We start from the raw sequence: 72,089 nt of genomic DNA on the forward strand, positions 1-72,089 counted from the left end.
TCTAGTCTGACGTCTATCAACTCTCTCATTACAGAAAATCTGAGGTCACAACATTGTCACAATATGACAGAACTGAAGTGTTCCACATGTGACTGTAAATGTGGTGAAAACTACAAGATGTCTAATATATATGCCACAAATTGAGCCTAAACATTTTTATTTTATTTTTAATTTATTCTTTTTATTTATTTTTTTGCTACCAGGGTTATCGCTGGGCTCCCTGCCAACACTAGGAATCCATGGCTCCTTGCAACTAATTTTTTCTGTTTTTTGTTTATTTGAGAGGACAGATTGAAATTGAAAGAGAAGGGTAGATAGAAAGGGAGAGAGAAAAATATCTTCATTGCTCATGAAACTTTCTCTATCCAGGTGAGGAGTGGGGCTCAAACCCAGATCCTTACACATGGTTATATGTGTGCTTAACCCAGTGCACCACTGCCTGTACCCTATTTTTAATTTTTTAAGCAAGTTATTTTTTCTAACCAGGATTATCGCTGGGGCTTGGTGCCTGGACTATGAACCCACCATTCCCAGATGCCATTTCTCCCCCCCCTTGTATTTTATAGGACAGGGAGAGAGCACCACTCATCTCTCACACCAGCAGTGCTGGCACAGAAACCAAGACCTCATGCACTCAAGTTCAGTGTCACAAAGGCAAGCCCATGGCCATTACCGCTGAGCCACTGCCCAGGCACAAGGACAACCCCACCAAAACCCCCTTTCAGCCCACCCCTTCACACTGCCCTGGGGACTTCAGTTGTCTCTTCTCACACCCTCCAGTTTCCTGCTCTGCAGCCTCTGCATCTGCTGCCTCCGACTCTCAAAGGCCGTTCTCGCCCAACTGCCCAAATTCACCTCAGTCCTCAACCATCCAGCTCAGTGCTCCTGCCACCAAAAAGGAACCCGCTGCCAGCAGCTTCTTTCCTCAAGGACTAAGCTTTCTGCTTTCCACAACATCTCAGTGCCCATCTGCCACATGGCCGAGCGGCTTCCTCCCCCAGCAGACTGAGGCCCTGCCTTCCTGGAGTCACTTCAGGGAAAACAGCAGTCCCCGCAGGGTTCCTCCGGCAGGTTCACTGACCTCACTGGTCTGGTTGTTCACAGGCAGGATACTAAGGAGACAGCAGTTCAAGCACATGAATTAGCACCGCCACATCTGCAAATTGGACAGAGCCAGGTGGGCTCTCCTGGGCAGGAGAAGCCTGTCTGCCTACCTGTCTGAAGCCTCTTCTCTGGGCTCAAGTCTCCCAGCACTGCGCATGCCTGGCTATGGATACACTTCTGTCCTGGGCCCTGCTGGTGTGGTCACTGCAGGCTGTGGATGGAGGGAAAGGTTGTCACCGGGTGAGGATGACCAAGAGTCAGGTGTGTGACCCACACGAAGGGCATTGGGGACTCTGCTCTGGGCCCAAGGGGCAGGCCAGGGGCGGGGACTGCAGCCCACCATCACCCTCACACGGAGAAGGGCTCAGACCCACCCAGCATCCTGCATTTTATTAAGTGAGATCTTCCTGCATAGTAGGAATAATGATATTTTAGTGCAAAGTCTCCAGGATTTTCTCTGAAGGCATTTATTTCTTTATTTTGCATTAACTGATGACTGGCTGTGCTCTCAATCTTGGAAGGAACATGCATTGTTGTTGTTGTTGTTGCCCTTATTGTTTTTATGTTTGTGTTTTTATTGTTGAATTAGGTGGGATTCCTGCAGAAAGCATATGGTTGGGTTATATTTACTAGTCTATCCTGTTATTCTGACTGTTAAAGGGTAAATATAAGCCATTGACATGTATTGATATTATGGGTTTAAGTGCCATTATTCAACACTTTTAAAAAATGTTTTGGGGAGTCGGGCTGTAGCGCAGCGGGTTAAGTGCAGGTGGCGCAAAGCACAAGGACCGGCATAAGGATCCCGGTTCGAACCCTGGGTCCCCACATGCAGGGGAGTCGTTTCACTGGCGGTGAAGCAGGTTTGCAGGTGTCTATCTTTCTCTCCTACTCTCTGTCTTCCCCTCCTCTCTCCATTTCTCTCTGTCCTATCCAACAACGATGACAACAACAATAATAACTACAACAATAAAACAACAAGGGCAACAAAAGGGAATAAATAAATAAAATATTTTAAAAAATGTTTTTATTTATGTTTAATATTTATTCCCTTTTGTTGCCCTTGTTGTTGTTTTTTATTGTTGTAGTTATTATTGTTGTCGTCATTGTTGGATAGGACAGAGAGAAATGGAGAGAGGAGGGGAAGGCAGAGAAGAGAAGAGAAAGACACCTGCAGACCTGCTTCACCACTTGTGAAGCGACTCCTCCGCAGATGGGGAGCCGGGCTCGAACTGGGATCCTTATGCTGGTTATTGTGCTTTGTGCCACCTGCGCTTAACCTGCTGCACTACAGCCCAACTACCTATTCAACACTTTTTTGCGTGTTCTGATATTTGGCAAGTTTTTTTTTTTTTTTTTTGAGAGATGTTGCTGTTAATGTGTATTGGAGAGCTTTTACAACCTCTTTCTGGGTAGGTTTGATGATAGTTGCCTCCTTTAACTGCTGATTGCCTGAGAAGGTTTTTATCCCTCTGTCTACTCTGCATGACAGTCTAACAGGTTATACTATTCTTGGTTGAAACTCTCTTTCATTGAGAGTTCAGTAGATATCTTGCCATTCTCTTCTGGCTTTTAGAATCTGAGAGAAGTCTCCTGATAACTAAAGGGTTTTCCTCTGTATTTGAATTTTTGTTTTTCTCTTACAACCTTCAGGATCCTTTTTTTTTTTTTTACCCTTATTTCTTCCAATTGTAACTATGATGTATCTTGGTGCCTTCAGGTCTGGGTTCATTCTGTTAGGACTCTCTGAGATTCTTGTATCTTAATGTCCTTTTTGTTGTTTAGTATGGGGAAGTTTTCTTCTATTGTTTCTTCTTGGATGCTATCTTCCCCTTTCTTTCTTTCTTTCTTTCTTGCTCTGGTAGGCCAATTATGTGTGTGTTGCCTCTTTTAAGGTTGCCCAATATGTGTCTGTTGTTGTTTTCGGTGTTTCCCTTTCTCTTTTAGCTCTTTGAATTCTTTCTTATTTTTCAGTTTTCTCTAACTCATCCTTGGTCTGGCTAATTCTGTTTTCTGCTACTATTATTTTGCTTTCCCTTCCCTCAGCTTCTTTCTTCAGTTAACCCTGTTTTTTTTAAAAAACCTCATTCTGTTACAGTATTAGCTTGTTCTGCTTGCTGGACTTCTACCTCAGGTATTTCAGCTTTCAGTTCTCTAATTACCTTGAGATAGTTCATGTTTTCTTTCAGGGTCTCAATGATTATTCCCCTATTTCTGTATAAGTACCGCACACTAACCCATTGCGCCACTGGAACTCCAATTTCCCTATTACTGATGGTATTTTCCTCAAAAGCTTTTCTCATTCATGTGTTTAATGCATCATTTAATGTTTGGAAATTTTCTTCTATTTTGGTTGCTTCTAGCTTACTTGGAATTTGTTCTGGGCTCCTGTCCTTATTTATTGTTGTAGCTGATTTATCTGTTTTTGATTTAGCCATTTTGGGGGGGGGTGTTTTGTGTCCTGGCTATTCAGTTACTCTATTTTGTGAGAAAAAGCCACAAGAAACCAAAGTCCTCTCACAAATGAAATCACAAACCTCAGCAAATACAACAGCAACAGAAGTGTATATTAGTGCTATTCAAACAAAATCAGTTAGCCAAGCAAAATTCTTCCTCCAAAGACAAAAAAAAAAAGAATAGACAATCACAAAAATCAGCTATCAAGTATACATTTAAGAGAGAGTGGGAAAGAAGAGGAAAAAAAATACAGGGGCGGGCAGTAGTGCAGCGGGTTAAACACATATGGCGCAAAGCACAAGGACAGCGGAAGGATCCTGGTTAGAGCCCTTGGCTGCCTACCTGCAAGGGGAGTCACTTCACAGGTGGTGAAGCAGGTCTGCAGGTGTCTATCTTTCTTTGCCCCTCTCTGTATTCCCCTCCTCTCTCAATTTCTCTCTGTCCTATCCAACAACAAAGACAACAATAATAGTAACTACAACACCAATAAAAACAACAAGGGCAACAAAAGGGAAAAAATGGCCATGAAGACCAGTGGATTCATAGTGCAGGCACCAAACCCCAATGAGGATCCATTTAAATACATCAAACGCATCGAAAGAACTACAAAGAAAACATCTATAGTAACACAGTGGTAGTAGGAGACTTCAACACACCACTCTCACACTTAAAAGATCATCTAGGCAGAGAATGAACAAAGAAACAGAATTAATTGAAGAGATAGACAGACTAGACCTTCTGGATATTTTTAGAGTTCTTCACTCCAAAAAACTGGAATATACTTTCTTTCTGAACCCACACAGGAAATCAAGGACAGACCATATCCTTAGGACACAAAGATAGTATCAGCAAAGTCTAGAGCACTGAAATCATCCAAGCACCTTCCCAGACCACAGTGAAATTAAATTAACACTTAACAACAAACGGAAAATCAGTAAAAGTCACAAAATATGGACACTAAACAACACACTGCTTAACACATTGAGGAACTCAAGAAAGAAATTCAAAGGTTCCTAGAAACAAATGAAAATGAAGAGACAATCTATCAAAATTTTAGGACACAGGGGGTCGGGCAGTAGTATAGCAGGTTAAGCTCAAGTGGCACAAAGTACAAGGACCAGCATAGGTATCCCGGTTCGGGCCCCCTGCTCCACACCTGCAGGGGAGTCGTTTCACAGGCAGTGAAGCAGGTATGCAGGTGTCTTTCTCTCCTTCTCTCTGTCTTCCCCTTCTCTCTCCATTTCTCTCTGTCCTATACAACAAATAACTAAAACAAGGGTAATAACCACAACAAGGGGGCAACAAAGGGGGGCAGATGGCCTCCAGGAGCAGTGAATTCATGGTGCACGCACTGACCCCAGCAATAACCCTGGAGGCCAAAAAATTTAGGCACTACTTTTATATTTTAAAGCACTACTTTGAGGGAAATTCATAGCCATACAAGCACACATCAGGGGACCAAAAAATAAATAAAATAAGCTCCAGTAAACAACCTGACAACACGATTTAAAGACTGAGAAAAAGAGAAACAAAGAAACACTAAAGCAACCAGAAACAGCAAAACTTAAGGCAGAAATAAGTAGTGTCAAAAATAAGAGAACCATACAAAAGATTAATGAAGCCAAATGTTGGTTCTTTGAAAAATTAAACAGCCTGACTCACAAAAAAAAAAGACTCAAATAAATAGAATTGTAAATGACAGGGAAGACATCATAACAACCACCACAGATATTCATAAATTCATGTGAAGCTAAATGACAGATTTCAAAAAAAGCACCAGTCTGTGGGTATGGAAGGAACAGAAGACTTCAAGATGGAGGCTTTGCATGCCTGAGGTTGAGGTTCAAAGCACTGTCCCAAACGAAGCCATAGGTAGGCAACTCTGGTAAAAAAACAAAAGAAAACAACCTTTTAGAGATCATCTGTTGTGGGACTGTGGATTGGTAGAGCTTAGGGAAAACTCCTCCCATTGTTGGTATGCTTCTGGATTCTGCTTGTGAAGCCTTCTGTTTTTATCATCACATTGGGTTCCCTTGTGTTGCTTCCTATGTGTTCTGTTTGCACGTCCACTGTTGACTGGGCACACCCCTGCCTCCGGGATATTGGTTTGGTCTTCCCCTCCTGCCTCTGGGACATTTGGTTTAGTCTTTGCTGGTTTGCGCTTCTTCCTTCTCCCTGCCTCCATCATACGTATTTCCTTTGTTTCTGACTCTTCAGCTGGAGGAGAGAGATGCAGGACAGAATTGGGTTGTGATTAGATTAGATTAGTTTGTTGAACTGCATCCCTGCTCGTGAATAAACATTGAACTGCGTTCTCAGCTCAGCCATAAGTCTCTGGTCGTCTCTGTCTCCTGCCCACGATGCCAGCCCAGCAAAAATGACAAAATGGCGCCCGAAGAACAGGGACAAGAATCTTGGCTTCACACACATGAAGGAGACCAGATAAGTAAAGCTGCCATGGCCTGCCTTTCTACTTATGGAGAGGTTTCCAAAAGCCTTTACTCTTTCTTCATGAGACAGTTTCTCTGTCTCTGGAACATTTCGTTCTGGGCCACACTTTGGTTTCTGCCTGCCACCCCCCACCCCGCCAGAGCCTGCATGCCACTGTGGGACGCGGGATGCTGGGCGTGGGCTCCCTCTGTGCTGTTTGGCTTCTGGGAGCAGGGCTGCAACCCATCACCCGCCCTGGGTGCCTTGGCCCATGCCTTCTACACGGCTCCCTCTCCCACCCTCCTGCTATGATGCTTGGGCAGATCCCGAACCCCGCGGTGACCACAGGCTCCCTGCCAGGACTGGACCCTCTGGCCGAGATCCCCAGCTTGGCTCTGATGGCAGAGGAGCTAGAATACACAGACTTCCATGCAGTGATCGCACCTCTGCACTTCCTAGAGGTGAAGTTGGGCAAGAGGCCACCGCTGGACAACGCACCCCCCCAAAACCAATGATGTGACTTGGCACGACCTGAAGAAAAGGATTCATAGATTCCAAAGCTCAGTCTCTACAGAAAAGCGAAATTCCAGTGGGTCACCTTCCCCATGGAGATAGACACGAAACATTTCATCCCCTGGCAGTTCTTCCCCTAGCCATCTACTTTGGACTGGCACTTCTATCGGACTGACTGGTACACAACTCTACAGCAGCTCCCTTTACGCTGCTGGGTGTCTCAAAGACTGACTGCATCCAGCTGCCTTGGGACTCTATAGGACAGACACACACCCCTCCTTGGTAGGTAATGCCCACAGAGGTAGGAAACGCCTGTTGAGGCATTTTACGCCCCCAGAGGCAAGAGAAGCCCACAGAGGTAAGAAACGCCCATTGAGGCATTTTACGCCCCTAGAGGCAAGAGAAGCCCACAGAGGCAGGAAATGTTCTTTAGCCTGATAGGCCTTGCCCACAGAGGCAAGAATCGCCCCCTCAGGCCTTCCCTTGGCATCACACTGGTTCTTGCTGCTCTCTTACTTGTTCCTCCATGTCTTGTGCCAGTTTTTTTTTTGAAAATGCCTGTACAGGTTTCTGTTCCCCCCACATTCCTGATACTATGGCCATTAGTTAAAAAGAAAAGGGGGAATTGTTGGTATGCTTCTGGATACTGCTTGTGAAGCCTTCTCTTTTTATTAACACATTGCGTTCCCTTGTGCTGCTTGCTATGTGTTCTTTTTGCATGTCCACTGTTGGCTGGGCACACCCCTGCCTCCAGGATATTGGTTTGGTCTTCCCCCCTTTTCTCTGTGACATCTGGTTTAGTCATCACTGGTGTGCGCTTCTTCCTTCTCCCTACCCCCTATCGTACGTATTTCCTTTCTTTTGCCTCTTGCTACAAACCAAATGTTTGCCTGCTTTAAATTTCACTTAAAGTTCACGATCACTTCACCATCTTTGATCACATACAAATCGGACTCCATCACCCTGCCTTGTCAGTAACATAACAGTTAAGACCCACACACTATTTCCTCATTCTGTGATCACTGTTCCTTACATCAATATTCTGCCCTTTACCTCACCATGCTGGTTTAACTACCATGTTTTTCTTAATACCTTTAGTTAATTAGCATTCTTGCCTCAAAGTAACAAATCACAATGACCTTTCAACTACCCCTATCAATTCTCATCATTCCTTAGATTCCTCCACCAAAAGGGTACTGACCTTTTGGAAACCCATCATCATTGACATATGTGAAAAATGTTCTTTCTTCCACTCTGCTATATAAACCCTGCCTTTTTCTTAATAAAGCGGATTGTTCATACCTTAATTTTCCCCTGGCGGTTCCCTCTGTTTGCGCAGTCTCTTGAGCTGGCATGGGGAAGCCAGTGACTTACCTCTGGTTTCAAGGCCACCCACATGAGTGCCAGCAATATACACTATTATATATTATCAGGTATGTATTAAATATTGTCTATGTATTATATTAACTATTATATACTGTACTTTGGGTAACTGTATGTATATTATTATGTAATTTATATTATTATTATGTAATATGTAGTACCTTGTATGTTAGGATATTATCACATTAATATAAGCTTTTAAATTGTAGTTTACACATTATAAACATACAATTATTAAGCATTTTTTACAATTTTACCTTATACACTTTCTACTGTAATATATAATACACAAAATATGTTAAAATATATTTTATAAGGAGTTGGGCAGTAGCACAGCACGTTAAGCACACTTGGTACAAAGAATAAGGACCAGCCTAAGGATCTCAGTTTGAGCCCTCGGCTCCACATCTGCAGGGGAGTAGCCTCACAGGTGATGAAGTACATCTGCATGTGTTTATCTTTCTCTTCCCATCTGTCTTCCCCTCTACTCTCTATTTCTCTTGTGTCCTATCCAACAATGACAATGTCAATAACAACAATAAGTACAACAACAATGAAAACCAACAAGGGCAACAAAATGTATATATATATATATATATATATATATATATATATATATACATATTTTAAAATAAAACATCATCTAGTATACTGCATAAGATACTATATATTGACATTTTGCTATCTCCAGTGTTTAAAATCCACATCTAGTGACTTAGTTTTGGTCTGATTCCCCTGGCTAGCTCCCAAATATTTGAAAATTATATAAATACCACTAAATTTAAACCCAAAAATCTGACCTAGGGCCCATATATATTCATATTTAGCACAGGAGCCTGTGTAACCTCTGAATCTCTGTCATTGTGAGCTCTCAGTTGATGGCTACAGCTAGGAACATTCTAGACTGCACCCATTTTAGGACCAGTCTTCCTTGACTGCCACAGTAGGTTGATCCAGTCTCCCTTCAATAAATGGGGCAGTTTCTACCATTGCTATTCTACACTGAGGGCAAGGTACTGTAGAGGCTAACAAGAGGGCTTATGACAATGTTCCTGATGAAGATGACTAGTGGTGGTAGAGAGATGGGGCCTATTAGAGGTCTAGGCCCATCATTATCTATGTGGTAATTCAAGGATTCCCTGACTAGATTCCCAGATGATGGATATTCCTGGTAGGGACCAAAAAGGCCATCATTAAAGTGTGCCAGTCTCTTGTCCCTAAACAGCGTTTGAAGTCCTTGCCTCTTTGTATTTGTTACTGGATAGAGACAGAGAAATTGAGTGAGAAGGGGGAGATAGAGAGGAAGAGAGACACCTGTAGACCTGCTTCATCACCTGTGAAGTCACTCCCTTGCAGGTGGGGAGCCGGGGGCTCAAACTTGGATCCTAACAGGTCCTTGCACTTTGTGCCATGTGCTATTAACCCGCTGCACTACCACCCGACTCCCCTGAAGTCCTTACTGTATCTGACAAGATTAGATATAAAGTGGTTGAGGGAAGTGAAGTATGGGGTAGGAAAGAAGGGAATTTAGACCTAAGCAGTAAATATTTGATTAGGTACTTTATGGTGTCTTTAGGCATTTATACTAGCTTGCTGCACATATAGAATCTAAATCTAATCACAGCAGCCTATTGAGTACTTTAACTTTGAGGCATATATTTTCCCCTAACTGATGTGCACATATAACCTATCACTTAAGCCCTAGTCTATATCTAGGTTCTGTCACGTTGTTAGAGAATGTGCCCTTTGAAAAGGAACTGTAACATAATCTTAACTCACTTAAGTCAAAAACCACTTGAAATTCAAATAACATGGGAGTCGGGCGACAGCACAGAAGGTTAAGCGCAGGTAGTGTGAACCAGAAGGACTGGCATAAGGATCCCGGTTCCAGCCCCTGGTTCCCCACCTGCAGCGGAGTTGCTTCACAGGCAGTGAAGCAGGTCTCCAGTTGTGTGTCATTCTCTACCTCTCTCTGTCTTTCCCTTCTCTCCATATATATTCCATTTCTCTCCATATATATTCTGTTGGCTCTGTTCTTCTAGAGAAGCCTGACAAGTGCCATGGAGAAACAGGGCAAATACAACTTGAGCTAGGGGACTGCGGTCATTGTCAGCAGTGATGTCATACTGATAATATGTACTTTTGAATGACCTGGTAAAAATAGCATTTTTTTTTCTGTGCTCTACTTTCCAGGAACACACAACCCTGGTCCAATTAGGAGAAAAGCATCATATGCATCCCAACATAAAGACAATACAAAATACTCAGCCAGCACTCTTCAAAGCTGTCAAGGTCCTGAGATGCAAGGGGAGGCAAGAGGTTGCTGAAAGTGAAGCAGGTTAAAGAGACAGGCCAGAGCATGCTAGAGCAGATCCTGCAAGGATCCTGCATGACAATGAAGTTTGCACCCCTGAGAAAAAAGTTAAAGCAACAATAATCACCTAAAATAATAATAATAAAAAACCCGCAACTGGGAATTCTTCAGAATCTTACTAAGCCACAGGTAGGTGAAGACACATGTGGTCAAAGAGTAGAAAAAGGGTGAAGGAGAGATTCTCAGGACATAAGAAGCTATGCTTAGTGACTGCTGGCACCATTTTAGGAATTACAAGGCAGAGTACACTGTTAGTGGCATGAAGGTAGATCTTGAGGCTTAAGCTAGGAACTCAATAACAACAGTATATTGGGCTCCCCAGAAGGATTCACAAGTATTAATGGAAAAATTAAGATGAGAACTAAAGACCTGTGGTTGGCTCAGGCTTCCAAAAGCAGCTAGGCAAATAAATCCTGGCCCACTTCCAAATGCATACTAAATGCATACCAACAGATTCACTCCCCAAACAACTAATTGAAGTTAAAACAACAATAAAATTACATGAAAACTTACCAATTAAAACTATGTCTTTTTTTTAAAAAAGATAACTCACTTAGCCACATATTGGTTAGAGGATCAATCCAACAGAAAGATAATATGTGCCCCCAATATGGTTGCACCCAAATATACTAAAAGTATTCTAAGTTCAGAGTAAGTGTCTCTTCAATAACTATGTTATTATCTCCAATATACAAATGAAGAAATTAACATATGAATATACTATTGTTAGTTTTTTTGCAGTTAATAAAAAACTCCTTTATTTACATGCCAACTGATGGGACAAGACCTCAAATAAATCCCTCTCTCCATTGTTATCAGTCATCTCTATCAAGAACAACAAAACCGAGCCCTTTGTGGGGCCCCCATAGGACCTTGCCCTCATCTTGGATCAACAATGGTAGAGAATGTTCCATCCTCCGAAGGGAGGATGGACAACATACTCTATGCTACACCTGAGGAAGATGGGTCGATATTTGGGCAGCTTGGAATGTTCCTACTCATGACCACAGAATGTGAGCTCAAATCTACAGGGATACAGAAGTCACATTGGCTCCTAAACTGAATATGGGCCCCAGACCAAATCAAATCAATGGGGTTTACAGTCAACCATATTTATACCCCTTTCCCATATTAGGGAGCTACTTTCTTCCCTGATCCAACTTTCTGTTCCTTTTCCAGCCATGACATCACCTCCACAGACAATAACTTGGATACACATGCATATCAGATTTCAGGCTCAGAGGGAAAAAAAAACACTAATATACCTATAGGCCCTTTGATATAGGCTAATATACCTATATACCTATAGGCCCTCTGATAAAAAACACTAATATACCTATAGGTCCACTAATATACCTATAGGCCCTTAACTAAAACATGCCTACTACCTTCTACAAAATGGAGGACCTCCCTCTCCTCAACACTTCATCTGCACTATTCCAGTTTTCAGGTACTGATTGTTCAACAATTTGGCTTTGTATCTTAACTCTCTTTTCGGCCACCAGGGTCCAGATGCCAGCATGATGCCAACCAGACTTCCCTGGACAGAGGACCCCACCAATGTGCCCTGGAGCTCTGCTTCTCCAGAACCACAGCACACTAGGGAAAGAGAGAGGCAGGCTGGGAGTATGGATTGACCAGTCAATGCCCATGTTCAGTGGGGAAGCAATTACAGAAGCCAGACTTTCCACCTTCTGCATCCCACAATGACCTTGGGTTCATACTCCCAGAGGGATAAAGAATAGGAAAGCTATCAGGGGAGGGGATTGGATACAGCTATCTGGTGGTGAAAATTATGTGGAGTTGTACCCCTCTTATCCATGGTTTGGTTAATGTCTCCTTTTTAAAATAAAATAAATAAATTAAATTAAAAAGGTGAAGAAATGAAAAAAAACACTTAAATAATTATTTTTAAAAAATGGCTCCGGCAATGATTTTTTTTTTTTTTTTGCCTCGAGGTTTACTGCTGGGGCTCAGTCCCTGTAAAACAAATCCCCATTGTGAATGTGATGTGGCGAGAAAGGAATAAGAGGCCCAGAGGTAGTCTGAGCACTAACTACTGTAGCGGGGCTACGGGGCTACTCACCGTTTTACCATGGAATTTAAACAATACATGGCATGGCCCGGCTGCCACACACTAAGTGCATACACTACAGTGCCTAAGAATACCATGGATTGAGCCACCTATCCTTCCCTGCAGGGGGAAAGCTTCACAAGTACTAAAGCAAGGCTATGGGGGTCTCTATCCCCCTCTTCTCAATTTCTTTCCATCTCTAGAAAAAAAAATTAACAAAATAAGCACTAAGTTGCAGAGTGTACCCTGAAGTTCTTAGTGCCTGGCTTCTGGTAATTTAAGTATAGGAATAGGAGAATGTGCTTCCAGAGTTTAGAACAAGCCTGTCCAAATATAACTGACTTCTAGAGAAAGCATTCTGTAACACTTTGGAGGATTGAGTTAATGGGATGACAGAAAGGCAGGAAGATAACTGAAGGGAAGGTTAGAATATCCCCAGTAGTCACAAGCAAGGTCCCATAAGTGTAAATCAATCTGAGAAGGTCCAGAAAGAGTTTTGAAGAATAGACTCTGTGGGGTTGTAGGCCTCAAAAATATTGTCATTCTATCTCTTCGAGTAAAACACAATTAAGAAACCCGTGATTTTACTATTTAGCTTTCATGGATGCAGGTCTACTGACCAGTTTAGAGAAACAAATACATGAACAGTACACTGGGTATTTCAAAAGGAGGCACTGGTGATCTGTTTATATATCCTCTGTGCAGCTCCACTGTCAGGCCAGTATCTGAAGAGAGAAAATCATGCAGGCCAAGTGCTGCAAGGAGGTGGCAGGTGCCAGTACTGCTAGTGACAGAGAACCATTAGTTCTAGGAGGTTTGATTTCAGTTTGTTTAAGGACCCCTCATGGCTACCTCTACAGAATATTATTTAATTTAGTTTTTGTTTCTTTTCTTGTTTTTTTTTTTTTTTGTTTTGTTGTTGTTGTTGTTGCTGTTTTGGACAAAGCACTGATGAGCCCTGGCTTGCCCTGGTATTGGGAACAAAACCTGGGGCCTCATGTATCTTGAGACTGAAAGTTTGGAGCTTTAATTCTACTTCCATCTCTCCAGCCCAACACACTCTGTATTCTTTTGAAATTACCTTCTGAATATTTCTTGAATGAATCCTGTTATAGCTGGCTTTTATACCGAGGCATCTGTTAGGATGCTTAAAATATCTAGGTTCAACCTTCATAGTGATCTGATAACAGTGCTAAACCCATCCACATTGAGGTGTAAAGATACAACTTACTATCCACAGGCACTACTATATGTATCATTTCATTAAAAAAAAAAAATACACATATGATGCTTTCAACCAAACTTCCCTGGGCAGACAACTCCACCAATGTTTCCCTGCTCCACTAGGGAAAGAGAGAGACAGGCTGGGAGTATGAATCCACCTGTCAATGCCCATGTCCAGCAGAGAAGCAACTGCAGAAGCCAGACCTTCCACCTTCAGCACCCCATAAATATCCTGGGCCCATACTCCCAGAGGGATAAACAATAAAGAAGCTACTGAACTAGGGGGTAGGATGGAGATATCTGGTGTTGGGAATTGTGTGTGGAATTGTACCCCTCTTATCCAATGGACTTGACCATCATAATTAAATAATTTTTTAAAAAGTAGAAAAATACACATAACATTGAGATTCACAGCTAAAACATCCTTCTTATCTTACACACCTTCCAATGGCCATAGGCTCCCTGAATTATAGTTCATTTAACAACCTCTGTTGTCCAGTTTTAAGCACTTACTTAAGGAGAAAGACACCCTTTGGCAAATCACCACTCATCTCTCACACAGCAGTGCTGTCCAGACGACAAGACCTCACACATCCAAGTTCAGTGTCACAAAGGCAAGCCTGGGGCTCTTCTTGCTGAGTTACTGCCAAGGCACAAGGACAACCCCACCCTAACCCCCTTTCAGCTGACCCCTTCACACAGTCCGCAGGATGTCAGCTGTCTCTTCTCACAGCATCCAGTTTCATGCCAGCTGCCTCTGCATCTGCTGCCTGTGACTTCTGAAGGATAGTTTTTGCCCAATTGCCCAACTCTACCTCAGTCCTCAACCATGCAGCTCAGTGTTCCTGTCGCAAAAAAGGAACCCGCTGCCAGTAGCTTCTCTCCTCAAAGACTAAGCTTTCTGCTTTTCACAACACCTCAGTCAGTGCCCATCTGCCACGCAGCTGAACAGCTTCTTCCCCTGGCAGACTGAGGTCCTGCCTTCCTGGGGTCACCTCTGGGAAAAAACCAATCCCCGCTGGATTCCTGCAGTTTCACTGACCTTGCCAGTCACAGAAAGTAATACTTAGGAGACAGCATTTCAAGTGCATGAATGAGCACCACCACATCTGTAAACTGGACACAGCCAGGTGGGCTCTCCAGGGCAGGGAGAAGCCTGTCTGCCTGACTTGTCTGCTGCATCTTCTCTGGGCTTGCTTCTCCCCAGCGCTGAGCTGGCCTGGCTGAGGCTCCACTTCTGTCCCGAGGCCCTGCTGAACATGGTCACTTCCCTGCTGCTAGACAACTCTGTCCCCAGACAGCCTTCCATTAGATCCTAAAATGTTCAGGCATAATACCCATGGGAGGAGAGGCAGAGCCCAGCAATTCCCAGGAGGACTGATGGCCACATACTCTGAAGCTCCAGTCGCCATTCCTTGCACAAGGAACATCTCTGAGCCAGTATCGAACCAAGACAGAACTGTCTGTGGGATCAAAAGTTGTTGGTCTGTTGGTCTCTGTGTCCAGAAGCAAGAGTGAACCACTACAGATGACCTACTATGAGATTCCGGCCTCTGGCTTTGAGAAACAGGATTATGACTGGTATTTTAATTCAAAAACTAGGGTGCAGCCCTCCCAATATGTCCAGGAATTGGAAAAAAAAAGGGTTCAATCTCTGTGAAGGGCTTTGCCTTTATAAAGCTGGAGGCCTATAGAGGAACTGGTCTGACACCAGGACAACAAGACATGAATCCCACTTAGCTAGCTCTAGAGCCAGGTCTGCAACCTCTCTGGGGACAGTGTCATCAGACATCATTATCAGAGCTGATTATGACTCAGGAAACTCACAGGCCTTCACTCCATTTCTCTCCCTCTCCCTATTATACACACACACACACACACACACACACACACACACACACACACACACACACACACACACACGCCATGCATAAAAATATTAACTTTTCGGAGTCGAGTGATAGCACAGAGGGTTAAGCGCACATGGAGCAAAAGACAAGCACAGGTGTAAGGATCCTGGTCGAGCCTCTGGCTCCCCACCTTCAGGGGAGTTGATTCACAAGTAGTGAAACAGATCTGCAGGTGTCTATCTTTCTCCCCCTCTCTGTCTTCCCCCTCTCCATTTCTCTCTGTCCTATCCAACAAGGACATCAATCACTACAACAATAAAATAACCAGGGCAACAAAAGTTAATAAAAAAAATACTTTAAATAATGGACTATTTGACCAGATATTTTTTACCCATTCTCCTCATTATTACCTTTGTGATAACCAAGAGTACATCTTCATTAAAGGAAAAGGTTCCTATTAAAGAAAAGAGAGGGAGTCGGGCTGTAGCACAGCAGGTTAAGTGCAGGTGGCACAAAGCACAAGGACCGGCATAAGGATCCCGGTTCGAACCCCGGCTCCCCAGCTGCAGGGGAGTTGCTTCACAGGTAGTGAAGCAGGTCTGCAGGTGTCTATCTTTCTCTCCTCCTCTCTGTCTTCCCCTCCTCTCTCCATTTCTCTCTGTCCTATCCAACAACGACAACAACAATAATAATTACAACAATAAAACAACAAGGGCAACAAAAGGGAATAAATAAATAAAATAAATATTAAAAAAGAAAAGAGAAGAAAGAAATAATGAAAGGCAAGGGGTATAAACTAGTCCTTTCAATTACTTTGACACTCAGATTCCTAATGCACACACACACACAAAAAAATCAAGGGTGTCTAGAATTTAAATAATACTACCATGTAAAAAAAAAAGATAATGTACACTAGATACCTTTATTTCCTAGAAAAACTGAAAAAACCCTTTTTAGTGAATCTAATACATTGTCTGTGTAATGACTTGTAATATTACTTGTTTCTAAATGTATAGAGATTGTCCATGTAGTACACACAAAAGTGTGTTATATAGAGGGATATAAGTAGATCTGTAAGTTTTAGTACATCTGTTTTCTTTCATTTATATTATTACTATCTTAGTATATATTGAGGAAAACTGAGAGCCTAAGGGAAGGAAGAAGAGAGTGGCCAGGAAAAGGAAAGAAAATCCTGGAAGACTGACCTAAAAGTAAGACTCAAACTGTTTACAGTGATGCTGGATCTGTGTTGATGGATGGATTGGAGATGTTTAAGATTTCTCAGGCAAGTGCCTCAGGCAATCCAGGAAGTGATGCAGTCAGTGTCTGGATTAGGCATGGAGTCTATTATGAGAGTGGGAGGTGGTAGGATTGGGATCCCCATTAGAAAGAAACTATTTCATCCCACAGTGTCTCACCATCCATACCTGCCTCAGAGCCAGGTTATGTTGAAAGAAGACAGGGATGTTTTTGGCCAGTATTTTTTTTATTTCTTTTTTTTTCCTCCAGGGTTATTGCTGGGCTCGGTGCCTGCATCATGAATCCACCACTCCTGGAGGCCATTTTTCCCCCTTTTGTTGCCCTTGTTGTTGTAGCCTCCTTGTGGTTATTATTATTGCCCTTGTTTACGCTATTCATTGTTGGATAGGACAGAGAGAAATGGAGAGAGGAGGGGAAGACAGAGTGGGGGAGAGAAAGATAGAAACCTGCAGACCTGCTTCACTGCCTGTGAAGCGTCTCCCCTGCAGGTGGGGAGCCGGGGGCTTGAACTGGGATCCTTACGCTGGTCCTTGTGCTTTGCGCCACATGTGCTTAACCCACTGTGCCACCGCCCGACCCCCTATTTCTATTTATTTATTTAAAAAAGGAGATGTTAATGAAACCATAGGATAGGAGGGGTAAACCTCTAAACAATTCCCACCACCAGATCTCTATATCCAATCCCCTACCCTTAAGGAAGACAGGAATGTGTTTTACCAGGTTTTTTTAAATTTCTTAGGAGCATTTTCTCCATACCATTCTAATACTCTCCCATAAATAATTATATATTGAAAAAAGTGTATCGGATTGCTATGTACTATGACCAGACTAGGATGACAAATTAATAGGATGACGAATTAAATAAATTTTTCATTATGACTTTTTTTTTTTTTTTTTTTACCACCAGGGTTATTGCTGGGGCTCTTGCCTGCACGATGACTCCATTGCTCTCCACAGTGACTTTTTCCTTTTCTAATTTGTCACACCAGAGATATAGAGATGGGGACAGAAGGATAAAGGCAGACATCAGCAGCACTGCTCCCCCACTTGGGAGGTGTTCTCCTCTCCCTCCCCCCCCACCCAGGATTAGGGTCCAGGGACTTAAAACAAGGTCCTGCCCCCGGCTCCTCTGTGTGCACTACCAGGTGCACCACTGCCAGGCCTTGGTGACTCTTGCAACAGATACTGTCCATTCAAAAGGCAGAAGCCTGACAACAGTACGTGACAAGACTCAGTGCCCTCTCTGCTTTCTGTCTTTGCTCATAGAGGTGTCCTTGGAGGTAGGACTGTATGTCAAGGGACAGGGCGTTCTTTCTACAGGCATTCTCCCTGTGAAAGATGAATAACACAATGTATCTGGATTCCACCTACGAAATCTTAAATCCTGTTAAAAGTAGAGAAGTCAAATCTCATACATCAGCCCATGCACAAATATTTCCATGGTGAGGTACATCATTCGCCTCCTGGACTTAAGACTGGTTGGGCTTTCTTCTTTCTCTCCTTCTATAATGCTCTCAACTAGAAAGTGGGCCTGGTGACCGCCTGGCTCTCCACCTCCTCTCAGCACACAGAGTGGCCACTTGAGCTCATCATTATACACACTGCTATGTCACAGGTCTATTTGCTGGGGGAGGGTGGGTTATCCCAGGCCCTTGTACAATCTGTCATCAGATACCATCCATCACAGATTCTTGGTGGCAGTGGACCAGAACAGTGACATCATCGCCACCATCAATGATAATGAAACTTAGCTGCAAGCACTCCACCATATACCACACGCCCATGGCCCCAACATGGCCAAATCTACTCCTCCTCAGGACCTTGAGCTCACCCCTGAATCTGTGATGGCCTCTGGGGACAGGGACGACCCAAACTGCTACCGGACAGTAGCTACTACCCAGGAGACCCCCTTCTTCCCTGAGAACATAGTGGTGGAGTACATAAGCTGTTTCATTCTGGTTCTAGAGAAGTTGAAGGCCACCAGTACATCCTTAACCTTCTATCATGCCCTGTAGACTGTCTACCTTCAAACTTGGGGGGACATTCATATAAGATGTCCTAGAGTTTAGGATTGCTATCTAAGCCAATACGTGAAAGACTGTTTCCAGTAAGCTATCTGACTATTTCTCACACATAACTGTAAAAAACCAAGGCAGAGGGCAGCCAGTGCTCTTGGACATTTACTGTCTTTTTTTTTTTTTTAATATTTACTTATTCCCTTTTGTTGCCCTTCTTTTATAGTTGTAGTTACTATTGTTGTTGTTGTTGATGTCCTTGTTGTTGGATAGGACAGAAAGAAATGGAGAGAGAAGAAGACAGAGGGGGGAGAGAAAGATAGACACCTGCAGACCTGTTTCACCAATTGTGAAGTGACTCCCCTGTCACTTCACGATGGGGAGCCGGAGGCTTGAACCAGGATTCTTATGCCAGTCCTTGTACTTCCTGCCACGTGCGCTTAACCTGCTGCACTACAGACCAACTCCGGACTCCCAGATATTTACTGTCCTAAACTTTTATAGGTTCCTGGGCATGAAAACATGTGCTCTCATCAGGGTGAGCCACCACCCAGCACCCCTGTGGAGTTTCTCTGTGGTTGGCTGTGAGGAGCTGACCACACCCTGGGGCTCAATCTTGAAACTTGAGGCCAGAGAATGCTGCCTCCTGCTGGATCCTTTCCCTCTTTCTCATTTGCAGAATCTCCTTTGCAGGCAACTATGTAAAGAAAAATGCATGTTCCAGTCTTGGCCCCAAATGTATGAGACAAAGTTATTACTCAATGGCTATATGAATGACATATTAAGATGTAAAAGAGCACTTACTGGTGTTTCTCTAGGCTGTAGAGTAAAAAGCTGTGCATTTAATCACTTCATTATGGGGCTGGCGGTAGTGCACCCAGATAAGCACACACAGTACATGGTCAAGGTCCTTCCAGGTCCTGCTCATCCCTGTAGCAAGGAGGCATCACAAGTGGAGAAGCATGTCTGTAGGTCTCTCTCTCTCTCTCTCTACATATATATATATATATATATATATATATATATATATATATATATTCCTCCCTCCTTTATCTTGTGAATTTCTTTCTGTCCTATCCAAAAAAATAGGGAATTAGTAAAAAAAAAAAAAAAAAAAAAAAAAGGATAAAAATGGCAACCAGCTGCAGTGGATTCCTGTGCCTGCAATAAGCCCCAGCGGTTATAACCCTGGACACAAGGAAGAGAACTGACCCCAAATGTCCTAAGGAAACTCAAACTATTATTGTGGTAGTTAATGTTGGACACATAAAAAGTGTGGTGTAGGGAGTCAGGTGAGAGCACAGTGGGTTCAGCTCATGTGGCACAAAGCGCAAAGACTGGCTAAGGATCCCAGTTCAAGCCCCAGCTCCTCACTGCTGGAGACACTTCACAGGCGGTGAAACAGGTCTGCAGGTGTCTATCTTTCTTCTCCCCTCTTTGTCTTCCTCTCCTCTATACATTCTCTCTGTCCTATCTAACAACAACATCATTAACAACAATAATAATAACTACAACAACAATAACAAACAAGGGCAAAAAAAGAGAAAACAAATAAATATTAAAAAAAACCAAAAAAGTGTTGTGTAAATTTAGATCCACATGCATCTCTAAAGTATGGAATGGGATAATTCCAAAGTTCCGAAAAGCATAATCCATAGAAAAAAATCATTTTACAAAATATTGTGGACTGCCTTCATCTGACAGTTAATATCAATCTACATGTATGTTGAATTTCTGATTCTTATTCAACATTATGCACTGTTGTAAGTTGATCATTCACAATTAAATTATGTGAATGGATCTATTAGAAGAATCTCCTTTCTAAGTAAGTACTTGAAGAAAAAAACTGAGTGAGTTTTGTTCATTTTGCTTCCCTGTGTAGGCGATGAGTGCGCTCAAGAGGCTGAATTCTAAAACAACAGCTAAAGCCAATCTGCCTGAACCTTTTAGAGGTGAAGTGCCAATGAGTATCTGACAGACAAGGGAAGTGAATGACATCACGGCCACCTGACTATACTTTACCAGTGTGCCAGCAGCATGAGGGAAATCTTGTATATGTGATCCATTGCCTCCTTAATCTTTTAATTATTCCTTATGGCAAAGACAAACATCTGTCTCACTTTCCCTGGACTGAGTGAGGAAAAGCATTGTTCAACCATCACATCATTAGTAAGAATGTCATATTTTCCTTCAAACAGTTTATATTAAGGGAAGGTAAGAAAGAAAGAAAGAAAGAAAAGTCTGAGGAACCACTCAGCCTGGTCAAGCACTCAGATGATGCAGCAGGACAGTGAGAACAGGCTTTTCCCCACCTCTCTCACTGCACAAGCAGACACAGACACAAGCACACTGTCTGGTGCTCAACACCCTGTTTTTTCTGAACAGTGATTCTCTCACTGATGTTAATCTGGATGTTTCTTGTCTGTGATCAGATGGAGTGCATCCTACAGAGCTGTTTAAGACAAGAAGTAATAGAAGGCTGGGATGCACCTAGCTCAGAGCACTAGTTACAACATGCTGGGTTCCAGACACAGGTCCACCCTAAAGAGGAAGAGCTTCACAAGCAGTTGAAGCAGGGCTGCAGATATCTCTCCTCTCTCCCTCCATCTCCTTCACTCTACTTTTTCTATTTCTGTCCAGTGAACTATGAATAAAATAATAAAAAAAGAAAGTGAAAGACTTTCATGTGTGAGGATCTGGGATCCTTTCCAGGTTCAATCCCATTGCCAAAGGCAAGAGCTGAGCATTGCTCTTATCTTTCTCATTAAGATAAATAAATTAATTAATAAAAGAGAAAACATACCAAGAAGCTAAGGCATCTATTCTAGGCTACATCAAGTCCTCCAATGGTTCCTTGAATGTGGGTCTTTTACACTAGAGTTGAAGGACATCAAAGAATGTCCACAACTCATTTGCCAATGGATTCATTCTTTCAAAAATGGTTTTATGAGGATAACATTGCCTTTGTGTGTGTGTGTGTACACACACACACATGCTCCTGGAAATAGTGTGTATCTGACAGCATCCATGTGAATATCCTACAGTGATATTTACTCTGCTTAGAATTAAATAATTAGATGACCACTGCATGAAATAGGGGCTAGGCTTGTAGCATCTCTATTATTTCCAATAAAAGCCTGGAAGTCTATAGTCATCTCAAAAGGAAAAGATTAAAAGACTCAAAGCTGTAGGTGTAACTGGCTTTAGAGGGGCACTCTGTCAGCTTTCAGCTATGATGCTGACCTTTGACCACTGACATCACAGGCCAGGGTCCCTGGCAACAGTGGAATCTTCAGTCTTGGAGACTGAGCTGAACAGTGCACAAAGTGCTGTGCCCAGCTCTCTCTTTCGTGTCAAGGAGTGAAGAGTTGAGGATGTCTGCGTCTACCAGAAAGTCTTCGAGGCTTTCAGCGTGTCTGCGCTGGCTGCCCTGCTTAAGGTAGAGTCTGTTCACATGCCCTGTGTGACCAGCAGAGGAGGAGGAGGGTGGTTCCAGGAGGTGCTCTGTGTGATTCCCACTGACAGAATCTCAGCTTCAGGCTGGTCTCATCAATAGTTACTTGTGCTCATGAGATTCCCTTCTGCTGATGCCAGAGAGCAGGCTTGACCCCTTAGCATCAGAGTCTTGTGGGCTTACTCAGGGCACAGCCAAGGAATAGCTTAGTACTTCCTTGAGTTGAGAAACATTTGAATGTTTGGTTTATTCTCGGCTGATCATGGGATTCCTGCCCCCCTCAACCCCAAAGTGATGACTGACTTAAAGAAGATTAGAGTCAGTTTTTCCAGAATCCTGTTATCTAAGTGTGTATGTTAATCTGAGACCACAATGGAATGACTTCTTCACACTCTTGGATCTATGCAATCTGACCCCTATAGGTCACACACAGATCTGTTTAAAATTATTTTTATGAGAGAGGAAGAGAGAGAGCATAAAAAGAAGAGAAAAAAAGAAAAGAGGAATGAAAGGGGGAGAAGAATGGGTAGGGAAAGAAGCAGCGTCACAAAGGCTAAAACTGCAGATGATACTGTAGTTGATTATGCTCCGACAATGCTGTAGACACTGTGCTGCCTTCAGGCCTTGGCCCTGTGTCCCTGAGTTGGTTCTTTGAAACATTTCTCATCTTCTCTCCTTTGACCTCTTAGTGTCCCCTTACATTTTTTTATCCTTATATTGGGGGTCAGTGTTAATTCACTACAGTGTGATTTATTGACACAGGGTGTCTGCACAATACTCTCACCCCCACTCAGGATCTTTCCCAGCACCAAGCCACCAGGGCCCCAATACCCTCACTCCCCCTCACTCCCTTTAGTGTCTCCTTTCTACCAGGTCCTGAGACTCTGCTACTTCCTTGTCCCCTGACACTGAATTGACAAGCCTTGTGCCCTGTCCTTTAAGCTTCCCTCCATTACCACCAGCCCTGAGTGACCTCAACTATCACAGGAGCTCTGTCTAGCTCAAGACTCCTGAATTGGGCTACTGAGCCCTTCTGGGGGACAGAGACTCCTCTGTAATGCTCTGTGAGGGCTGACATCAGAATGAGCCCGTGTCCTGCCAGAGACAAACTGCCCTGAGGGTCTGCTGTGTTGCAGCTCTTCTATGGAGGAGGGCAGTCTGGAAGAGAACATCCTAGTGTTGCCTTATGGCCATATCCAGTTCATGGGCACTGGCAAATTCCAGAAGGGTCGGAGGTGGCAGAAAAGGCAGCTGATCCTATATTCCAACGTGTTGCTCATCTCCAATACAAAGTATGTACCTCCCTCCCAGGAGTTGGTATAATGCACCAAAGTCAAAGACTCTGGGGTGGAGGAATGGGGGGGGGTACACATCCTGGAAAAGGATGGCAGAGGACCTAGTGGGGGTTGTATTGTTCTGTGAAAAACACTCAGGATAAACTGAGAAATGTTATGCATGTACAAACTATTGTGGTTTCTGTCAACTGTAAAACATTAACTCCCCAATAAAAAAATTAAAGAAAGAAACACACACACCATCTCCTCAGGAGAAACCCAGCTACTCCCAGATCGCTGGGATGCAAGCTAACAGTGCTGTGCTCTATTCCCTCTCCAGGTACAAGAGTCACTTCCGAATCAAGTACTTGGCACCCCTGATGGACATGTGGGTGGAACCCAGCATGAGGAAAGCCGCGAGAGCCCGTACATCACTGGTGTTGGGCTGGGCTGACCACAGCTTGGTGGTCTCTTTTCAGTAAGACTGCATCCAGGCCCTGCCTGTCTCCTCATGACTCTTAGGGGGAGCACAGCTCCATCTGGGGGTCTATTAGCCACACGTGCTCTGACCCCCACAAGGACAGCTGTGTGTTCTCCATTGGCTCCCAATGGCTCTGATACAGGCAAACACATGTAGCTGCTACGTCCCTTGCAGGTAGGGGCCAGGGGCTTGAACCCGGGTCCTTGTGCATGGTAGCATGTGCAGTTAACCACCAGCACCACCAAAGGGCCCTAAACACAATTTCTCCTCCATTTAGAAGATTTTCTTGCCAACCCAGGAAACTGTCAAAAAGCAGGGCCACTCAGCACCCAGTGACCAGGACAGGCCTCCTGGATCACACAGTCCCACCAATAACAATCAATGATGCTGTTTATACTGCCCAGAACTCATAATATGTTTGTGTGAATGTGCATTTTAACTGTTTTTCTCCACTTCTCTTGGATTTCAGATCAGTTGAGAAGATGGAGCAATGGTATAACGAGCTTTCTGAGTATGTCCTTATTTCATGTATTTCAAATTTTCAAGTTCTCAGAATGCAGAGTCCAAGCAGTCAATGCCCATCCCTCTTGTGACCCTTCTCTTCATGCTGTGATGGGAGCTAACATCAGCCTGCACCATGTATTAAATGGCCCTGACATAAGGGCAGGTTTCTCCATGGGCTGGTTCTCAAAGCAAATGAACCTGCCAGAGCTACAGCCCAGGGAGGTTCTGGCCTGGACTCCAGGCAGGCCTGGAGGATGGGATCTTCAGCCCTGGTCTCAGAGACCTGACACCCCAGACATGTTTTCTGGCATCTGTCTCATTCTCCAGAAATACATTTGCATACTGTTATTCTCATTAAGTCTTGCACGTATCTTAAAAAACTTGACATCTTGAAAAAGCATTGAAAAATGCTGAAATGATTAGCCAAAACACAAGTTTATTTGATAATAGTCTAACAGCTCATTTCTCCTTCTCTCTTTTGGGTCACTGTGGAATCTATTAGCAAAATTTATACCGCCATTCTGGACTACCTGGATATCAACCAAAAGGAGGCAGAACGCACCTGTGTGAGTGTTTCTAAGACTAGAACTTACATTCCAAGTTCCTGCTTTACACAGAAAGTGGTCTAGATATGAGGGAAGAATTCAGCACATACCACCCGAAGGATGTATTTTCCTATTTACACACACTTCTCTATAGACACAATAAAGGGAGCAGACTGGATGCAACCCTCTCTTGCATATACAGAGTGGTCTGCATTGCTCCCTGTGGATTATTTCCTCCTGGAATGGGTGACTCTACTAATTAAAGAAAAAATAACAACCTCACATTTCTTTATGCTACTGGACCAAAAGCAAGCTAGGAGGGACCAGGCAGTGGTGTGCCCAGTAGAGTGCACATTACCGTGCAAGAGGACCTGGGTTCAAGTCCCTGAGACCTACTTGTGGCAGGGGAGCTTCATGAGTGGTGAGGCAGTACTTCAGGTTTCTCTCTCCTTCTCTGCCCCTTTCTCCCCCGTTTCCCTGCTATCAAAGAAAACGAAAAAGAAGAGAATGACAGCCAGGAGCTCTGCGTATCATTTGGTTTCTGGAATTGCAGTACAATAGCTAAGACATTTACTATGGAGAACTAAGACATTCTCTTAACCACATTTTCAGTAGTGACTGAATAATGGTTAATAAGCTTATCCAAGTATACGGGTAGAGTTCCATGCTCACCCCACTCCAAATCCCTGTGTCTCCCATAAGAGATAACTTCATAGTTATCACAAACCTTGAGATACATTGGAGCTTCCATTTAGGGGCAGGGCCTGGAGCTGATTATGCTTAATGAATTGAGGAGGTGAGGGCTAAAGAACTGAGTCATGTGAATTTGAACAAAGTAATTCTGAGTATCTTCTCAAATTTGTAAAGGTACTTTTCATTCAGTTAGAGTCTTTCCATCATGTGACCTCGGATATCTTTTCTTTCCCATCTTAAATCTTTCCCCATTTTCAGATATGGGACACCATATTCTTCCCTTGGAGTTTTTTTGTTTCTTTGTTTTACTATGGATAGATACAGAAAGAAACTGAGAGGGGAGGGGAGATAGAGAAGGAAAGAGACAGAGTCACCTACAGCACTGCTTAACTACTCATGAAGCTGTCCCCCTACAGGTGGGGCCAGGGCTAGAACATGAGACCTTGTCCATGGTAATGTGTGCACTTAACTAGGTGTACTGCCTTGCCTGGCCCTGAGGAGGATTCTTTCTTTCTTTCTTTCTTTCTTTCTTTCTTTCTTTCTTTCTTTCTTTCTTTCTTTCTTTCTTTCTTTTTTTTCCAGAGCACTAATCCGCTTTGGCTTCTGGCTTCGGGTGGTCCTGGGGGTTGTACCTGGGATTTTGGAGCCTCGGGCATGACAGTCACTTTGCATAACCATTATGCTAGGAGATCCCACTATGCTATTCTCATAAGATCCCACTTATTAGACCCATGGATGATGTCTGCATGTCCCTTGGACACTGTGTGCTCTATTTACAATTCTTTACTGCATTAGAACGGGATCATTTTTAATGACCTATCACAAACCAATTCCTCCTTAATTTCTCATCTTCATTAACAGCTTAGTATGTCAATAATAAGGCTTTCTGGCAGGGTAGTGGCACCGAATCCTGGATTCTTGCACTTGGTAAGGTGTGTGCCTAACCAGCTGCAATACCGCCTAGCCCTCTCTTATTTTTCTTCTTCTGCATAATTTGAACATCTGCATCATGTCAGGGTTGGCCTTCACTCTGTAGCATTGATGCCATTTTCCTGCTTCTTCATACATCAGGCAATTCTTCTCCTCTAGTGGGGGGTTATATATTTTTAAATGCATTTGATCAGATAGCTGACATTTTAAATAACAAAGTACTTACTCAACCAGGAGTTACCTATGTATGTATCCCGAGTCTAGAGAGAAAGCAGGAAAAAAGCAAATACCCTTGTCAACACACTTCTAAACATGCACTGAAAATCCAAGAATCACTAAAATCTACAGTGGTGATTCTAAACCACAGTCACCCCCAAGGGGTCAAGTAGCTTTAATACTGGACACAGGGTGCTCCCCCCCCCTCTGTGAGGGAACAGAGCTGCTGGGAAATGTGTTCTTCCACTGCTCACTCCAAAGGCTTATTGTGACCCTGACTTCTTTCTCTTCTAGGAGTCTGAGGAACCTGATCAGGGGTCTGTGAGTTCCAGGATGGAAGAAACCACAGAGCCACCTGCAGGTGAGTGTCAGGGCAATCTAAGAAGAGGCTGACTGGAGTGAGACATTAACTGCAAAGGCTCAGGGAAAATGGTTTCCAGCTTAGCTTCAATACCTTCTGACAGGGAAAAGTGCAGGCAATAGGCCTCCGTGCATTCTACCGACACTGACCAACTCACGGCTCTGTAACAGACTCTGATGATAGTCCTTCTCTACTTCTCTGTGGCAGACAGGGTTGCTCTGTAGAGCTCTTTCTCATGGGGAATTCATTGCATTCCAGGCACAGGAATGTATAAGAGCATCTTCCTCTTTACTTTTTCAACTCTTTTCTTGGGCACATGCTAGGGCAGGGTCTCCTGTCAAATTCATGGACACAGAGACACAGAGACACAGCCTTCTTTGCACAGAAGGTCCAGGAGAAGGCCCATGTGTCATCTTCTACAGTGAGGTGAGTCTCTTTATGGTCAGCCTGGACCTAGATTCAGATTTCTCTACATGTAGGTGGCAAACATCTGCATGAACATGAAGTGGGCCAAATGCCAGCCACTGAGGGGCTTCCACTAGAAGGAGATGATTCCCGCAGCCTTGCATGTGGAGACCAGCTGGGTGCCTGTATATGCTAGGTGCCAGGTCATATCTCCTTCTGAAACAAGCTCATGACATTGAAAATCAATCCAAAGGAGGGGGTGGGGGCAGGATTGGCAGGGACCCAGTAGCCCCACAGAAAAAAATGCACATCTCCAAGGAAGACATAGCTCCATTGCCATGCTCTGGCTACATCCCGTGGTCACGATGGGCTCATCATGACCACTTCAGCCTGAACCTATGCTTGGATTTCTCTCCGTACTAAGGTGAATATCACCATGAAAATGGAATGGCTCCACTGCCGGTGACTCAGGACCAGTCTCAGGAACAGGAAATCTCTGGCTTGGCTTACAGCCACCAGGAGTCCGTCCTTTTGGAGCAGCTATTTGAGGACACCCCAGGTTAGTTCCTCCTCAAGCCCAGACCCCAGGACAGGGCCAGCAGAGGAGAGGGAAATTGAACACTTTGCTGCCAGTGCCATCTCTGTAACCATTTGTCCCCTCCTGAAAACAAGCTCATGACACTGAAAACCAGCCTCACTGGAGAAATGGGATCAGAATATACACCAGAACTAATAGTGACCCAGCATGATAACTTCTACTTCCAAGCTTCTAGAAACCTCTTAAGTTCTCCAATAAAAAGCCATGGCCAGTTATATACACCTTCAAATTCAATCAAAAGTAGGGAGTACAGGTCTCCTTTCTCAAATCCTCAAAGATTTTCCTGCTGATATGCAGGAATCATCTCCTACACTTATAACTGGGTTTGTTTTCTCCGACTGTCCTTCTACAAAGATTTCAGTTAGAAATGGAAGTTCGACCCCTTGGTTCTTCATGTCCTTCATCCTCTCACTGCATGTGCTCTGCTCCCTATGGCCCCTCCTTTGTCCACTGCTAATCCCACTGCTATGTTCACAGGTCTCCAGACTGGGGGTGACTCTACTTTTACCTTGGGCAGCTCTGTAGACAGAGGCCACCACAAGAGCATCTTGGTGGCTGTGGACCAGAGGGATGACACTGTCACCACCCTCCATGATATCGAAAGCATCAGGCAGAGCTCCGTGTTCAATCGTCTGCACGGGGGCCCCTCATGGCCACCTTTGCTGGACCTCACTGCCTCTGAGCTCAGAATTAAATACCTGATGGGTTGTGGGGACAGGGCCACCCATAAGCTGTCACTCTACAACTATGCCCTGAACCACCCCATCATCCCTGTGAACCTGGCAGTGGAGGACATCATGGACTGTGCCACTCTGCTCCACCAGAAGGATAAGGCCAGCAGCACTCAATTCTCCTGCATCATGGCCGTGCTGTGCACCAGCAACCACACAGAGAGTAACAAGGAAGACACGGAGGAGTGAGGCCCTCCATCCTGGTCCCCTGTTCCTGCTAGAGGTATGTGCCTCCTTCCTGACTGATGCCAGTGGTACAAAGGTGACCAGGCTCCTGGACACACCTCATCTACACCATGAGTCTGGATGAGCCTAGGCCATGTGAGATTAATTTGAGCAACCAGTCTGTGTGAGACACAAGGTGTTCTGGCTGATTAAAACAGGGCAAGAGAATCACATCCCAACAATGGCAGGACTTTACTCATTCTCTTGGTGGCAGCACAGTCTGAGAGGAGGCTGCAGAATTTTGCTGTATAGAGAGGAAAGGTTTCTACTATATGCTGACTAGGTTTTAATATATTTAACTTTTGATATTAATTCAATTTACCTAATGGCTAGAGACAGTAATTAAGGTGGGAGGGAGAGACATATGGGGAGAGAAGGAGAGACACCTACAGCGTTGCTTTCCAGCTTCTGAAGCTTCCCCCCTGCAGGTGGGGATAGGGGCAAGAACCCAGGTCCTTGCTCACTGTGGCATGTATGCTCACCAGGTGGGCACCACTTAGCCCTTTCATGTATTTATCTCCAAGGAGACATTCTCCCTTTGACTTATTTCTTCAGGAATAAAGAGTTAGCTAGTATATGTGAATGTGATTTGACTAAACAGCTCTCTGTTTTTCATTTCAGGCATGACAAGAAGACAACCTCCTAATTCCAAGCCAGGAGAGTGACACCTACTAAAAGGAGCAGTGATGGACCAACTCATGTCTCTCTGAGCAGGATCCAGAGAGCCCCCTAGCAACACCCTGCTCAGCTTAAGGGCTAGGGCTCCTCTCAGCACCTTGCCGGGGGCTCCCCTGGCAAATCTGCAGTCAGTGAGGCCACCTGGGTGTCTGCTGGAATGCCAACAGACAGCTTCCCCTTTCTAGAACTGGCCCTTTCTTTTCCCTGTTACTTTATAATATCCAATTGAGATCAATTATTCTCTTAATCCTTTATAGGATTTTGAGTTAGTCCTTAGTCCTGCCATCTATGTGAAAACTTCCTAGTGGAAGAAATGAAGCCCTCTGACTAATGAAGTTCTTTTAAACTTTTTATCTAGTGTGGTCACAGTAAAAAATATCAACATTCTACATCCAGCTCATTTCATTTGAGGCATCTTCCTTGATCCCTTCTTACATCCTGCTTTGAAGGTCTTTTCACAGAAATCTCCCTCTTATTCCTTTCACTGTATGTATGTAGTTATAGAGTCTTTTGCTGTATTTTCTTCTTGTTTGTACTGCCATAATAAATATCACTTCCTCACTCTGTGCCTTATACGACCACTCTCTATGCACAGGGCTCATAGGAAACCTTGGTGGAGTCCTCTGGGCAGCACTGCATTAGTTGAGGTCCCATTGTGTCTGCAGACAGCTAACACCTCAACTGGATCTATTTTCTGTGTGTTGCCTGTTCCCCAAGCTTCCACAGGGTGGCACCTAGATTCTTCAGTGCTGGAAGAAGGGCTCCCATACCATAGCCAGACAGCCACTGGGGTCTCTGCCTGCTTCCCATTTGTCCATGTTCCATGGGCCAGAGCAAGTACATGGCTGAGTCTGCAGTCAGCCCAGGAGGAGACAGTAGCAGAGACTAAAGTTGGCGCACTTCAGACTTCTGGATGGCTGTTACTGTGATCAGCACATTTCACTGCAAAGTTCAAGTGACACTCCTAGTGCCATAGGCCCTCAGCTACTAGCCTTTTACTCCTTAGCCCAGCACTTCCCAGACAGTAGCCAAGTGTGGGAACAAATGGTCATGGAATAGCCACTCATTATGCTGACACTGGCCTCTTTGCACCACATGCAGGTCAGAAGGTCACAGGTCAAAACTGGCTTCCTGGGGAAATGAAGGTCACTGTTCAACCTGACTGCCCTTTCTCTTTTTTGGAAAACTTAGTACTACACTAAGAACTTTAGAAAATATAACACCCGGGATTCGGGCTGTAGCTCAGCGGGTTAAGTGCAGGTGGCACAAAGCACAAGGACTGGCATAAGGATCCCGGTTCGAGCCCTGGCTCCCCACCTGCAGGGGAGTCGCTTCACAGGCGGTGTTGTAGGTCTGCAGGTGTCTATCTTTCTCTCCCCCTCCCTGTCTTCCCCTCCTCTCTCCATTTCTCTCTGTCCTATCCAACAACTATGACATCAATAACTACAACAATAAAACAACAAGGGCAACAAAAGGGAATGAATAAATAAATATAAAATAAAACTAAAAATTAAAAAAAAATTAAAAAAAGAAAAATATAACACCCAATGTCCTTTCAAAGAGAAGTGACATTTTTAAACAAGCAAGTTCACATTTTCCAAAATTAAAAGCACAAACTTTCTAAAATATCAGAGTATGCTTTTGTCAAAATTAAAAATATGAAAACCTGTGTACACTACTACTACACCTGAAAATTATAAAAGTTTAAGATCAGGAGTTGGGCAGTAGCACAGCTGGTAAAGCACAGGTGGCACAAAGCAGGAGGACCTGGGTAAGGATCCCGGTTAGAGCTGCCAGCTCCCTACCTGCAGGGGAGTCGATTCACAAGTGGTGAAGCAGGTCTGCAGGTGTCTATCTTTCCCTTCCCGTCTCTGTCTTCCCCTTGTCTCTCCATTTTTCTCTATCCTATTCGACAAGATCAACAACAATAATAACTAAAACAACTAAACAAGGGCAATAACGGGAATAAATAAATTTTAAAAAGTTTTCACTCTCTGAAAGGCAATAAAAAAAGATAGATACAACAAGTTGGGCAGTAGCGCAACGGGTAATGGGCATGTGGCGTGAAATGCAAGGACTGGCGTAAGGATCCCGTTTCTAGACCCCAGCTACCCACCTGCAGGGGAGTCATTTCACAGGTGGTGAAGCAAGTCTTCAGGTGTCTATCTTTCTCTCCCCCTCTCTGTCTTCCCCTCATCTCTCCTTTTCTCTCTATGCTATCTAATAATGATGACAACAATAAATACAACAACAATAAAAGCAGTAAGAGCAACAAAAGGGAAATAAATATATAAATGAAATTTTTTAAATGCACCATAAAAATCTTTTTTAAAGAAAAATGGAAACAATTATTTCAGTCAGTTCCAAATCACTGAGCACGGGAGTTTTCTTTTATATTTTTCAATAGTGACCCACTTTTTTAAAGCTAATTATAAATACAATCAACATTATAGTTTCTTTTGCACCTCCCTAATAACAAGTGTAATATTTTTATGTATTTATTGACTACCTGTACTTTTTCTGTACCCTATTCATAATATTTGAAAAACTCTAAAGGCCCATGTGTCATTTTATTCTTGATGTTTCATTGTTGTTGCTAATGCTATGGCTTCTGCTCATTAGCTATAGGACTCTATCATCATTATCAGCTGTCTTCATTTAATTTGATTTATTTTATTCATATATAATAAATATATCATTTATGTTATTTTTATTATTGGCTACAGGACTCTAAGATCATCATCAGCTGTCTTTATTTTATTTATTCATTTTGAATGTATGTAGAGACAAAGATGAAGAACCGAGATGCGGAACTGTTCTACTATTTCTAAATCTTTCCCCCATCCCCACCTAGCGAGTGGGGACTGGAGCTGGAACCCAGTCACCAACATGGCAACTTAAGTGCTCTACTGGGTGACACACAAAATGCCCACTTTTCTCAATTTTTAAGAACTTCCCATAGTCTTGAATACTCAGATGGTCTCCAGGCATGTCACTCATCTAACTTCCTTATCTTCCACTGTCCCTGCTGGGGAGCCAGCATAATGGTTTTATATGTCAAAGGCTTCCATGCCTGAGGCTCTGAAGTTCCAGGATCAATTTTCACCTCCACCATAACCCGGAGCTGAGCAGTGCTCTGATCTTTCTCTTTTTGCATCTCTCTCATTAAAAATATAAAAACTTAAGAGTCAGGTGTTAGCGCATCGGGTTAAGTGCACATGACGCAAAGCACAAGGACAGGCATCAGGATCCCGGTTCGAGCCCCAGGCTCCCCACCTGCAGGGGGTTTGCTTCACAGGCTGCGAAGCAGGTCTGCAGGTGTCTATCTTTCTCTCCCCCCTCTGTCTTCCCCTCCTCTCTCCATTTCTCTCTGTTCTTTCCAACAAGGACTACAACAGTAATAACTACAGCAATAAAACCACAAGGGCAACAAAAGGGAATGAATAAATATTAATAAAAAACTTTAAAAAAAATAAATATAAATATAAATATATATATATATATATATATATATATATTTTAGGGTCCAGGCAGTGACACATCTGGTTGAGCCCACATGTTCCAGTGAACAGTCACCCAGGTTGAGGCCTCTGATCTCCAACTGAGGTGGAGAAAGCTTCGAGACTGGTGAAGCATGCCTGCTGGTGCCTCTCTGTCTCTCGCCTTCTCCACCTCCCCCTCCATTCTACATTTCTCTCTGCCCTTTCCAACAATAATAGTCTGTTAAAAACATATATCTGTACTTTAATTTCTAATATTTAATTGTATGCCAAGACATATGCACAGCTATGTTTATATAGCTACATAGTTGGTAAATCAAAATATGCAAGCAACCTAAACACAAACAACTAGGTAACCATATTAGAATGGGGCATGGCTGGTGATGCACACAGCTGGGACTGCTCTTATCATACACAGGGACCTGGGTTTGAGTCCCTGCTTCCCACCAGCAGGAAGGATGTTTAATGAGTGGTGAAGTAGGTTTAGAAGTCCCTCTCTCTCTTTTTTCATTTTTACTTAATTCCCCCTGTCAGGGTAATTGCTTCGGCTCAGTGCCTATGCTACAAATCCACTGCTCCTGGAGGGTACTTTTTCCTTTTGTTGCCCTTGTTGTGTATCTTTGTTGTAGTTATTATTGATTTTTATTTCTGTCATTGTTGTTGGACAGGACAGAGAGAAATTGAGAGGAGGGGAATACAGAGGGGGGAGAGAAAGATATGATTAGTGAAGTAAATGAATAAATCAATCAACAGATTTTTCCTTTTCCTTTTTTTTTGCCTCCAGGGTTATTTATTGCTGGGGCTCAATAAGAATCCACTTTTCCTGGTGGCCTATTTTTTCATTTTATTGGATAATACAGAAATTAAGAGGTGAGAGGGATGGAGAATGATGGACACACTAGCAGACCTACTTAGACTTCTGTGAAGTGACCCCCCTGAAGGTAGGGAGTGGGGTTTGAAACTTGAACCTTGTATTGGTCCTTGTTCTCAGTACTATGTGTGCTTAACCAGGTACACCGCCAGCCCATTCAATATACATATTTAAAAATATTTTATTATCTTTATATATTTATTTATGGGATAGAGACAGCCAAAATTGAGAGAGAAGGGGGTGATAGGGAGGGAGACACCTTCAGCACAGCTTCACCACTCATGAAGCTTTCCCCCTACAGGTGGGGACCAGGGGCTTGAACCTGTGTCCTTTAGCATTGTAACATGTGCTCTCAACTAGGTGAGCCACCACCCAGCCTCTCTCTCAAAACATTTTTTTTCAAGACAGCACTTCTTTGTGAAAAAAAAAAATAGATAGGAGACTTCACCTCTCTGGCTAACAACACCATCAAGTGTGGTTAGAGGTGCAGAGGTGCAGGTCTGAGGCTTGTTTTTCTTCCCTGAGAACATGTAGCTGAAAACATGGAAAATGGGATGAAAAAGACACTGGGAACAGGTGAGTTTGGGACAGGGGTATTGATGCCTTTACATTGTGCAATGCCTGGTTTCTACTTTCATTATTTTAATAAATCATTTCACCTAAAACAAATTACACTGTGATGACAAAACAAACAGAAAGACCCAGCAACTATATTGTTCCCCAGATGTACAAATTATTATATTATTGACAACAACAACAACAATAAAACAACCGTAAACTAGGTGTTCATAAAGTAAGACTCATCCTGCTAAAAGGTATTTTATGCAATTTTCATTCTTGGTGCAAAATCTTTCTTCTTAAGATAGAGACAAAAAACAGAGGGGCAAACAGACAAATAGACAGGGAGAGAGAGAGAGAGAGAGCCAAAGCTTTTTTCATCGTGGAGGGTCTGGGCTTGAAGCTTTGTCATAAAAAAGCAATGAAGTGCACTAAGACAGCTTTTTGCCCTTCCTCTGATGCAAAATCTTATCAAATCATTTTTTTTCTTTAGTAGGCATATTAGAAACATAACATGTAAGCATGGGGGAATAGGAAGCTGGAGAATTACAAAAAAAAATTTAGCTCTGACCATCAACATCCAGTCAGTATGTGGGAAGTAAGTCAGGGTGGAGTGAGGTTAGAGCCACATTCTAGCTGAGTCAAATCCACTTCAGCCCAGGCTATGCTCAGAGTCCCTTTCACCCCCTCCCAATAGTCCCTGTGCATTGGAGTCCCCAGTACAGGTATGGATTGACAGGCCTGGCAGTGCATCTGCTCCCAGGGTTGCCAGGATACTGGACACACCCTGGGGTGGGGAAGGCCTCCTCCCAGGTCCTAAAGGCCATGCTCAAATGAGAGAACAATGCACCTACAGAGAAGCTCATGCAGGACAGGCTCTGGGCACTCAGCATAGGAGCCACTGTCACCATACACAGGTGGGGACCTCCAGCCGGTGGGCAACAGGAGATAATGCAAACAATATTCTTCATAAGAATGCAGCTGTCTCTAGGAAGAGCCAGCTTGTTGGGGACCCTGAAACTATAATGTCTCATCACTTATGTGACCCATTTCTCTCGTACTGGCAGCTATGTATTAAAACTAGTTATGATACAAATTCTTTGTCATCTTTGTAGTTCTGTTTCCAGCGTTCACAGTGTTTTGGACACATCAGGGTAAACTCAGACAGTGGTCAACAGGGCCCTTTAGGTTAAAAATAAGCCTGTCTTATTTGATACCCCTGAATTATGCCTACATCCTTGGCATAAGGTCAGAATTTGAAAAGTAAACAGAGAATCTGATATAGTCACTAAAATGGAGATAACAAGTCTGATATAGAACAGTTAAGATGAGGAGAGAGACCATTCTACTGTGTATGCCCTTAAGATGTTTATACTTGACATAGCTACATGTATACACAGCCAATATATAAGGAAAAGAGCTGCCAGTGCAGAACACATACAGGGCAGACTCTTTTTTTTGTGTGTGTGTGTGTGTGTCCAGGGTTATAGCTGGGTTCAGTGCCTACATTATGAATCCACTGCTCCTGAAGGCTATTTTTTCCTTTTGGTGCCATTGTTGTTAGTGCTGCCATTGTTGTTGGCTAGGAAAGAGAGAAATGGAGAGAGGAGGGGAAGACAGAGACAGGGAGAGAAAGATAGATACCTGCAGACCTGCTGCACCGCCTGTGAAGTGACCCCCTGCAGGTGGGGAGCTGGGGGCTAGAACCAGGATCTTCACTCAGTCCTTGAGCTTTGCACGACATGCGCTTAAACAGGGCAGAATCTTGTAAGTAGTACACCATGTGCCTGCCAATATTCATTATAGAGCTCAGGCTCCTGGCATCTGGTCCTTAAACCCAACACTATTCTACAATACCAGTTACTATTGAGGGCATAGGAATAATTAGAACAATGTGAACAAGAAAACTGGGATACGGTGCAGTGGAATAAGTGCTAGACTCTTGAGAATGAAGTCCTAAATTCAATCCCCAGCACTGCATATACAGAACGATGCTCCAGTTCTCTCTCTTCCTCATATTAACAAATAAGTAAATTTTGGGGACTGGGCTGTGGTGCACCAGGTTATGCACATATATAACCATGTGCAAGGTTCTGGGTTCAAAGCCCTGCTCTACACCTACAAGAGGGACACTTCCCAAGCAGTGAACCAGGTCTTTCTTCCTTTTTCTCTCCATCTTTCTCAATTTCTCTTTCCTATAATATCAAATAGAAAGAAAGAAAAGTAAGTCTAACAAAACAATGTGTCTAAATGGTCCTGCTAAATTATTGCTAGCCAATTAAATTTTTATACTTATTTATTTTCCCTTTTCTTGCCCTTGTTTTTGATTGTTGTTCTAGTTATTATTGTTGTCGCAATTGATGTCGGCTTTGTTATATAGGACAGAGAGAAATGGAGAAAGGAGGGGAAGACAGAGAGAGGGAGAGAAGGATAGACACCTGCAGACCTGCTTCACCGCCTATGAAGCAACCCCCTGCAGGTGGGGATCCAGGTGCTCCAACCAGGAACCTTACACTGGTCCTTGTGCTTTGCGCCATGTGTGCTTAACCCGATGTGCTACCACCAGGCCCCGAAATTTGATTCCTTAATAAATCAATGATACAGTAAGCACATTCTGTAATATTACCTTAATATCTTGGACTTCATATCCTACCCTGTGGTCAGTGACACTATTCTGGGTGAAATTGTAGGTCTGAATTCTTTCTGACTGGGTTCTTGTTCCAACCTGTGCAGACATAGAAAGGAATTCACATTTTAACATAATTACTATCTTTACTACAATGGAAAAGGCACCCGCAAATTCTTTTCTAAGGATTTCTACTTCTGAAGGTCAGGCACATACATTGACAAAGAGCAAGAGTGGCAGGAATTTAATTGTTTAAGACTCTTGTTATCTCAGGTTTACTTATGGAGTAAGAGTGTTTCTTTTTTTTTTTTCTTCCTACACTACAAATCCACTGCTCCTGCAGGCCATCACCCCCTACCACGCCTTTTGTTGTTCTTTTTGTTTATCATTGTTGCTGGATATGACAGAGAAATTGAGGGTGGGGGGGAGACAAGGAGTAGGAGAGAAATACAGACACCTGCAGTCCTGCTTCACTGCTTGTGAAGTGATATCCCTGCGGGTCGGGAGCTCAAACTGGGATCCCAACCCCTATCCTTGAGCTTTGTTCCATGTACGCTTAACCCGCTCGCTGCACTACCACCCAGCCCCCAATAGTGCTTCTTCAGTAGTTCCAATTCCAATCAAAGCCAAATTATCAGTGGTCTGGGAGGAAGAGGCAGAGTGGATAAAGTACAGGATTCTCAGGCATGAGGTCCCAAGTTCAATCCCCAGTGCCACATATACCAGAGTAACGTGCTGATCCTCCCTACTACTCTCTCTCTCATTAATGAATAAATAAGATCTTTAGGACAAAACAAAACTATCTCTGAAGATGGGTAGGTTGCACCATGGAAGAAATTAGAGCTTCTAAATTTTAGGTCCTGAGTCCAATCCCAAACATGCATATGCTAGAGTGCTGCTTCTGAGCCTCTCAACCCCCTTCTGTAATTCATGAAATTAAAAGAATTAAAAAACTGTATTTTACCCTCATCAGTCCGTTCTCCAGCAATTTTACTAATGTGTTAACTCAAATTTCTTCCTCAAGCTATTTCTATTCAGGATTTGTATCATAACTGTCTAAAGAGAAAATTGGTTTAAAGGTCATTTTTATGAAATTTTTTATGGAAATTAAGATACTTTAAAACTCAAGTTTTAAAATAAAACATATTATTACAAAAATTTATTACAACTCCCTGTGGGTTCAGAAATAAATAGCTCTGCCAAAACCATACTGCAAAGTACAAGGACCAGCGGAAGGATCCTGGTTCTGGCCCCAGCTCCCTGGACCTGCAGGAAAGGTACTTCACAAGCAGTGAAGCAGGTCTGCAGGTATCTGTCTTTCTCTCTCCCCTCTGTCTTCCCCTGCTATCTCCATTTCTCTCTGTCCTATCCAACAACAACAACATCAATAACTACAACAATGTTAAACAAGGGCAACTAAAAAGGGAAAATAAATTAATTCATTTAAAAACACCATACTGTAATATTTTCTACTGAGAGAGTCTAAGGTCGAGGGTCAGGAAAGGGTTTTTCCCCCACTTCATTTTTCTCTATTTCCTAGATTTTGAATTACATATGTATGTAGTTTTATTCAAATGTATAAGTTCTACTAAAGTGTATGTATCATTTAAATAAGCAAAGTATGTATACTCTTGTTCTCTTCAGATTGTATAAATCTTTTGCCTCTTAAGGAAGCAAAGTATCATAATATTTTAAATTATAAAAAATAAAGGCTGCCGCTGTCTGGGAGGTTGTGCAGAAGATAAAGCTTTGGGGTTCTTATGTGTGAGGTATCAAGATTGATCTCCGGCATCAGATGTGTCAGAGTGATGCTGCGGTTCTCCTTCTTCCTCTCCCCTAATTTTATCACTAATAAATAAATCTTTAAAAACAAAAGTAAAACCTGAATGGGGTTGAAAGAGAATTTGGGGGTTGGAAGGCCAAAACAGCCATGTTTTTGAGTTATTTGCAGTAAACCTTGTAGCATTTTAGGAAAAGTGGGCTGCATAACAGTAAGCATTATAATAACTGTCACAAGTCACTTTGATTTAGATATCTTAGTTTTCCCTACTTTTGGCCGTTCCACTTTCCTACCCTTGTTTTAGCCTGCAGTAGTGTAAATGAGTGCAAATGATATATTAATCCCTTGCCTGAGATGGTCTCCGATTGCAAAGGAGCATCAGTAGGTAGACTTGAAGCTAGGAATTTGGATTTCCAAACCACTACTTCTTAGCAAACCCCTTCTGGCACAGACACAGAGAGCCTAAACATTCAAGTTATTTCTTATTCACAGTGGAGTATATTTTCTCTATGTCCTGAGATATTTTTACTTGGTCAAGAATAATGAAAAAACATTTTTAATATAAAGAAACCTTTTTAAAAGTTTTTTTTTTCTTTTTGCTTGGTAAGAGAGAAACAGAGATGGAAAGGGGAGATAGAGTGGAAAAAGAAAGTGAGACAAATTTAGATAGTGTTTCACTGCCTGTGAAGCTTCCACCTGCAAGTGGGGATCAGGGGCTTGAACCTTGGTCCTCTCACACTATATAACATGTGCCTCACAAAGTGACCTTTAAAAAAAGATGTATATATTGATGTATTTTAGTACACCAGAGTTTCATACTTACATAATTCTACTGTTGCCAACAGTTATTTTCTCCTTTTAAATTTAAAATGAAAAAATGGGGTCCAGGAGGTGGTGTAAGCAGTGGAGTGCACATGTAACAATGCACAAGGACTAAGGTTCAAGCCCAAGATCCAACCAGCTGAGGAGAAGCTTCACAAGTGGTAAGGCAGCGCTGCAGATGTCTCTCTGTGTCTCCCCCTCTACATCTTCTTTTCCCTCTCAATTTCTGTCCAGGAAATAATTAATGAATAAAATATACAGGGGGCCAGCTGTGGTGCATCTGGTTAAGCACACAAATTACAGTGCATAAGGAACCAGGTTCAAGCCCTTGGTCCCCAGCTGCAGGGGGTAGGGGAAGCTTCACAAGTGGTAAAGCAAGGCTATAGGTGTTTCTCTGTCTCTCTCCTGTTCTATCTCCCCCTACCCTCCCTATTTCTCTGTCTCTGTCCAATAATAAATAAATATATTAATATATATAAAAGAAATTTGACTTTAAAAATGAAATAGAAAAAGTGGGAGAAAGAGCATGTGAGAAACATCACAGTACCTGCCATCATGCCTGGTGCTCCCATGTTGTGTTAGGGCTCAACACCAGGTCTGCAAGCATGGTGATGTGATGTGCACTGTATTGGGAGAGCAAGCTCTGGACCCCTTCATTTATTTATTTTTATGGATAGAGCACCACTCAGAACTTCTGTATGCTGGGGATCAATCTTGGGGCCTTATGCATGTGCAGTATGCAATTTACCAATAAGCTACCTCTCAGTTCAATGCTTACAATTTTGAGATAAAGACCTAAGCACAGATCTACTATCCACTGAACTTGGCTTGCTGTGTCTGTGTTACTGTTCAGTGGTGCCAGGAATCAAGCCCAGGGACTCCCATATGTAAGGCATGTGCACAATGACTCTTCGAACAGTTGTTAAGTGATTCTACTAAATAAATCTTATCTGCAGTGTCCTGAGAGGTGGTGCAGTGAATAAGACATTAGACTCTCAAGCATGAAGTGCTGAGTTTAATCTCTGGCATTCCATAGGTCACAGTGATGCTCTGGTTCTTCCCTCACACCTTCTCATTAATAAATCTTTTTTTTTCCTTTCCATTTTGTTGCACTTGTTGTTTTATCATTATTATGGTTATTATTATTGTTATTGATGTCATTGTGGATAGGACAGACAGAAATTGAGAGAGGAGGGGAAGATAGAGGGTGGGAGAAAGATAAGACATCTGCAAACCTGATTCACCACTTATGAAGAGACAACCTGCAGGTGGGGAGCCAGGAACTCAACCCAGGTTCCTTGCACCAGTCCTTGTGATTTGCATCACCTTCACTCAACCTCCTGCACTACCACCTGACCCCCACCTTTCTTTTTTTCTTTTATTTATTTTCTTTTATTTTATTTCTTTTATTTTTATTTATTATTTATTTTATTTACCTGCATTCTTCTGGTATTTTGCTGTCGACACGACTTTCTCTATAATCTCCTGGTAAAGCCTATCTCGAAGCACATGCAGAGCGATTTCTTTGTTTTTTTATCTGGGAGCGTCCTTGCTGGCATTCAACTACAAGCCCTGGAAAATTACCACGACCAAAGACAGATGGGAGTTCCCACAAGGCAAACTAAAACAGAACCACGATATTTAAGACAAGCAAACATGAATCAGGAAATTACTACAAAAGGTTAAGAACATTTTAGATTTAACAGGCTTTAGAAATGATACCTAAGGGAGGCAGAAGGTAGCACAGTGGGCTAAGCCCACATGGCACAAAGAGCAAGGACCGTTTAGGATCCTGGTTCAAGCCCCCTGCTCCCCACCTGCAGTGGAGTCACTTCACAGGTAGTAAAGCAGGTCTGCAGGTGTCTCTCTGTCTCTATTCCTCTCTATCTCCCCCTTCTCTCTCAATTTCTCTTTGTCGCTATCCAATAACAACAAAAAAAAAAGGAAGAAAGAAAAGAAATGATACATAGATTGCTATATGGGAAAACTGGGAATTGTTATGCAAATACAAACTATTGTATTTAATGTGGAATGTAAAACATTAATTCCCCAATAAAGAAATTAAAAAGAAAAAGAGAGAAAGAAAGGAAGAAATGATACCGAGCTTAAGATGTAATAACTGTTGACTCACCTGTAAAGAAGGAAGCTTCACAGGCGGTTAAGCAGTGCTGTTGGTGTCTTTCTCTCTACCTCCCCCTACGATCTCAGTTTCTCTGTCTTTATTCAATAAACAAGTAAAGTAAAATAAATCTTGAAAAAATACTTGTAAATGGTTGCTCTGATACTGATATCTTGAGGTGTTTCCTATATGAAGGCTGAATGTAGCAACACCTATGGATGAGGATGATTCTTTCTCCAAGTTCTGCCTCCCAATCCCACCCCAGCACATTCATTTACTTTCAAAGATCAACATACAGCAGGGTATTGTGACCCAAATTTAGATACACACATTGTCTGTCTCAAGGAGAACTAAATCAGCTTGACCCACTTCAATCATCAATACAGAGATGTTGAAAATAACATGTTTATATAGAGAGACCAATGCAAAGAAGCTACCCAGTGGCTTAAAAAATTATAGTGACTGTTCTTTCCTTTGCCTTGGTTCTAAATTTGTTGAATTTGGATTTTAAATGGGCCTGGCCTACTGTTGAATCCAGTTACCCGCCTAAATCTAGGTGCAGGTTGTCTGTTTCTTAAAAAGAAAACATAGCATAGCATGTGGCTGGGGGTCTGATCCTGCACACTGCAAGTGAAAACACAGGCAGGCAATGGGCGGGACTCCTTGCATAGAGGAGCAGTGCTTTGCATGTCTCCCTCTCTTAAAGGATACAGAATGGAGACTGGCAGGGAGGCCTCTCAGCTGTCCCATGCAGGTGCAAGGTTCTGGGTGGGATTGACCCCCAGGTGCAATATTTGAGAAAAAAATTTTAAAAGACTTTGTATTATTTAAAATATGTACAGTTAAGAGAAGAATATTACCATGATTTTATTCAAAAATGCCAATCTGCAGTCCTGGAGGCTGGCAGAGTGGTTGGAGTTTTGGACTCAAGCATGAGGTCCTGAATTCTACCTCCAGCATCACATGTTCCAGACTGATGCTATAGTGTTTTTCCTCTCTCTCTCTCTCTCATTCTCTCTCTCTCTCCTCCCTTTCTCCCTCACTGATTAATAAATCTTTTAAAAAAGTTTCAGCATATGTAGAACCAGAGTTCAGACAGACCTGGGATCCCACACATACAAATCCAGATCTCTTGCCACTGAACTGCCTCCCAGGTTGCATTAACTGGCTCTTTAAAAGATTATAATTATTTATATGTGTGTACATATATTTTATAATCCTTGTTTTGAAAAAATATGGTATGCCTCATGAATCTGTGTGTAATCCTTGAGCAGGGGCCATGCTAATCTTCTATGTATCATGCCAATTTTAGTATATGTACTACGGAAGCTAGGACTATATTATAATCTTATTTAAAAAGTGTTAAGAGATGGAGACAGTTGGAGTCAGGCAGTGGCACAGCGGGTTAAGCACACATGGCGCAAAGCTCATGGACCAGAGGAAAGATCGTGGTTCTAGCCCCTGGCTCCCCACCTGCCCGGGAGTCCCTTCACAGGTGGTGAAGCAGGTCTGCAGGTGTCTGTCTTTCTCTCCCCCTCTATGTCTTCCCCTCTTCTCTCCATTTCTCTCTGTCCTATCCAACAACAACGACATTAATCACCACACAATGTTAAGCAACAAGGGCAACAAAATGGAAAAATAAATAAAAATAAACAAGAGGTGAAAAGAATAGACAAGAAAAAAAAGAAAGGGAGACAATGAGACCTTGGTGGCAACAACAACAACAAAAATAAAATAACCTATTTATACTTTAGAATTGCAGAATGGCTAGGGCAATGGCTCTGTACGAATTAAGTCCTGAATTCAATCCCCAGATTTGCATGTGCCATAGTCATGCTCTGCTTCTCTTTTTTGTATTAATAAATAACATTTTTCCTTTTTTTACTTTCCTTTTTTATATTTCTTTTTTTTTTTTTAAAACCGCGGTTCCTGCCCTGTTCCTACCCAGCTCCAAGATCGGCTGCTGCCTGGCTCTGTGGGGCTCCTAGTGCAGCTCCCACCTGCCAGCATCCTGGCTGCCCCATTGTGTGAGTAGGAAGACTGCAGTCTCCCCAGGACTGTCCCCACAGACACAAGAACCACAGGCGACCCCTGCCCACCCCCCACCACACACGGAGCCCTGCCAGGCCCAGGCCACCAGGACGAGGGGGATTGGGGGTGGGTGTTGGCAGTGCCCTCCAGGACCAGCAGGTTGCAAAGTGCCAAACCTTCAGCCCAGACCCAATCCACAGCCCGGGCCCAGGGCTCAACAAGGGTTGGAGCCAGCTGGCTTGGGGCACCCCTCTGAAATGCATGTCTCTTCTGAGAGAGACAGAGGCAGAGAAAACACTCCAGTTCTAGTAGTGCGAGGAGAACCCCAACCTGGACCCGCACCCCGTGCCCCAGCCTCCTTCACCCTAATTTGGGAGCTTGGCTCGCCATGTTGCCCCAGATCAAACTCGAAGTTCAGGATTCCAAACAGCCGTCCCCCAAGGACCATGTCGTGGGCGACACCGAGAGGAAGGACAGCGGGTGCACATTTCGGGTGGGCGGACACACGGAAAGTTTTCTGGGCCTGGCTGCTCCTGAAGCCAGGTCGGTGGGTTCCGGGGTCCCCTCCTGCCAGGGCGTTTGTGGTGGGCGGGAGGCGCACTGCCTGGACTCCAGCTGCGCTGGCGGATCCTCACCCTCGGGGCACTTGGAGTCACCAGCACTGACACGCTGGGTGAGGCCCAGGGACCTAGGACCCCTCTCCAGGCAGGAAGGAAAGGGAAGGCCGGCTGGCCAGACTCTCCGGCAGGGTCCCTATGCTCGCGCTCATGGAAGCCAAAAGCAGCACGATCTGGGGGCGCACAGCCACCCTTCCAGGGTGTCCCTGCCAGGGGTGCGGGGTCTGGGGGCTCGCGGACACCTCCCCTGGGTGCGCCCGTGCCGGGGGTGCGCATGGCTCCATCTCGGGGAGGGCCCTGCTCAAGGCCACTGGGTGCTGGAGGTTTGGGGGGTGCGCAGCCACCTCTAAGGGGTGCGCCTGTCCAGGGGTACTGGGTCCGGGGGCGGCACTGGCCCCTCTGCGGCTGTACCCCGACTTCGCCCCTCACCCCACCCAGCACCTTCCCAGGCGGGCACAACAACCCAGCCTTCAAGGGCACAGGAACCAAGGGCCACTTACTTGGAATTGGAGGAATCTCACTAGATGGGCTCCAGCACTATGGACCTGGCCACTGGCTGCTGTCTGGCACAGCACCTTGGGGAGTCCCCAGCAGTACTTCCACACGGGGCCTCCACACAGTTCTTGCTGGGCGCTCAGGGCGCAGGGCCCAGGTACCAGCGCTGGGGCCTATGGGTGTGACACAATGCGGCTTGGCTCAATGCTGTCTGGGGGTGATGCGATGCTATGCTACTCAATGTGACAGGGGGCGACAGGGTCTCAGGGCACGGGCCTCAGGGCTCCATGGTGCTGCTGTGGATGCAGCTGGGACAAAGGGAAGAAGAGAAGAATGGAAGACAGGGTGAGAGAAAGATAGACACCTGCAGACCTGCTTCACTGCCTATCTTTCTCTCCCCCTCTCTGTCTTCCCCTCCTCTCTCCATTTTTCTCTGTCCTATCCAACTACAAGGACATCAATAACAACAATAATAACTACAACAATAAAACAACAAGGGTATCAAAAGGGAAAATAAATATTTTAAAAATTAATAAATAAAAATATTTTTATTATCTTTGTTTATTGGATAGTAACAGAAGAAATCAAAAAGGAAATGGGAAGTAAAGAGGGAGAAGAGAGAGAAAGAGAGAGAGAGAGAGAAACCTGCAGCACTGCTTGACCATTCACAAATCTTTTCCTCTGCAGGTGTGGTGGGGACTCAAATCCAAAATAAATTTTAAGAATCTAACTCAACTCATTTTGTGTTGATGGTGTTAGGGTTTAGAGACAGACTTAAGTTTGAATAAAATCTAGAGACAGGATGTAAAGTTCAAAATCTCAGAGCCAGAAAAAGAAATAGGGCTTTGCCCAGACCCACCCCTGCTACCTGCAGGATGAGACTGCGTGAGAGGAGGACAAAGCAGTAGGAATATAATGTCCCTTTGGAATATATATCCCTTGGAATACAATATCCCTTTGGAATATATATCCCTTTGGAATACAACTAAAATAGGCCTACTAGCTATCTTCAAAATGGAGACCCCAAATCTTCATCTGCAATATTCCAGCCTTTAGGTTCATGATGGGTCAACAATTTGTTTGGCTTTATATATTAACTCTTTTTTCAGCCACCAGGTTTCAGATGCTACCAAGATGCCTACCGGACTTCCCTGGTCGGACGACTCCACCAATGTGTCCTGGAGCCCCACTTCCCCAGAGCTCTGCCCAACTAGGGAAAGAGAAAGACAGGCTGAGAGTATGGATCCACCTGTAAACACCCATGTTCAGCATGGAAGCAGTTACAGAAGCCAGACCTTCTACATTCTGCATACCATAATGTCCCTAAGTCCATACACCCAGAGGGATAAAGAATAAGAAAGCTTTCAGGAGGGGATGGCATGCAGAGTTCTGGTGGTGGGAATTGTACCCCTCTTATCCTATGGCCTTGTCCATTTTATAAATAAAACTTTAAAAAAGAATAGCGGGGTTCCCGGAACATGGTGGACTGAGAAGCTGCTAGTGGCTTGAGCTCTGACCACATTGTCTGGAAATGGTAGGATTTTCTGCCTTCAGTACGCCAGTAAATAAGGGGTCCTAGTGATGACACCAAGGAGGTGACTATAACTTAATTTGGGTTAAAAATAGAGTAGAAAAAAAGGAAAAAATTTTTTCTTTTAAATTATTATTCCCAAAGCGAACCTCCTACCCCTCACCCCCCCATAACCAATCCCGGGGGACCACCTCCTAGCAGGCTCCTCTGCTGAGCTTCTTTCTTTACCAAGATTCCTGTCCCACCAGGGAGTACCATTCATTCTAAGTCTATTCCCTTCTGAAACCTCTGGCCTTTTTTCTTTCTAAGTAGCCACCCCTCCCCCACATAGCTAATTAAATAATAAAAAATAAACAAATAAAAAACTCTTTCCTTTAACTGCTCTTTTATTACTGTTCTTTTTCTTGTCTTTTTCTTTTCTCTCTCTCTCTCTCTCTCTCTCTCTCTCTCTCTCTCTCTAGTTTTGTGGCTTCCAAAGCCACAGGCCCCATCTCCCACATCACCAAACAGTGTGCTTTCACTGAATTCACTGATACACGTTTGGGAATTATTTTTGGGATGAAATCTGACTCAGAGTGGACTCTCACTATGAGTATCTCTGATCAACTTCCCTTCCTCCTTTAGCTACCCCTAGAATATACAGTGGATAATAGATTTGTATAATTGTCTATCCTAGCTATCCTTGTCTAGTCCTGAGGTTTTTTTTTATTATTTTTTTTCTTCTTCTTTCTTAACAATCAGCTACCTCTGCTCACGAGGTTTGAGGTAATCTGGGACAGGGTATTTTTTTTACCCTGCTCTATTTTATTATTAATATTATGTAAAGGCATATATCTTCCCCCCCTTTAGGTTGATCAGAATTAACTCTTAGGGTATCTTTCATTGCTAGGGTAGTGGGCATCTTATCTATTGTGGGAGGAACTTGTCTCATTACTCCTACCTCCTCTACAGACTCTGGCTTTCCTCCTCCTAGCTAATTAAAATATTAAATTAAAAATAAAGTAATCAAAAAAAACTTTCCTTTCACTGCTCTTTAATTACAGCTCTTTTTTATCTTTTCTCTTTTCTCTCTCTTGTTTCTTTTTTATCTTGTCATACACTTCTTCCTTCCTTCTTCTTTGCCTTTATGAATTTGTGAATTATTTTGGGGAAGAAATCTGACTCAGAGTGGACTCTCTATGTGTCTATCTCTGCTCTAGTTCCCTTTCCCCTCTTGTTACCCCTAGAATATACAGTGGATAGTAGATTTGCATAACTGTCTATTCTTGCTATCCCTTTTTTTTTACTCTTTCTTCTTCACTGGGATTTGGTTACTATTTTTTCACAGACTGGAGATATTGTTTGGCTAACTGGTAGTGATTAAACTGCTTCAATACTTGCTACAGTTGCTATTGTAATTCCTGAGGTTGGTGAGTGCAATTGTCATAAAGGTATTTAGTACAGTGTTAATTGTACTGAAGACACAACAAAAGAGGAATAACAGAACATAAAAAAGAAACACATTAAAAATGGGTAGATCAAAAACAAATAAAACTGCTACTCCAATGAATGAAGACAGGAGCCCAGAAGAAACTACAAATCAGCCAGAAGTAACCATAGATAAGAAAAGGATACAAGCAATAATAAACTTATTAATGACAGAAATGAAAACAACTTTGGAGGAAAGGAATGGCACTATTCGGAAAACAAGTTGAGACCCCCAAGGAAAATACTGATTATCTTCAGGCAATTAGAGAACTGAAACCTCAAATAGCTCTAATGAAGAAAGAAGCTGAGGCAAGGGAAAGCAGACTAACAGAAGCAGAAAACAGAATTAGTCAGACAGAGGATAAGTTAGAGAAAACTAAGAAAGAGCTGAAAGAGCTCAAAAAGAGACACTGGAAACAACAACAGAGACATATGGGATGATCTCAAAAGAAGTAACATTCGTTTACTTGGCCTGCCAGAGGAAGAAAGAGAGGAAGGGGAAGCAAACATTCTAGAGTAAATAATAGAAGAAAACTTACCAGACCTGAATAACAGAAAGGGCATCGAGATTCAAGAGGCCCAGAGAGTTCCAAACAGATACAACCCAGACCTGAAGACACTAAGACACATCATAGTCACTATGAGAATAAGTAAGGATAAACAAAGGATCCTAAAGGCTGCAAGAGAGAAACAAAAAGTCACATACAGGGGAAATGCCATAAGATTATCTGCAGACTTCTCCAATCAAACTCTAAAAGCCAGAAGAGAATGGCAAGATATCTATCGAGCCCTGAATGAAAAAGGGTTTCAACCAAGGATAATATATCCTGCTAGACTTTCATTCAAACTAGATGGAGGGATCAAAACCTTCTTAGACAAACAACAGTTAAAGGAGGCAACCATCACCAAGCCGGCCCTGAAAGAGGTTCTAAAAGACCTCTTATAAACAAGAACATCACTATAAATACTTGCAATATATCAGAGCAAACAAAAATTTTTATTTGAACAATGGCACTACAATACATTAAATCCATAATATCAATAAATGTCAATGGTTTAAACTCACCCATCAAAAGGCACAGAGTGGGGGAATGGATCAGAAAGCATAACCCAACCATATGCTGCTTGCAAGAATCCCATCTGTCACAACAAGATAAACACAGACTTAAAGTGAAAGGATGGAAAACTATCATACAGGCTAACGGACTACAAAAAAGGGCAGAAACAGCCATTCTCATCTCAGACACTATAGATTTTAGGTTAAAAAAAGTAACAAAAGATAGGCAAGGACATTACATAATGATTAGAGGATCAATCAGCCAAGAAGACATAACAATTATTAACATCTATGCACCCAGTGAGGGGCCATCTAAATATGTCAAGCGCTTACTGAAAGAATTTCAATAATACATCAATAATAATACAGTAATAGTGGGAGACTTCAATACCCCACTCTCACACTTAGACAGATCAACAAAGCAGAGAACCAACAAAGATACAAGAGAATTGAATGAAGAGATAGACAGACTAGACCTCTTGGACATTTTCAGAGTCCTTCACCCCAAAAAACTGACATACACCTTCTTTTCAAATCCACATAATACATACTCAAGGATAGACCACATATTAGGCCACAAAGACAGCATCAATAAATTCAAGAGCATCAAAATCATGCCACGTATCTTTCAGACCACAGTGGAGTAAAACTAACATTTAACAACAAACAGAAGATTATTAAAAGTCACAGAAGTTGGAAACTAAACAACATTCTCCTTAAAACTTTCAGGAAACAGTTAGTACCCATACTTCTTAAGCTTTTCCATAAGATTGAAGAAACAGGTATACTCCCTTCCACCTTCTATGAAGCCAACATCACCCTGATACCAAAAGCTGATAGGGACAGAACAAAAAAGGAAAACTACAGACCAATATCTCTGATGAACATAGATGCCAAAATATTAAACAAGATCTTTGCTAAGATTTGCTAATGAGCTAAACTTGGATGGGAAAGGATGGGAAATTGAAAACCATAGTAAATATTAAAAAGAAATGTTTCTGAGTGGAGCCAGACATGTTCATTCTTACTAGAACCTGGTTTAAAAATGACAAGCTGAGAGCGGACCCCAGAGAGCCCTGAGCAGCCCCAGTGCCACCGCCTCCTAGTTACCATCACACCCTGGGAGGAGCTGCAGCTGCAGCAGCTGGCCCCAGTCACCATCATGGCAACCATGAGCAGAGTGGCCTAGACCCAGCAGCCGCAGGCCGCCCCCACCCTCAGCAACACCGACACCAAGCCTGGTGCCACGGGTAGTGGCACAGGGAGCGGCTGCCCAGGCAGCCTCACATCGGTGGCGCCTGCTGGCAGGGACAAGAAGATCAAGGCAATGAAGGTTATGGGAACAGTAAAATGGTCAATGTAAGGAGCAGATATGGTTTCAACAACTGGAATGAGCTGTAGACCTTAAGTGCTTGCTTTTTGCCCCTTGACCAGATAACCAGAACTATCTGCATTATCTATGCAGCAAGGGGGGGTTTATTATTTTTATCTAAAGATGTCTCTTTTTGGTAACAAACATGTTTTTTTTTTTTTTAAAGGCCTGGTTTTTCTCAATACACCTTTAAAGGTTTTTAAATAGTTTCATATCTGGTCAAGTTGAGATTTTTAAGAACCTCATTTTGAATTTGTAATAAAAGTTTACAACTTGATTTTTTTTAAAAAAAAAAAAAAGGCAATAAGCTGCAAGCATCTGTTAATAAAGGTCTTAAATTAAAAAAAAAATGACAAGCCATCTTCTGTTTCCCAAGGAGAAGACTGCAAAAGAGACCTTGGTTTTACATTTTTACACACACACACACACACACACACACACACACACACACACGTAACCCGGAAATTGGGAGAAGATACCTGGATGTCACAAAACTGACAAGAGACTGATCACAAATGACAATAAATCAATCATATGACTCAACAATAACAACAAAACAATTAAACCCATTATTCAATCACTAATAAAAATAGGAAAAAAAAACAAGCAATGTTCCTCCCTCACCAAGTGTATAGAGAACATGTTTTCTTTAGTATTTGTGTTAAACTAGCTAGACTAAACCCTTTTCTAAATATACTACAGAATGAATGTGGAGCTTCAGAAAGTTACTAAGAAGGTAGCTAGAAGATAGTGTGCTTCTGTGTTTTTATAGATTTTTTTCTCTTGCTTTCTTTAAATTAGTGATTTAATAATGATTAAGAAGACTGTGGGATAAGAGGAGTAAAATCCCATACAATTCCAGTCACCAGAGTTCCCTATACCCTCCCCTCCACTGGAAGGTTGCCTATTCTTATCCCTCTGGGAGAATGGACAAAAGATTTCTTCTTTTTGCCTCCAGGCTTATAGCTGTGGCTTGGTGCCTGCACTACAGTCCACTGCTCCTGGAGGTCATTATTTCCCATTCTTTTGTCCTAGTAGTTACTGCTGTGGTTATTGTTGCCATTGCTATTGCTGTTGGATAGGACAGAGAGAAACATAGAGGACAGGAAGACAGAGACTGAAAAGGAAAGCAACACCTACAGTCCTGCTTCACCACTTGTGAAATGACCCCCACAGGTGGGGATCCAGGGGTTCCAACCAGGATCCTTAGGCCAGTCTTTGCACCTTGTACTGTGTGCACATAATCCACTGCACTACCGCCAGGCCCTGAATTTGCTTTATATTTATATAAATCTTATATATATATACATATATGTATAACACTTGCTAATTATTTACAAGATACCTTCAAATTCTTCTATTAAATTTTTATTTTTATTCATTTATCCTTTTGTTGCCCTTGTTGTTTCAAGTTCTTAATAATAACTGACCCTATTATTAATATTCTCAAATGTGTACAAAGAGAGGAAAGGCTACGTAACTAAGAAAGACTACTAACCTCAGTCCAGAAACATTTTTTTCATTCTGGGACTATATCAATTCACATCTAGACCATCCCCAAACAGCAGTGTTGTTTCCTCTGATGTCTGCACATTGGCTTCCATACAGTGTCTACAAGGATATGTACACTGAATTGTTACTGTTTACCTGTTTGCTACAGATTTAAAGATTCTTTTAACTTCTTTTTTTAAATATTTATTCCCTTTTGTTGCCCTTGTTTAATTGTTGTATTTACTATTGTTGTTATTGTTGCCCTTGTTGGATAGGACAGAGAAATAGAGAGAGGAGGGAAAGACAGAGAGGGGAGAGAAAGATAGACACCTGCAGACCTATTTCACAGCCCGTGAAGCAACTCCACTGTAGGTGGGGAGTTGGGGGCTCAAACCGGGATCCTTAGGCCAGTCCTTGTGCTTTGTGCCATGTGTGCTAAACCCACTGGGCTACCGCCCAACTCCAAGATTCTTTAAATGTGCTTTTTAAAAATATATATGTTTTTTATTTTCCCTTTTTTGCCCTGGTTCATTTTTATTGTTGCAGTTATTACTGTAATTATTGATGTCGTCATTGTTAAAAAGGACAGAGAGAAATGGACAGAGGAGGGGAAGACAGCAGGGGTGGGAATAAAGATAGACACCTGCAGACCTGTTTCAACATCTGTGAAGGACTCCCCTGCAGGTGGGGAACCTGGGGCTCGAACAGGGATCCTTAGGCCGGTTCTTGTGCTTCGTGCCACCTGCGTTTAACCTGCTGCACTACCGCCCAGCTCCTCCAGATTCTTTTAACTTTTTTCTCTCAACATCATTGTTTATTTATTTTTTTTTTTTACATTCTGTGTTTTGTTTTCCTCACCAGGGTTATTTCTGGGTATTGGTGCCTGCACAAGGAATCTATCATATTTTACATATTAATTTGCTTTTGTTACAAAAGGCTTGGTTATAAAATCCTGCGCCTGGTAGCTCCTCGCTTAGCAACCACCCCTAAAAAAGACTGGCGCACTAGCTGGCACTTGGAGAGCAGGGCATCAGCCACCCCCTGCTGGCGCACGCCTTCCCCCCACCCCAGTAGCTGCAGCCGAGGCCACCCTGCACCAGCGACCCCACACCTCTCCTTTCCCGCGGGTCCCAGAGAGCGTCACCACAGGGAATTGACCAGGGAGGTTGGGGGGGGTGCAATGTGCTGCCACTGCCACTGCCACCGCCACCGCCACCGCCACCGCCACCGCCACCACCACCACAACCGCGGCTGCCCCTCCGGCGCCAGAACCCGAGTCCCAGTCAGCATGTAGCCCTCTTGCTGGTCAGCCCCTCCATGGGTCTCCCTGCTACTGGGCTCACAGGGCCGAGGAAGGACCGTCGCACCTCCGCGGCACCCCACTAGACGCCCTCCGTGTGTTAGGGTCCGGTAATCCACAGAAATCACCAAGAGACCAGAGCGATGTAAAATCAACAGAGTCTTTATTAGCTGGCACCAGGGACGAACACACTTGAGCCACCACGCAGTGGTGGTCAGAAATGCTTGACCCCCTCTATAGTTTCTATTGAGATTATATAGGGTTTAGGGCAGGGGGGCTACGTGACAAGCATCGTGTTAGTTTAGTTAAAAAAAAGTGTCCCCAAGCTATAGCAGGAGGAAGCAGGGGGGTAGGGGTTGCGACTTTTGGTTATCTTCCCTTCTGCCTGGTCAGCAGGATGTTGCAGGTTGGGGAGTTGCCTTTGTTAAGCAGGACATGCTGCGGTGGGTAGGAAGCTAAGTCGTCAAGCAGACGCTGTGCTGTGCTCCTACTCATTTGTGAACCTTCAGGTCCTACCAGTATGGTATACATCTGACTGACTGATCCAATGAGCCTTAGAATACAGGTGGCTTTACACTACTGAGAAAATATTAATAAGCCTATGAATACCTATTTGGCACATACCAGTCACCAGAGTTCTGATGTACCTTTCTAAGTCAGAATCTACAGAAAGTCTAAGAGTTGAGTGCAATCAACTTCAGTGTCAGCAAGAGCAGCTCTGCCAATTACATGAACACAATCTGTAATTAGCTAGTGGTCACATTTCTTCAGTGTCTGATTGGTTAAAAACATATCTCTAGCTGCAATTTCAACTGTTAATTTGAATAATAATGATAATAGCTGTATCACAAGATTAAAGTCAGGACCACCTTACTGACTGGACAGTGGCAATCATAATGAAAACCATACTTTAATATTAGTTAAAGAGTAAAGGCCAGGCCAGGCGGTGCTTCACCAGGTTAAGCGCACATAGTACAAATGCAAGGACCTGCACAAGGTTCCCAGTTCAAGCCCGACTCCCCTCCTGCAGGGGAGGTCACTTCACTTCACAATCAGCAAAGCTATTCTGCAGGTGTCTATCTTTCTCTCTTCCTCTCTATCTCCCCCTGCTCTCTCAATTTCTCTCTGTCCTGTCTAATAACAGAAAAAATGCCTGCAGGAGCAGTGGATCCATGGTGCAGGCACTGAGCCCCAGCAACAACACTGGAGGCAAAAAAAAAGTAAGAGACAAACGAAACATAAATGCAAATAGTATATAAATACACGTATTAATCATCTCCAGGGATGAGTTTTATATTGAAAATGTATTTTAAGATGAGACATTGTATATTCCTAAAATTACCACTCATTGTAAAAACAGCATGTAAGCATACCCATATACTTGCAAGGAAGACCTTAAAACTATAAAATAGAGAGCTAGGCGGTAGCAGTGCAGTGGGTTAAGCACACATGGTATGAAATGCAAGGACCTGCGTAAGGACCCCAGTTCAAGCCCCCAGCTCCCCACTTATGGGGGAGTTGCTTCACAGTCAGGGAAGTAGGTCTTCAGGTATCTGTCTTTCTCTCCCCCTATCTTCCCCTCCTTTCTTGATTTCTCTCTGTCCTGTGCAGCAGCAACAACAATAGCAATGGCAACAATAAAAATACCAACAACAAGGGCATCAACAAAGGCAGCAAAAATGGGGGAAATGGTTTCCAGAAGCAGTGGATTCATAGCGCAGGCACCGAGCCCCAGCAATAACCCTGGATATATATATCCACATATATTCAAGGTGGGAGAAATAGACAATTTTAGGATGCAGGAAAGATTTGGGAGCAATCCAAAGATGTCATCGTGGGCAGTGAAAGAAATCTTGTTGTGTAAGCTCTCTAGAAAGAGTATCTCATTCATACGGGCACAAGGAAGCCTCTCAAAACCAGACACAGTAACACCTGAGGCAGCATTCCTTTATTAATTATCTGAGTGCTGAAGACAAGGCAGTTCAAGTCAGAAAGCAGCAGATACATAGACTCCTGTTTCCTAAATAACCTGTAGGTGAAATCACTGGGGCTCCCGGGGGTGGGGGATGTTTAGAAGAGCTGAGTTCTATGGACTGCAAAGACTAGAGAAAAAAGTGGTAAATAACCTGAGGTCAAACTCATGCAGTTGAATGAGAAGATAACTGTATCTGTACTGTTGGTAAAATGTCTTCTCTCTGGGGGTTGGGTGGTGGTGCAGTGGGTTAAGCACAGGTGGCGCAAAGTGCAAGGACCAGCATAAAGATCCCAGTTCAAGCCCCCGCCTCCCCACCTGCAGGGGAGTCCCCCTTTCTGTCTTCCCCTCCTCTCTCCATTTTTCTCTTTCCTGTCCAACAATGAACAACATCAACAATGGTAATAATAATAACCACAATGAGGCTACAACAACAAGGACAACAAAAAAGTGGGAAAAAAATGACCTCCAGGAGTGGTGCATTCATGGTACAGGCACCAAGCCCAGCAATAACTCTGGAGGAGGGGGAAAAATGTCTTCTCTTTAAAAGAAAGGCAAGGAAACTAGACTCTGATATTTTTTTAATTGTCAAACAATAAAAAAAAAAAAGTGCTAAGTGCCCTCCAGCGGCAGCTCCTCTCTTAGCACTGGGGGAAAAAATTTCCTAAACTGAACAACCTTAGTCTTGGCCAACAGCCAAATAGCCAACAGCCCCAAATTCCACAATTATTTTGATTTTTCATAAGGTGATAAATTCACATACATCTTCTATGGATTTTTGTGCATGTGTGTATGTAACTTATAAGGCAGAACATAACCCAACCCATCAGCTCCAAACTCCACAATTATTTTGATTTTTTGTAAAGTGGTAATTTCACATACATCTTATAGGTATCTATGGATTTTTGTGCATGTGTGTATGTAACTTATAAGGCAGAAGATAACCCAACCCAACAGCCCCAAACTCCACAATTATTTTGATTTTTCTTATGGTAGAAAATTTACATACATCTTATAGGTAACTGTGGGTTTTTGTGCATGTCTGTATGTAACTTATAAGGCATAAGATACTTCATTTTGAATCTGAGCTATCTCGGGCAAATAATGAGAATGAAGGGTACTATAAATCAAACAAAGTAAGACTACAACTACATCTCAATTATTTTTTAGGTCAAATGATATTGTTCATTTAAAATAATTAAGATCACCTAAGGAAATTTCTATAGCTTCATTATTCTGATCCTTAACACATGTAAAATAAAATCAGAAATAGATCACTTTTTTTCATTTAATTACTATTTTTAAAAATCTTGAATAGGTGAGAGGCCCTGAGTGACCTCAAATCTCATAGGAGTTCTGTGTAGCTCAGGACTCCTGAATCGGGGTGCTGAGTCCTTCTGAGGGACTAAGACTCTTCTGTGAGACTCATGCTGTGAGTGCTGGTATCAGCATGAGACCCTGTGTCCTGCCTGCCCAGTGACACACTGCCCTGTGTCTTCTGTGTTGCAGGTCTTCTTCTGTGTTGCTGCTCTCTTCTGGAAGAGAGCAGCCCACAAGAGGAGAGCAGCCCGCAAGAGGAGAACATCCCAGTGGTGCCTCGTGGAGGCATCCTGCTCTTCGGCCCTGCCAAATTCCAGAAGGGTCGGAGGTGGCAGAAAAGACAAATGTTCTTATATTCCAACATGCTGCTCATCTCCAACACAAAGTGCGTACCTGCTCCCCGTCCTCCTGACTCCACAGCTGCCTCTTCTCTGCTGCCCTGAGGACAGAAGAGGTGGCTTTTCTACAAGGTTTCTGTCCAGCACTGGGCAGGCAGCAGAGGGGAAGCAGGGAGACTGGGCAGGGCCTGAGTCCTAGGGAAGGGCACCCAGGGTGGAGAGGCTGAAGAAGAGATGCAGAGACACAGGCCAGCGGGGTCCCAGCCTGGAAGACCCTCCCCAGCCTGCTCTTCCTTTATGTGTCTGCCCTTCCAGCTCGACCCGAGGGAGACAGGACAACCCACAGCCAGAACCTGCTTCCTACAACTCACAGACACTCACACTAAATTTCTGCAAAGTGTTTGCATTCACAGACTGCACATGGTGACAGGGACCAGGGACTGAGGGAATGAGTGATTTATTAACTGAATTTATTCTGTGTGACACGAGGCAATGAATTCAGTGAGTGGACTACACTGTTGAGCAAAGTCTTCCTCAATTTTTTTTTAAACAGAGCACTGATCTTCTCTGGCTGATGTGGTGTGGGGGATTGAGCCTGGGACTTGGGAGCTTCAGGCATGAGAGTATCTTTGCATAACCATTACAGTGTCTACAGATCACCCTCAAATTTCTTTTAACGTACCTGAGAGACAGAGAAGGAGATGGGGAAGGGAACAGAGAGGAGAGACACCCAGTGACAGCTCCCACCATGCAGTTCCCTTTGCTCATGTCCATGGTCCTTCTCAGGGTACTTGTGAGCCTCTGCCGGTTTTATGGTGGACACAGTATATAAGCAGCTGTTTAGGTTTTGCAAACTCTAAGTGAAAGATTATGAATAGAACTCTAAGAAAGCAAGTTTTAAATAACTTGACTTTTTTTTTGAGTGGTTAAATTTTTTTCTTTTTTTTAAATTTATATTTCATTTAAGAAAGAATAAATTAACAAAACCATAGGGGAGGAGGGGTACAACTCCACATAATTCCCACCACCCAATCTCCATATCCTATCCCCTCCCCTGATAGCTTTCCCATTCTTTATCCCTCTGGGAGCATGGACCCAGGGTTGTTGTGGGTTGCAGAAGGTGGAAGGTCTGGCTTCTGTAAATGCTTCCCTGCTGAACATGGACGTTGACTGGTTGATCCATATTCCCAGTCTGCCTCTCTCTTTCCCTAACTAGGGTGGGTCTCTGGGGAAGTTGAGCTCCAGGACACATTGGTGGGGTCTTCAGGGAACAACTTGACTTTTTATCTTTTAAAATAATTTTATTTGAGGTCTATGGTTTGGTACAGTTCTTGACACAAAGTTAATTTTTTCATTGCACCTTAATAGGTGTCTGAAAACACTCTCTTCATCGACTTAGGTCCTTTCCCATTATGCTCCAGGACTCCACAATCACCCCACCCCCAACCTAGCCCTCTCTCTACCCTTCCCTTCCCTAGAGTCCTTCCCTTTGGTTCAATATACCAAACGAGTCAATGTTTTGTTACGTGTTTCTCCTTTCTGTTGTTGAACCTTATGTTCTGCCTACAAGTGAGATCATCTCTACTCATCCTTCCCCTTTTGGCTTATCTCACATGATTCCTTTACATTTCTAGGCTGCACTCATTTCAGGACCAGTCTTCCTCCAGTGGCAGAGTATGTTGACCCAGCCTCCCTTCGGAGAGTGGGGCAGTCCCTACCACTGCTGTTCCCTTTGAGGGCAAGGTCCTGTAGAGGCGCACAAGAGGGTTTATGGTGTTGCTCCTGATGGAGGTGACCAGTGATAGTGCAGGGAGGTCTCTGTCAGCGGTCAAGGCCCATCTTGTCTATGTGGGAATCCCACTATTCCCCCACTTGGGCCCCAGATGATGGGGTGGCCTGGTGGTGACCAAAAGAGCAATTGAAGTCTGCTGGTCTCTTGCCCTTATTCAACTTTTGTTGTCCTTACTTTGTCTGACAAGTTTAGCCTTAGTGTGATTGAGGAAGTGAAATAGGAAGTGGGTGAAGAGGTATCTAGGTCTAAGTATAAACTATTTGATTAAATAGTTTATGGTGTCTTTTTTTTCTTTCTACTTGCTTGCTGCACTTATTGACTCATTATAAATGTGTGCACTTTTTATTTGAGCTATATATTTTTCCTGTAACTTATAAAAATGTATGAAAAGCCCTTAGAAAGTAAGGTTGGGTGGCTGGCTGGTGGCACACCTGGTTCAGTGAGCGTACATATTACCATGCCCAAGGTTCCAGATTCAATCCCCACTCTTCATTTGCAGAGGGGAAGCTTCATAAGCAGTTAGGAGGGCTATAGATTTTTCTTTTTTGTTGTTTTTTTATATTTATTTATTTTACCTTTTGTTGCCCTTGTTTTTTTTATTGTTGCTGTAGTTATTGTTGTCGTCGTTGTAGGATAAGAGAAAAAGAAATGGAGAGAGGAGGTGAAGACAGAGAAGGGGAGAGAAAGGTAGACACCTGTAGAACTCCTTCACTGTTTGTGAAGTGACTCCCTGCAGGTGGGGAGCCAGGACCTCAAACCAGCATCCTTAATGCCAGTCCTTGCACTTTGTGCCACATGCACTTAACCTGCTGCAACACCCTAGGGCTAAAGATTTCATTCCTCTTTTCAACTCAGTCTCCCACCCTCTCAATTTCTCTCCGTCCTCTCAAAAACAAACACACAGAAACAGGGAAATGATCAGTAACAACAGTGGATTCATCGGGCTGCCACTGTGATAACCCCAGTGGCAATTAAAACAAAGTGACATAGAAAATACATCTTACTTCTTTCATTCTCATAGAAAATGTATTTAACGGAACTTATAATGCATGACTTATTTCATGAGTATCCTCAAGCACTTTCAGGGTGACAATAATTACCTAATAAGTTAATTACAATTTTTATATGATTAATAAGGGAAATATGATCATGGATCATTATGATTAACAAAGAAGACACTACATGGAAAGATTCTAACTGAGTGAAAGGTTCTCTTAGCGAGCTCATAAATATAGGGGGGTATCTAATTGTTCTGCAATGTTCAGGAAAATGGCTGCTTTCCTCCCACTGGTCAGGAGTGTTCAGGGAAATCCTTGCCCAGGCTTCAGTCAGCACACAGCTCTCAGGCCCCAGCCCTCCCTCTGCTGTGCTCTCAAGGCTCAGCTCAGAGGGGAAGGAGCCACAGAAACACACCCACCATCTCCCCAGGAGAAACCCAGCTGCTCCCAGAATGCTGTTGATGCAAGCTAACTGCAGTGTGCTCTGTTCCCTCTCCAGGTTCAAGGGTCACTTCAGAATCAAGTACACGGTGCCCCTGCTGGACATGTGGGTTATATGCAACTTGAAGAAAGCCAAGAAATTCACAAGAGTCCGCCTATCGCTGGTCTTGGGCTGGGCTGAACACCGATTCTTTGTCTCTTTTCAGTAAGACTGCAGCCCGGCCCTGTCTCCTCATGACTCTCAGGGGGGAACACAGCTCCATCTGGGGATCTATTAGCCAAACGTGCTCTGACCCCCTCAAAAACATCTGTGTGCTCTCAACTGTCCCCTAGTGGCTCTGATTCAGGCAAACACATGCAACTGCTAAGCCCTCTGCAGATAGGGACTAGGGGCTTGGACCTGGGTCCTTGTGCTTGGTAAAATGTGCAGGTAACCACCAGCATAACCACCTTACCCCCAAACCCAATTAGCCTCCATCTAGATAACTTCCTTGCCAACCCAGAAAACTGTCTGTCAAAGAGCAGGGCTCCCTCACACCCAGTGACCAGGAGAGTCCTCCTGACTCACACAGTCCCACCAATAATGACCGACATTGATGTTTACACTGACCAGCACTCATAATATGTTTGTGTGAATTTTATGCATTCTAACTGGATTTCCCCTCTTCCCTTGCATTTCAGATCAGTTGAGAGGATGGAGCAATGGTTTAAAGAGCTTTGTAGGTATGTCATTAGTTTACATATTTCAAATCATTTCTTAAGAATATTTTATTTTATTAATGAGAAAGGAGGAGAGAGAGAGAGAGAAAGAGAAAGAACCAGATATCATTCTGGTACATGTGCTTCTGGGGATTGAACTCAGGACCTCATGCTTGAGAGCCCAGTACTTTATCCATTGTGCCACTTCACAGGCCATGGTATTTCAAATCTTTAAGTTCTCAGAATGCAGAGTCCTAGAAGTCAGTGCCGCTCCATCTCGTCCCCCTTCTTTCCATGCTGTGATGGGAGCTAACATCACCCAAGACTATGTATTAAACTTCACTGACTTAAGGGCAGCTTTCTTCACTGGGTGGTTCTCAAAGCAAATGCATCTGCCAGCCCTACAGGCCAGGGAGGTTCTGGCCTGGACTCCAGGCAGGAAAGCTGTGAGGACAGGATCTGCAGCCCTAGTCTCAGAGGCCTGACAACATAGCTTTCATTCTTTTTCTGGTATCTGTCCATTCTCCAAAAATACATTTGCATACTGTTTCTCTCATTAGATCTTGCATATATCTTTAAAAAGTTGATTATCTTGAAAAAGTAGTGGAAAATACTGAAGTAACCAGCTAAAACTTAAGTTGATTAGAAAACAACCTAACAGGTATTCTTTTGTTTTGGGTCACTGTGGACTTGATTAGCAACATTTACAGTGAAACATGGACTATGAAGATGCCATCCTGGAGTATGCAGAGGACAACATCAGTGTAAGTGTGTCTAAGACTAGAACGTACATTCCAAGCTCCTGCCTTGGACAGAAAGAGGTCTAGAGTTGAGGGAAGAATCCAGAATGTACCAGACAGGAAAGTGTATTTTCCTGCAGACACACAGGTCTGTGTATACACAGAAAAGGAAGTTGGGACTATATGCAACAATAATTAATTTGACTTAAACATGGAGAGACCATGGCACCTGAAATGTCACAATTTTTTCCAGAAGGCTTCTTGTGTCAATCCTTGATGGCTCTTGTACTGAACTGTTTTCAGGAGACAGCTTTTCTATTCACAGGGATTTTTTCCCCAATTGACTGTTGTGTATACAGAGTGGTCTGTGTCGTTTTCAGTGGATTATTTACCCCTGGACAGGGTGACACTTTTAAGTGAAGAGAAAATATTGACCCCAGTTTTCCTTATTCAACTGGAAAAAAGCAAGAAAGGGTGTGGGGGGAGACACTGGTGTACCTGGTAGAGTGCGCATGTCACCATGCAAGAGGACCTGAGTTCAAGTCCCTGGGTCCTACTTGCAGCAAGGGAGACTTGAGAGCAAGCAGGAAGAAATCTACATATCCTTGTCAATAAACTTCTGAAAATGCACTGAAAACCCAAGGATTCACTCAAATCTACAGTGTAGACTCTAAACCAGTCACCCCACCACCCCCCGGGGGTGAAGTAGCTTTGCTACTGACACAGGGCTCTCTCTGGGGAAACAGAGCTGCTGGGAAATGTGCTCTACCACTGCTCACTGCAATGATTATTGTGACCCTGACTTCTTTCTCTTCCAGGACTCTGAGAAAGATGATCAGGGGCCTGTGAGTTCCAGGATGGAGGAAACCACAGAGCCACCTGCCGGTGAGTGTCAGAGCAATCTGAGAAGAAGCTTATTGGAGTGAGATATTAACTGCAAAGACTCAGAGTAAATAAATGGTTTCCAGCTTCGCTTCAACACCATCTGACAGGGAAAAGCGCAGGCAACAGGCCTCCGTGCATTCAGTAGACAGTAACCAGCTCACTGCTCTGTAACAGGCTCTAGGGATAGTCCTTGCTTCTCTACTTCTTTCTCTGTGGCAGATTGGGCTGCTCTGTAGAGCTCTTCCTCATGAGGAATTCATGGCATTCCAGGCACAGGAATGTATAAGAGCATCTTCCTGTTTATTTTGTCAACTCTTTTCTTGGGCACATGGGAGGGTAGGGTCTCCTGACAGATTCAGGGACACAGAGACACAGCCTTCTTAGCACAGAAGGTCCAGGAGAAGGCCCATGTGTCATATTCTATATGAGGTGAGTCTCTTCATGGTCATGGTCAGCCTGGACCTAGACTGAGGTTTCTCTCCATCTAGATGGGAAACATCTGCAGGAGCATGAAGTGGGCCAAATGCCAGCCACTGAGGAGCTTCCACGAGAAGCCGATGACTCCCCCAGCCTGGCATGTGGAGACCATCTGAGGAGAGGGGACCCCCTGGGTTCCTGTAAATGCCTCCTACCAGGTCAGATCTTCCTTCCTGAAACAAACTCATGACCCTGAAAACCAGTTCCATGGGGGACAAAGGACTGGAAGGAACCCAGTAGCCCCCAGAAACCATGCACGTCTCCAAGAAAAACACAGCTCCCTTGCTAAGCTGTGGGCACATTCTGGGATCACAATGGGCTCATCATGGCACATTCAGCCTGAATCTATGCTTGGATTTCTCTCCACACAGACTGTGACTATCACCATGAAAATGGAATGGCACCACCGCCCGTGACTGAGGACCTGTCACAGGAACAGGAAGACTCCAGCTCAGCTTCCAGCTGCCAGGAGTCCTTCCTTTTGGAGCAGCTACTAGAGGACACCCCAGGTCAGCTCCTCCGCAAGCCCAGTTCCCCAGGTCAGGTCAGCAGGGGAGAGGGGAACTGCATCCTTTGCTGCAAGTGCCACCTCTCTGGCCATCTATCCCCTCCTGAAAACAAGCTCAGGACACTGAAAACCAAACTCCCTGGGGAAATGGGATCAGATTATACACCAGAATTAACAATGACCCAGCATGATAACTTCCAGTGCCAAGTTTACAGAAACCTCTTAAGTTCTCAATTAAAAAGGCAACTCCAGTCCCACACCTTCAAATTCAGTAAAAATTAGGGACTCCTGGTCTCCTGTCTCAACTCCTCATTAAACATTTTCCTGCTGATATGTGGTAATCGTCTCCTAGATTTAAGCCTAGGTTTGCTCTCCCCATCAGTCCCTCTGCAATGGTGTCAGTGAGGTAGTGGAGAACCCTTGGTTCTCCAAGTCCTTCATCCTCTCACTGCCTCTGCTCTGCTCTCTGGGGTGCCTCCTTTGTCCATTGCTAAACCCACTGCTATGTTCACAGGTATCTGTGCTGGAGGTGACTCTATCTGGACCCTGGTCAGCTCTGTTGGCAGAAGCCACCAGAAGAGCATCTTGGTGGCTGTGGGCCAGAGGAGTGACACTGTCACCGCCTTCCATGATGTGGAAAGCATCTGATAGAGCTCCGTGTCCACCCGTCTGCACGGGGCCCTCTCATGGCTGTCTCTGCTGGACCTCACCGCCTCTGAGCTCAGGGTTGACTATCTGATGGGCTATGGGGACAGGGCCACCCACAAGGTGTCACTATACAACTATGCCCTGGGCAACCCCATCATCCCCGTGAACCTGGCAGTGGAGGATATCAGGGACTGTGTCCATCTGGTCCACCAGAAGGAGGAGGCCACCCGCACTCAGTTCTCCTGCTTCATGGCTGTGCTGTGCACCCACAACCATACAAGGATTAACAAGGAGGAGAGGGAGGAGTGTTACCCTCCATCCTGGTCCCTGTTCTGCTAGAGGTAGGCACCTTCTTCCTCACTGATGCCAGTTGTACAAAGGCGACCAGGCTCCTGGACACTGCTCATCTACACCATGAGTCTGGGTGAGCCTAGGCCATGTGAGATTAGTCTAGCAACCAGTCTGGGTGAGACACATGGTGTTCTGGTTGTTTAAAACAGGACAAGAGAATCACATCCCAACAATGGCAGGACTTCATTCTTCTGGCAGCACAGTCTTGGTGGAGGCTGCAGATTTTTGCTGTATTGATTTGAGAGGAAAGGTTTCTACTATGTGCTGACTAGGTTTTAATATATTTCACTCCTGATAATGATTCAATTTACCTAATGGCTAGAAACAAATTAAAATGAGAGCGAGAGACAGAGGGGAGAGAAGGAAAGATGCCTACAGATCTGCTTTCCAGCTCCTGAAGCTTTCCTTTTTTGTAGGTGGGCACAGGGGCAAGAACCCAGGTCCTTGCTCACTGTGGCATGTGTGCTCACCAGGTGGGTAATACTCAGCCCCTTCATGCATTTATCTCCTTGGAAAACTTCTCTCCTGGGATAATTCATTTCTTCAGGAATCAAGAGGAAGCTAGTGTCTGAGAATGTGACTTGACTAAGACAGCTCTCTGTGTTTCATTTCAGGCATGACAATAAGACAGCCTCCTAATTCCAAGCTGGGAGAGTGACACCTACAGAAAGGCGCAGTGATGGACCATCTCCGACCTCTCTGAGCGGGGTCCAGGCAGCACCCTGTCTACACCCTGCTCAGCTGCTAAGGAGCTCAGGGCTCCTCTCAGCACCTTGCTGGGGGCTCCCCTGGCAGGTCTGCAATCAGTGAGGCCTCCTGCATGTCTGCTGAAATGCCTACAGCCAGCCTTCCCCTTCCGAGAACTGACCCTTTCTTTTTCCTATTAGTTTATGATATACAATTGAGAAAAATTATATGCTAATACTTTGCAGGATTTTGCATTGTTCCTCAGTCCTGCCATCCATGTGTAAACTTTCTGGTGGAAGACTTGAAGCCCTTTGACTAATACTTTTAAACTTCTTGTCTAGTGGGGTCACAATGGAAAATGTCAGCATTCCATATCCAGATCATTTCATTTGAGTCTTCTTCCTTAATCCCTTGCTCCCTGGTCTTTTCACAGAAATTTCACGCTTATTATTCCTTTCATGGTATATATGTAGTTATATATTCTTTTACTGTATTTTCTTGCTTATTGCTATAATAAAGATCACTTCCTGACTCTGTGCCTTAGATGACCCCTCTCTTTGCTCGGGGCTCAGATCAGCCCTTGGTGGGCTCCTCAGGGCAGCTCTACATCAGCTGAGGTCATGTGTGTCTGCAGGCAGCTAACAGCTCCACTGGAGCTACTATGTGTGTCTTGCCTGTTCCCCATGCCTCCACAGGGTGGCCCCTAGCTTCCTCAGTGCTGGAAGAGGCAAATGCTAGAAGAAGAAGTGCTGGAAGAAGGGCTCCCCACAGCCAGACAGGCACTGAGGTCTCTCCCTGAGTCCCACCTGTCAATGTCCCAGGGGCCAGAGCAAGTACATGGCTGAATACAGTAGCAGATACTAGAGATGGTGCACTTCTGATTTCTGGAAGACTGTTACTGTCATCAGCACACTTCACAGCAAAGCTCAAGGTGAAGCCTCTCCCACACTAGTCCCTCAGCTACTAGCCTTTTACTCCTTAGCCAGCACTTCCCAGACAGAGGCCAAGTGTGGGGACAATAGTTCATGGAATAGTCACTCATTCTGCTGACATTGGCCCCTGTGCACCACATGCAGGTCAGAAGGTCACAGGTCAAACTGGCATCCTGGGAAAATGAAGGGCACTTTTCTAATTGTCCTTTCTCTAATCTCATCATCTCCTGCTTCCCTCTCAATTTCTGTCTCTACCCAGGAAATAGATAAGTAAACAGAATATTAAAAAGAAACATTTCCCCCAAAGAAGACATTTAAAATTAAACATGGGGTTCTCTGTGTGTGTGTCTCCATTCTTTCAAAAATAATAATAAAAAAAAGAAAATTGAGAAATTTAAACAAATAAATAAAATTTCCTCACACATAAACTCAGCAAAAAATGAAGAGAAAGCTTGCTTTTCAGGGATTTTTAGACACCTGCACATTGGGAGTACATTGGCCTAGTGAGTACAAAAAGGAAGGGAAAAAAGACTAAATATGAATGTTCTATAGTGTTCAAACAAGAAAGAAATTATCTTCTACCCATCAGAGTTCTTCAGATACTGCTTAAGTAGGCATTAGAAAGACGGATTAGAGAAAAATAAAGGATGATTAATAACATGCACACCACCTTCACATATGAGAGTCAGATATGGTGAGGAACTCACCATGTGTTCTTCGACGCCATCTTTAATAGCTTAGTTAACACAGAGGACATTGTGAGGGGGTAACAGAAGGCCAGCTCGTAAGCTTAGCAAGAAGAGACATGGTGAATAAAAGGACATGACTACACATAAAATTCTGCTTTCCTCACTGGTCAACTTTTCCCAAGAAGTTGGCCTTATCTCTAAAAAGGAATCTCCATTATTCTCCTCCCATGAAATTATTTTCCCCCAAAGACATACTTTTGAGGGTGGCAGATTTATTTTTTATTTAAATTCTTTATTTTGTTTTATTTTATTTTTATTTTACCACAGAACTGCTCAACTGTGGCTTACGATGGTATGGCAGATTGAACCGGGAACTTCAGTGCCTTTTTGCCATTTTTCACAGGTGTGTGCCTTTGGATTTTGATGGAGAGTCAGCTTTAAATATGGTCCTGGAGGAGAACTAATTTACCTAAATCTATTTACAAAGAAAGTAGTAAAATAGTGAGTCAGGTGGTAGCACAACGGATTAAGCGCAGGTGGCGCAAAGCTCAAGGACCAGTGTAAGGATCCCAGTTCAAGCCCCTGGCTCCCCACCTGCAGGGGAGTCACTTCACAGGAGGTGAAGCAGGTCTACAGATGTCTATCTTTTTCTCTGCCTCTCTGTCTTCCCCTCCTCTTCCCTCTGTCCTATCCAACAATGATAGCATCAATAACAACAATAATTACAATAACAAAAAAGTCAATAAATTACAATAACAATAACAAAACTTACAATAACAAAAATTACAATAACAAAGGGCAACAAAAGGGAATAATAAATAAATATTAAAAATAAAGATAATAAAAAAAGAAAGTAGTCAAAGCATTACTTGAATAATTGGGCTTAGGAATTTACTAATTAACAAAAAGTTGAAAAGAACCCCTGGGCAACAGCTTACCCTCTGGCCTTGAATTGTAGCTATTTCTTCATTAATCATAAGAAAAATAATCACCTACACTAGAAGAAATAAATACATCTGTCTTTTCACTGAATCTTCAGGCATTTGGAAGTAAAAGACAAGATAATTTTCTCTTGAAAATTTCATTCTAGACTTGCTACTGGATTTGCTAATGAGCTGAACTTGGATGGGAAATTGAAAGCCATAGTAAATATTAAAAAGAAATGTTTCAGAGTGGAGCCAGACATGTTCATTCCTACTAGAACCTGGCTTATAAGTGACAAGCCATCTTCTGTTTCCCAAGGAGAAGATTGTAAAAGAGACCTTGGTTTTACATTTTTACTAACTTTGCCATATAATTTAATTATATAGAGATGAATTAATTTAAAAATCTACTTTAATATTTATTAAATATGCTAAGTATAGAAACTAACAATCATGTACTAATAATCACACTATGAACCCCAAGGTATGCGTTTTCACATTTATTGAAAATATTTAATAAAGATGTCCAGAGGGGAGTCAGCACCATAGCAGTCTAGCAAAAACCAAACAATGCACACATAACATTCCTGACTTCCATTGATGCTACAAAGCAATAGTAATTAATGTTACATACTGTACTGGAACAAAACCAATTTATAGACCAACAAAATAAAATTGAAATTTCATAAATAAACCCATATGTGTGTACATAATAAAGGACTAAAACCTTTTCAGTGGGGGGTGGGAGGGAAAAAGACCTCTTCAATAGCTGATGATGGGTAGTCAATGAAAAATGAAACTGTACCAGCCCTTAACACCATATGCCAAATAACTCAAGATGGATCAAAGATCCGGTTATTGGAACTGAGACTAAAAATTATAGAGAAGAAAACATTGGTGAAACACGTCCACAATTTAACATCAGGCTCTATTTGGAGACTCATCACACTATGGGTAAGCAAAACTAAAACAAGGTTACATTACTGGGACTACATCAAATTTAACAGCTTCTTCACATTAAAAGAAAACTTCACACACACACACACACACACACACACACACACACACACAAAGGTAACCTGGAAACTGGGAGAAGATACTTGGATGTCACAAAACTGACAAGAGACTGATCACAAATGACAATAAATAAATCATATGACTCAACAATAACAACAATTAAACCCATTATTAAATCACTAATAAAAATAGGAAAAAAAACCAAGCCATGTTCCTCCCTCACCAAGTGTACAGAGAACATGTTTTCTTTAGTATTTATGTTAAGCTACCTAAACTCTTCTCTAAATATACTACAGAATGGATGTAAAGCTTCAGAAAGTTACTAAGAAGGTAGCTAGCAGATAGTGTGCTTCTGTGTTTTTATAGATTTTTTTATCTTTTTTTTTAAATTAGTGATTTAATAATGATTAACAAGATTGTGGGATAATAGAAGCACAATCCCATACAATTCCAGTCAACAGAGTTCCCTATACCCTCCCCTCCACTGGAAGGTTCCCTAATCTTTATCCTTCTGGGAGAATGGACCAAAGATTTCTTTTTTTTTTTCCTCCAGGGTTACAGCTGTGGCTTGGTGCCTGCACTACAGTCCACTGCTCCTGGAGGTCATTATTTTCCATTCTTTTGTCCTAGTTGTTACTGCTGTGGTTATTGTTGCCATTGCTATTTTTGTTGGATAGGACAGAGAGAAATACAGAGAGGATGGGAAGACAGAGGTGGGGAGAGAAAAACAGACACCTGCAGACCTGCCTCACAAGTGTTAAGTGGCCACCCTACAGTTGAGAGCTGGGGGCTCGAACTGGGATCCTTACTCCAATCCTGGAGCTTTGCACCAAGTGCACTTAACGCGCTGTGCTACCGCCCAACCACTGGAGCAAAGATTTTATGGGGTGCAGAAGGAGGAGTTCTGAATTATGTAATTGCTTCTCCACTGGACATGGGCATTGCCCGTTGGGTCCATACCCCCAACCTGTTTCTGTCTTTCCCAAGTGAGGCAGCAGGGCTCTGGGGAGGTAAAAGCCATATCTTTTTTTAGTCTTCTATTATTTCACATGAAAAATGTTTATTTATTTTTTTACCTCTGGGGTTATTGCTGGGGCTCAGTGCCTGCACTATAATCCACTGCTCCTGGAGGTTATTTTCCCTTTTGTTGCTTATCATTGTTGTTATTAACAATGTTGTTATTGTTGTTGGATAGGACAGAGAAAACTGAGAGAGGACAGGAAGACAGAGATGGGGAAAGAGAGAGACACCTACAGTCCATCTTTACCACTTCTGACGGGACCCCCCCCCCCCGCAGGTCAGGAGCTAGGGGTTCCAATCAGGATCCTTAGGCCAGGCTTTGAGCCTTGTACCATGTGCACTTAATCCACTGCACTACCGCCAGGCTCACAATTATATATATATATTTATATATTTATATATTTATATATTTATATATTTATATATTTATATATTTATATATTTATATATTTATATATTTATATATTTATATATTTATATATTTATATATTTATATATTTATATATTTATATATTTATATTACTTGTTAATTTTTTTAAGAATGCCTTCAAATTATTTTTTATTTATTTATCCTTTTGTTGCCCTTGTTTCAAATTATTAATAATAGCTGACTCTATCTTTTCAAATAGTCTCTGAGTAGAGAATGTTTCTCTATTTTCCACCTGAGGAAGTTGGATACTGAAATTGGGGCAGCTTGGAACATTCCTACTCATGACCTCAGAATGTTAACTCAGGTCTATAGGGATGCAGAGGTCACATAGGCTCCAAAGCTTAATATGGTCACCAGATCAGATCAAATTTATGTGGTTTACAGTCAACAATATTTATACACCTATCCCATACTTGGGAGCTACTCTCTTCGCTGATCCAGCTTTCTGGTCCTTTCTCCAGCCATGATATCATCTCCACAGAAAATAACTTAGATCCACCTGCATATTAGATGTTAGGCTCAGGAAAACAAAGTAGTATAGTCATAGATTCTTTGGAATACAACCAAAATAGAGCTATAACTAACTCTAAAATGGATACCCCCAACTCTTCATATGAACTTTTACAGCATTTAGGATAATGATTAGTCAACTTTTGTTTGTTTTATATGTTAAATCTTTTTTCAAACAACAGGTTCCAGATGCTAACATGATGCCAACTGGACTTCTCTGGGCAGAAAACCCCACACCAATGTGTCTTTGAGCTCTGCTTCCCTGAACCCCGCCCCACTAGGGAAAGAGAGACAGGCTGGTAATATGGATCGACCTACCAACACCCATGTTCAGTGGGGAAGCAATTACAGAAGCCAAGCATTCCACCTTCTGTACCCCATAGTGACCCTGGGTCCATACTCCCAGAGGGAGAAAGAAGAGGAAAGCTATCAGGGGAGGGGGTGTGATATGGCATTCTGGTGGCAGGAATTGTGGGGAATTGTACCCATTGTATATATGGTTTTTGTCAGGGTTTCCTTTTTATAAATAAAAATTTTAATTACTGTCTCTGAAACATGGAGGTGGAAATGAACATAAAAGGAAAGGGAATTTTTCATCATTTTCTGAAGCTGTCTCTAGATCTGATTTATCTGAGGCAACTCCCATTTTAAACACAGTGTTTTCAATGGAGTTTCTGGTAATATTCCCAATGGATGTGACCAGTGGTGTTAGAGGGAACTCCTAGAGATCTTGCCCCACATCATCTATGGGGGAATCATATGATCCTCTGGATAGGACCCTAGGTGATAAGAGTGGCTTGACACTGGCTAAAGAGACCATCATTGAGTGAGCCAGTCTCCTGCCCTTATCCAGCTTTTGGAGTCCCTTCTATATCAGACAAACTTAGACTTTCTCCCAGTTTTTAAAGTGTTGAGTGGCTTTTCAAACCAGTATTAGGTTTGTGAGATACAGGTTACAATCCTCCAGAGAACCTCAGGAGGTCTCTATTCTGTGAAAAGAAACACATCAGGTTTCCCAGTTCCATGAAACAGTCAAAGATTCACATACATCACACACAAACACACACACACACACACACACACACACACATACACACACACACACACACACACACACACACACACACACACACACACACACACCCCTTATTCTTCCTGGGCCCTAAGGGTCTTTTATCTCCCACCCATGAGTGTGGCATGTGAGGAGGCAACAGAACAGAATGAAGTGGCATATGCACTGCGGACCACAGTAACACACTCTCCCACATGGTCTTCCAATCTGGTTAGATAAGGACA

The 72,089-nt window shown here is 43.2% G+C and overlaps 1 non-coding gene across 1 annotated transcript; it reads right to left on the reverse strand.

Moving 5' to 3' along the window:
• Positions 1-43,284: 43,284 nt before the first annotated feature.
• LOC132537214 (U6 spliceosomal RNA) lies at positions 43,285-43,391 on the reverse strand. Its single transcript, XR_009548676.1, has one exon. It is a non-coding gene; the product is annotated as a U6 spliceosomal RNA (small nuclear RNA).
• Between the last annotated feature and the right edge of the window lie 28,698 nt (positions 43,392-72,089).

This window comes from Erinaceus europaeus, chromosome 2, assembly GCF_950295315.1.
Source record: "Erinaceus europaeus chromosome 2, mEriEur2.1, whole genome shotgun sequence".
Taxonomy (NCBI): Eukaryota; Metazoa; Chordata; class Mammalia; order Eulipotyphla; family Erinaceidae; genus Erinaceus; species Erinaceus europaeus.